This window comes from Anopheles merus, unplaced genomic scaffold (assembly GCF_017562075.2).
Source record: "Anopheles merus strain MAF unplaced genomic scaffold, AmerM5.1 LNR4000009, whole genome shotgun sequence".
Taxonomy (NCBI): Eukaryota; Metazoa; Arthropoda; class Insecta; order Diptera; family Culicidae; genus Anopheles; species Anopheles merus.
In genome coordinates, this window is record NW_024427589.1 from 1 (window position 1) to 70,859 (window position 70,859).

Consider the following 70,859-nt stretch of genomic DNA (forward strand, 5'->3'; position numbering starts at 1 on the left):
CAACACACACACGCACACATGCACGTACGCGTGTACGCGGGCAGGCACCCGCGAAAGCGCAAACGCAAGCACGCACCCACGAAAGCGCAAACGCAAGCACGCACTCCCCCCCCCCCCTACCCCCCGCATGATCGATTACGGCTACCGTATCGGTAGAACGGCTGGTTCAGCTTTCTTGTATCGCATCCTCATCCAAAGCGCCGGGCGGGGGTGGGGGATCGCGGCATGATAGAGTGAACGTCACTTTCCCCGCGCTGTGTGCGTGTGTGTGTCGAGACCCAAAAACTCGAGACAGATTTCGGCAAATTAAAAAAAAATTATAACCACTATACACTGTGCTACATGATGCATAGAAGATCGTGAAGCATCTAACATGTTCAAATTAAAAAAAATTTGATTAGTGTTAGACGTTCTCCTACGCTTGTTTTAATAGGCTTCTTCACCCTCGATTGCCACGGGCATCGAATGGTCTCATCAGCAGCGGCACGAAATAAAATAAACCATCAATACACCCATAACACTTTAAATCCCAATCCAGCTTCTCCCACAGCGTCTCAAGGTCACACACAAATTAATAAATGCTAACACCCACCACCCGCTGTGCAAAGCGACGGAAGAAATCATGGCGTTCTGAGAATTTTATCATGCCTTCCTTTTCTCTCCAACGACAAATTTGTCGAGCAGCTCGTCGAGCTGCCCGTCCTGGCTCCGCCTCATACCCCTCGCCCGAGCGCGCTGCCGAAGGTGTGGATGTGTTGGTGCGTCAGACGGCCAATCGCTGTCAGCCGTCGTCCGTGCTTTTTCCCTCCATAGCGCCATCTCTTTCTCGGTGTGGTCAATGCTCGCGAGCTGTTTGTGGCGCCTAAAAATGCCGTTAACAAACATTGCGGCGATGAAGTTGCATTTTCACAATCAAACCAAAAAAGCGCAATGAGTTCAATTGCTGCAATATAAAATGACTAAGGAATCGCTAGCACGATAGAGGGTTTGCTGTGCAACGCGCAGAACCCTAATTCGCATTAACACATTCAGCCCGGCGCTGATTTCATGAGCTTACCGTTCCCCCGGCATCTAGAACGCAAGCTGATTGTGAAACCGGTATACTGGAAAGTTCACTGGCAGTCCCTGGAGCCTGCCATCGAACTTAACGTGTTAAGCATTAAGCATAACTTTGCTACACTAAGCTTTTTGCTTTCGTATGGTGTAGATTACACAGATATGCTGAGCCGTCTGCGCAAGGGTGTGAGTGTGCGTGTTGTGTGTGCCAAAACTGTCGCCGAATGTATGCTTTTCTGGAATGTTATGATCCATCGGAAAGGAAGGTGTTCATGAAAGGCGGAAAGACAATTGAGACCCCTGTAAATGATAGCTGATGACGGGAGGAGGGGGGGTACTGGCATACAGCTGTTAAGAGATTGAACATTATACTTAAATTGCTGGAGGGGGGGGGGGATTGGCGATGGAACCCCTACGATCATCGGTCCCAGGACCTCTAATTCTTGTCGCCATGGGGGGGGGGGGGGGTGCAAATGGTTCTCCTGCCACGGAGCCCCAATGACCATCTTTCCGGGGGCCCTTGTCGCTAACACTCTGTCCACTTTAGACATACGGCATACTACAGACTAGAGATCTTCGGTGACCGCCTAGTCCGCCTACCGTTAGATCCACCGCTGGTTCATGACGGTGTTTTTTTTTTACTGTGGAGGTGCATCCTTCCTCCTGCCTGCAGCGTATGCATCGGGAAGGAGATAATGTGGCAGTATGAAAGTTGCCACACGGATAGGAGCGGGCCCGCAGCACCGCCATCATTCCGCACATCTGCATGCCCGTAGTGGGTTCTAATCGCGTATGAACCGTCCGTCATAGCAAGGGATTAGTCACCGGCTCCGGCTACGTGGTACTCAAGTCCTGAAAAGGCCGGCATGATCGCGTTGGCTATTACGCCAATAATAATAATAATAATAATAATAATAATAAAAAAGAACTTAGCATAGCAGTCCAACACGGGTAAGAGTTTGTCTTGACTTTGTTGCTGCCGGGCTACCGCTGTGACGAGACAAATACACGGAATGCACTCGACCAAAACATGAACCTACCGATCCGAACCCATTCCAAGGCATTGCCGGTCAACCGGCGTCATGATAACTACTCCAAACCAACAAGCCACCAGATTCTGGACGGACAGGTGCAGCACCATACGCGCACCGTAATAAACAATCCAGAATCCTCTTTTGTATGGATTCAATCAAAATGTTGTTTCCACTTGCGTCCGCTAGCTGAATTAGAAATAAATGTGCAACATATCACACGCACGTTTGCTTAGATCGTGTGTCTTTTTAATACCCCCAACAGCAGAGCCGATCACAAAGATGCCAATGCCAATGTGTGTTGTGTCTCTAGGTAGCGAGATCGAAAATGCATGGATTTGTAGCGCAGAGATGGAATATGTGGTACCCATAAGAATCAAATAGTTTGGGGTTTCCAAACGCACGCACACACAAAACACCAAACATGCGCGCGCAAACTCAAAACACACACACACACACACACGCACACATGCATGAACGCGCGGACGCCAGCACGCACGCACTCACGCACGCACACACACACGCACGCACGCACACACACACACACGCACGCACGCACGCACACATGCACGTACGCGCGCACGCCAGCTCGCACCCACGAAAGCTCGCGCACGAGCACGCGCCCCCGAAGTCGCGCACGCGATCACGCACCCTCCACCAAACCCCCCCCCCCCCTCCCGCACGAGCGAGTACGGCTACCTTATCGGTAGAACGGCTGGTTCAGCTATCTTGTAGCGCATCCTCATTCAAAGCGCCAGGCGGGTTGGGGGATCGCGACATGATAGAGTGAACGGTCACTTTCCCCGCGCTGTGTGCATGTGTGTGTCAAGACCCGAAAACTTGTGACAAATTTCGGCACATTTAAAAAAAAATATTTTTTTGCCACTTAATATTGTGCTACATGATGCATAGAAGGTCGTTGAAGCATCAAACATGTTCAAATTAAAAATATATTAGATAGATTAGTGTTAGACGTTCTCCTACGCTTGTTTTAAATAGGCTTCGTCACCCTCGATTGCCACGGGCATCGAATGGTCTCATCAGCAGCGGCACGAAATAAAATAAACCATCAATACACCGATAACACTTTGAATCCCAATCCAGCTTCTCCCACAGCGTCTCAAGGTCACACACAAATAATAAATGCTATCACCCACCAATAACAACAATACACAACCGCAATGCACATATATGAACCAACGCATACACCACAACACCCAATCAGCTGGCGGCGGAAGGCACGGGCAGAAGCGCAAGTAAGGCAAGGCAGGGTGGGGGAGGGAGAAGAAGCGGACGAAAAAATGGGCGCCAATATTTTTAAATTTTTTGACCGTTTTTTTTTTGCTCCGCCGCCAAAAATAGTTCGTCCATTTCGCCAACAGATGGCGCTAAACTTGCTCGACCCAGCGCAGGAACGCTGAAGTCCAGCGCGGGAGCCCAGTCAAAATCTCCCGCTGCGCAAATTCGAGCAGTTTCCAGCGCAGAAAATGTACCAAAATCTGCGCTGGCCAGCGCAGATTTTGGCTCGTCTCACGCGCTGGACTTCAGCGATTCCTGCGCTGGGTCGCGCAGTTCGGGCAGTTCGGGCAGTTCGGGCGGCGGCGAGCAGCAAAAAAAAAAACGGTCAAAAAATTTAAAAAAATAATGGCGCCCATTTTTTCGTCCGTCTTCCTCTCCTCTCCCTCCTTCACCCTGGCTTGCTTACTTGAGCTTCAGCCCGTGCCTTCCGCCGCCAGCTGATTGGGTGTTGTGGTGTATGCGTTGATACTTATATGTGCATTGCGGTTATGTATTGTTATTGGTGGGTGTTGCGTTAGCAACGTCCGGTGATATTTTTTTTCCCGAAATGATTCACTCGCGACGTTAGTTAGGTTCTCTTAACTTCACTTATTGTATTCTATTAACGCAGTACGTAACGGTGGTACTGTAAATTTACTTATAACAAAGTGGTTAAAAAAATTCCACTGCTTCTGGTTCCGCGGTGATGACGAGAAAAAGAGAAAGTGCTTTCCCAAATTTCCCTTTTATGGCTTTTCCACCATTGCAAATTCGCGGGCTTGCGATTTGCTCGATCCTCATCGTTAGTCGAGCAGTCCCACAGTCGAGCAGTAATCGTGGGTCAATGTCACTGCTTGACACTGCGCTGACATTCGATGTTTTCCTGTGTTAAACAATAACATTCTCCCGCCCAGTCAATTGCCCGGAAGCTCTTGACTCTTCAGTTCGTTATTGTTGTTGTGTCGTGACCATGTGTTTTCGCTTACCATTTCGTGGGTTATTCTTAGTGCTGTCGACTGTTGGTCTCCGGCGGGTAAGTATTATTTTCCTGTTGTACATCCAACACGGCTATCTTCGTGGCCGGCCGTTCGTAGATTCCGGTGCTTGTAGCTACGGTTGCGCGCCGGACTTGCCCGTCCTTCGACTGGATGACCGCCACTACCCGTCCCTTGGGCCAAGTGTTTCGGGGAAGGTTTGGATCCACGATCACTACAATGTCGCCCTCCTTAATCGGACGAACCTGATGATGCCACTTAACTCTGCGCGTTAAGGTCGGTAAGTAGTATGCTACCCACTTCTTCCAGAAGAGATTAGCCATAACCTCTGACACCTTCCATGTGGTTTTTAGGGTAGCGATGTCGTCACTGAATACTGCTTTCGGTGCCTCTCCGTTAGCTGTCCCTAGCAGAAAGTGGTTCGGGGTTAAAGGAAGCTCGGATTCGCTGTCAAGTGGTACCTGTGTAAGAGGGCGAGAATTAAGCATCGCTTCGATCTCCGTTAATGCAGTCGTTAACACTTCGTCGGTTGGTAGCCGAGACATCCGTATTTCGCTCATCGCCTTCTTGACGGATCGCACTAGTCGTTCCCAGCAACCTCCAAAGTGTGGTCCACCAGGTGGGATAAATTTCCACGCGAGACGCGGTGTTGTAAACTCCTCCGCTAAACGCTGTTGTCTATCGCTTCCCAGGCCTCAGCAAGCTCTCGCGATGCACCGACGAAGTTCGTACCGTTGTCGCTGATGAATTCCAAAGGTTGCCCACGCCTAGCGATGAAACGACGTATAGCTAAGATGCATGATGATGTGGTCAGGGAGTGTGCAGCCTCTAGATGGATGCCCCTGGTGGTGAGGCAGGTGAAGAGAACGCCCCAACGTTTTTCGACTCGTCGACCAACTGCTACGGTTACCGGGCCAAAATAGTCGACGCCCGTGAATGAGAACGGCTTCTGATAAGCAGCAAGACGCTCGGAGGGAAGGTTCCCCATCTCTGGAGGCTCTGGCTTGGCATCTCGGTTTTTGCAGTGCTGACATGCCCTACGGATACGATTGAATTCGGCTTGCAGTCTCGGTATGTATAGCTTGCTTCGTATCGCATTTATTGCCGCGTGATGGTTTATATGCTGGAACCTACGATGAAAATCTGCTAGAATTAGTGCTGTCACCTGGTGTTGTCGTGGCAGGATCACGGGCCGCTTGGTAGATTCGCTAACCCAAGGACAATTGGTCAGGCGTCCGCGCATTCTCAGAACTCCGTTGTCATCGACCTCGGGGGACAGCTTTGCAAGTATGCTCGTCTTCGGCAACACGGATTTCCATGTGCAACGTTGTTCGCTTGCGTCACGTGCGTCGGTTAATCGTCGTATCTCCTGTGAAAAAGCATCCCTCTGTGCCAAGCGAAGAATGGCATATTCTGCTTTTTCAAGCTCGCATTGTGTTAGCGGTCCTGTTGTTCTAGCCGTTCTCTTAGAAACGATAAAGGAGACAAATCGTAAGACGTACACTACTGACCTTAACAAGCGATTCCAGGATGAAAAACGCTCGAGCTGAATCCACGGCTTCGTGTTTGTGTTATGATGCATCATGTGTAGCCGTAACTCTTCCTTCGTTTCGGTGGGATATTGTTCGGGAACTGGCCACTCACACTCGGGCTTCCACAAGAAGTCCGGTCCGCGGAACCAGCGACTATCGGGATCTGCAGTTGGTACCTTCTGCCACTTCGTTCCATCATCAGCTACGTTTAACTTTGTTGATAGCCAGCGCCACTCATGCACAGAAGTCGTCTCCAGGAGTTCGCCTACTCGGAAAGCAACGAACTGACTAAATCGTCGATGATCAGACCGCATCCAGCATATCACGTCACGTGAATCGGTCCAGTAGAAAATGCGTTCGATGGCTATTCGGTGTTGGGCGATAATCGCTGCAGCAAAGCGGGCTCCGATGACTGCGGCCTGCAGTTCTAGGCGCGGGATGGATACAAACTTAATCGGAGCTACGCGAGTTTTGGCACCCCCCAGAGAGCATTCGATAATACCCCCATCGTTGAAACGGAAAAACGCCACTGCAGCCATCCCGTTCTCGCTGGCATCGCAGAATACATGAAGCTGTATTTTTGCATTTACCGAAGTGAACTGACGATAGCACCTAGGAACACGTACTTGTGAAATAGTCGGCAATACTGCAACCCAAACGCTCCATTTTTCGGCTAGTCGACCGGACAACACATCATCCCATCCAAGGCCAGCACGCCAAATTTCCTGCATAAGAATTTTTACGTACATGAGAAAATTCGCGATGATTCCCATTGGATCGTAAATCGCCATCACTGTTCGCAGAACGTCGCGTTTTGTTGGCATCCGTCCTCCAGATAGCAGCTGTATATCGTGTTTGGGGGATAACTTGAAAGTAAATGTGTCGGTTAACGTATCCCACCACATACCCAAAACCTTTTCGGTGCGATCATCGGAGCACATGTTTATCTTGTCTTCGGGTGATGCCTCGCGTTGTAGGTGAGATGTCACACGATGTGAGTTAGACAGCCAGTTTCGGATTTCGAAACCACCTTCAGCATGGATATGCCGGACTTGTTCAGCTAACGTGATGATTTCTTCGTCAGTTTCAGCGCTTGCCAAAAGATCGTCTACATAATGTTCTTCCTTTATGCATTTTACAGCCCGTGAGTATTTGTCAGCAAAACGGTCTGCGTTCAAATTTTTAATGAACTGTGCGGTACTCGGCGAACACGCAGCACCGAAGGTCATAACAGCAACTGCATAGACATCCGGTTCACTACCTGTAAAGTCGTTCTCGTTCCATAAAATCATCTGGGATCGTTGATCATCTGGTTTCATACGGACTTGGAAAAACATTTCCTTAATAACCCCAACTATGGCCACACGATGCTCACGGAATTTATATAATACGGATAGAAGCCCTGCCAACAGATCTGGTCCATTTAGTAAATATGTGTTGAGGCTAACACCCTGAGCCTTCGCCGCTGCGTCGAAAACTACTCGAACCTTGCCTGGTTTGTTCGCATTGAAAACCGGAAATATGGGCAGAAACCAATCTCGGGGGCCTTTCATCGACAGTTCTTCAGGCGATAATCGTCGTATATAACCCTGCCTTTCATAGTCCCTCATTTTCTCAATGACTGCCTTAGCTAATACAGAATCTTTCGACATTCTTTTTTGCAGGCATTTGTATCTTCTCATAGCCATGTCACGAGAGCATGGCAACTTAACATCGTCAAAACGCCACAGCAATCCGGATTCATAATGCTTTCCGTTGAATTTCGATTCCGCGTTGAGAATCCCCAACGCTCGCTCATCATCCTTTGAACGAAGTGTTTCCAACGGTTTGACGATACCGAGCGATTCGAGCGTAAAAAAGTTTTTTACCGCTGCGTCCAGATTGGCTTCTGCATCTGCGCCGCAGTTGCATATGTGGATGGTATGTATTGCTTGTATGTTAACACTGTTGGAGTTCTTATTACGTGGGCCATATACGATCCATCCCAATGACGTCTTTGCCGCAACGGGCTCATATTTCCCACCTTCCGCGTAACGAGTCGGTCGAACCAAATGATGGTTGTCGATACCAATGAGCAATCGAGGCCTAGCGTTTTCGTACGCATGAATTGGCAAACCCTGTAGATGTGCGTACTGTTTAGTCAGTTGTGTCACTGCCAGAGTCTGGGCTGGTAGAGAAAGGCTTTCCACCGTGTGCACCTTTGGGATAATATGTACACTGCTGTTTTGCCCGACTCCTGAAATCTCCAAAAGTGACACGCGAATTGAACCCGTTTCGTCGCGTTCCGAGTTACCTGTCCACTTCAGGCACAGAGGATGGGGCTGTCCTTCCAGACCGAGCTCCTCAATTAGGCTATGCTCGATGAAGGTACCGGTAGATCCACTGTCAAAAAAGGCAAAGGTCGTGATGGCCTTGTCTCGCCCGTAAACTATTACAGGGATGTATTTTAAAAATACATCACCGGTAACCTCCGAATGCGCGTTCAGTGATGCTGTGGCAACCGCGTACTCGTTTGGTTTTGAATGGCGCTCGGGATTGTGTAATAGTTCGTGGTGCAGGTACTCGCAACCATTTTTCCCGCAAGCCTTTTTCCCTTTGCAGCCGTAGGTGTGTATTTTCAGACACTTCCGACAAGCATTCAGTCTGCGTATAGTTGCCCATCGATCATTCACGTTTAGTCTGTTGAACTGCTCACACTGCGACAGGTCAACACAAGTGGCCTCACACAGTAGACAAATTTGACTTCCTTCACTAACCAACCCCGTAGCGTTATGTATGTTCATGTGATGCGTTCTACTCTTATGGTCGAGTTTTCTCACTGGCCTGAATTCTAGGGATGGCAATGTTATCAGACTAGCTGCCTTAACTTGGGTTTCTATCCACTTGCCAAACTCCGAGAGTGTCGCGGAGCTCGATTGCATACGGTGTCGTGCCCAGTCTAGCCGAAGCGCATGAGGCAACTTTTCTACCAACTCGTGCATTAATGCCACGTTGCACTTATATTCTTCTAGCCCCGAAGCGGTTATAGTGGCACACATATTTCGGACCGCCATCCCAAAATCGATTAGAGTTTCCAAGCGCTCGATTCGTGGTGCAGGCATTTGATGTATGCGGTGGATTAACGAATGCACAATTATCTCCGGGCGACCGTATAACATGCGCAGCGTCTCTATCACACTAGTAAGGTTAGAGGCATGAAGCAAACATGGTTGAACGGCTTCAAGAGCTTTGCCTTTAAGCGCCCGCTGCAGTCTTAAAGTGTTCTCTTCATCGGAGTACCCACAAGCAGCTGTCGAGGTTTCATATGTGGCGATAAAAATGGGCCACTCCTCAGGTTTGCCGGAAAAATACGGTAACTCCTTGCAGCTTGCCTTTCGAGCCAGAAGTTGACTCTGGTTGACATTCATCAACGTGGTTCCGATGCTGTTACGGAACGGGTAAGTATCAACCGCCCCATCAGCAATATTTAAATATTTTTCACTTCTAGGCTGACGCTGCTGACTGACCACTGAATCATTTCCCTGTTGTGCGTTTCCTGGAGGCACAGTACGCGATGTAGAAGGTGACACATTCGGATGGTATGAACTATGCCCCTCACTATCCCCACGTCTCGACCAATCAACCATTTTGTTTGACTCACCTTCGTCGTCAATCATGCTGATGAAGCCATCGCCGATCCTCTTCGATTCAGCCAAGATCAGCTGCTCTTCAAACTCCAGCTCTCGTCTCTCAAGCTCCAGCTTTCGTCGAGTCAAATTTCGCATCCGAAGTTCCAAGGCGGCAACAGCTTCGCTCGACTCCGCAAGCTTGTCCGCCATCGTCCTCCCGGGTGTGCCGGTTTGCGATGGCGTCGGCTGATGAACGTTCGAAATGGCTGCCCCAGATGCGCCGACCGCCGTCCGCAGTACGGTTCCCGCAGAAGCGCCGTCCTGCGCTTGTGGTCGTAGTTCCATGTCCTCGATGGCCGCTCCAGATGCACCGTCCGCCGCCCGCGGCACGGTTACTGCAGAAACGCCTCCCTGCGATGACGCTGGTTGTTGCACGTCCGCAGTGGTCGGTAGGTGCTCTAACCGTGGCACGGTTTCCGAGGATGAGCGATGTAAAGGCCCAGGCCTGCCACAGTAGAGTTTGCAAGCGGTGTGTACCGCGATGCAGGGGCTTCGCGAACCTCCGAAGTCAACCGTTGCTGCGGTTCCCTCAGCAACAATCCTGCACCTAATGGTGCGTTCGGGGTCGATGACCTTGCGCGGTCAACGATCTCCAAAGATGAGTTAACCGTCCAATCTTGTCCAGTCGGCGCGAACGATCGGAAGTGAAGTGAATCCACGGCCGGTGCGAGTGGCCTATGATCCAGTGCTCCCGTTTCAGGTTGCTGAGACTCGTTCGTTTGTGCTACCGCTGGAGGTGCTTTCGATTCGTGCTCGTGTTCCATAGTGAGAAATTGCGTATGTTGGTGTAATGTGTAACGTACACCTCAACTATTCTCTTGCCGTCCGACGTATCGTCTGTTGGTCGCGTTCCTAGGTGTTTCGCGGCCTCAACTGTCTTGCGACACGGTTCACTCACGCACTCGCGTAAACGCGTAAAATTTCCAAACGTGGAATTTTTTTAAAATGTTGCGTTAGCAACGTCCGGTGATATTTTTTTTCCCGAAATGATTCACTCGCGACGTTAGTTAGGTTCTCTTAACTTCACTTTATTGTATTCTATTAACGCAGTACGTAACGGTGGTACTGTAAATTTACTTATAACAAAGTGGTTAAAAAAATTCCACTGCTTCTGGTTCCGCGGTGATGACGAGAAAAAGAGAAAGTGCTTTCCCAAATTTCCCTTTTATGGCTTTTCCACCATTGCAAATTCGCGGGCTTGCGATTTGCTCGATCCTCATCGTTAGTCGAGCAGTCCCACAGTCGAGCAGTAATCGTGGGTCAAATGTCACTGCTTGACACTTGCGCTGACATTCGATGTTTTCCTGTGTTAAACAATAACAGTGGGTGTTAGCATTTATTAATTTGTGTGTGACCTTGAGACGCTGTGGGAGAAGCTGGATTGGGATTTAAAGTGTTATCGGTGTATTGATGGTTTATTTTATTTCGTGCCGCTGCTGATGAGACCATTCGATGCCCGTGGCAATCGAGGGTGAAGAAGCCTATTTAAAACAAGCGTAGGAGAACGTCTAACACTAATCTAATATTTTTTAATTTGAACATGTTTGATGCTTCAACGACCTTGTAAGCATCATGTAGCACAGTGTATAGTGGTAATAAAATTTTTTTTTTATATGCCGAAATCTGTCTCCAGTTTTTGGGTCTCGACAAACACACACACGCACACAGCGCGGGGAAAGTGACCGTTCACTCTATCATGCCGCGATCCCCCACCCCGCCCGGCGCTTTGGATGAGGATGCGATACAAGAAAGCTGAACCAGCCGTTCTACCGATACGGTAGCCGTAATCGATCATGCGGGGGGTGGGGGGGGTGGTCTGGTGGGGGGAAGGGGGGGGGGGGGTGCGTGCTTGCGTTCGCGCTTTCGTGGGTGCGTGCTTGCGTTTGCGCTTTCGCGGGTGCCTGCCCGCGTACACGCGTACGTGCATGTGTGCGTGTGTGTTTTTGTGTGTGTGTGCGTGCGTGTGGAAACCCCAAAACTATTTGATTCTGATGCGTACATTTTCATCCGCTGCGGCTACAAAGTCCATGCATTTTCGATTTCGCTACCTGAGAGACAACACAACTATCGGATTGGCACCACGATCTTTGCGATCGGTTCTGCTGTTGGGGGTGTTAAAAAGGCACACGATCGAAGCAAACGTGCGTGTGATATGTAGTAAATTTCTTTCGCGCATATGGTGCTGCACCTGCCCGTCCAGAATCTGGCGGCTTGTTGGTTTGGAGAAGTTATCATGACGCGGATTGACCGGCATTGCCTTGGAATGGGCTCGGATCGGTAGGTTCATGTTTTAGTCGAGTGAATTCCGTGCATTTGTCGCGCCACAGCGGTAGACCCGGCAGCACCAAAGTCAAAACAAAAACCTTCCCCGAGTGTGGACTGCTATGCTAAGTTCTTCTTCTTATTATTATTATTATTATTGGCGTAATGGCCTACGCGATCACGCCGGCCTTTTCAGGACTTGAGTAACACGTAGCCGGATAGTCATCTCTTGCTACGGCGGACGGTTCATACGCGGTTAGAACCCACGACGGGCATGCAGATGTGAGGAATGACGGCGGTGCCGCGGGACCGCTCCTATCCAGCGGGTAACTTGCATACTGCCACATTGTCTGCTTCCCGATGCATACGCTGCAGGCAGGAGGAAGGATGCACCTCCACAACAAAAAAACACCGTTATGAACCAGCGGCGGATCTAAAGGTAGACGGACTAGGCGGTCGCCGAATATCGCTAGTCTGTAGTATGCCGTATGTCTACAAGTGGACAGATTATTAGCGACAAGGGCCGCCGGAAAGATGGTCGTTGGGGCCCCGTCGCTGGAGAACCTTCTGCACTCCCCCTCCCCCCCGCCGGCAATTTAAGTATAATGTTAAATCTCATAACAGCTGTATGCCAGTACCCCCACCTCCCGGTCATCAGCTACCATTTACAGGGGCCTCAAATCGTCTTTCCGCCTAGGGCGCCCCCGATTCCCCCTACTCCGCCACTGTCATGAACACCTTCCTTCGATCGATCATAACATTCCGGAAGAAAACACATTTGGCGACAGTTTTGGCACACACACGCACACTCACACCCTTGCGCAGACGGCTCAGCATATCTGTGTAATCTACACCATACGAAAGCAAAAAAGCTTAGTGTAACAAAGTTATGCTTAATGCTTTGCACGTTCAGTTCGATGGCAGGCCTCAGGGACTGCCAGTGAACTTTCCAGTATACCGGTTCCACAATCAGCTTGCGTTCTAGATGCCGGCGGAACGGTAAGCTCATGAAAATCAGCGCCGGACTGAACGTGTTAATGCGGATTAGGATTCTGCGCGTTGCACAGCAAACCCTCCTGCGTAAACTAGCGATTCCTTGGTCATTTTTACATTGCAGCGTTTGAACTCATTGCACTTTTTTAGTTTGATTTGTGAAAATGCAACTACATTGCCGCAATGTTTGTTAACAGCTTTTTTAAGCGCCACAGCAACTCATGAGCATTGACCACAAGTGAGAATGAGATAGCGCTATGGAGGGAATGAGCACGGACGACGGCTGACAGCGATTGGCCGTCTGACGCACCAACACATCCAAACCTTCGGCAGCGCGCTCAGGCGAGGGGAATGAGGCGGAGCCAGGGACGGGCAGCTCGACGAGCTGCTCGACAAATTTGCCGTTGGAGAGAAAAGGAAGGCATGATAAAATTCTCAGAACGGCATAACGCCTTCCGTTGCTTTGCACAGCGGGTAGTAATCTCTTGCTACGGCGGACGGTTCATACGCGGTTAGAACCCACGACGGGCATGCAGATGTGAGGAATGACGGCGGTGCCGCGGGACCGCTCCTATCCAGCGGGTAACTTGCATACTGCCACACTGTCTCCTGCTCGATGCATACGCTGCAGGCAGGAGGAAGGATGCACCTCCACAACAAAAAAACACCGTTATGAACCAGCGGCGGATCTAAAGGTAGACGGACTAGGCGGTCGCCGAATATCGCTAGTCTGTAGTATGCCGTATGTCTACAAGTGGACAGATTATTAGCGACAAGGGCCGCCGGAAAGATGGTCGTTGGGGCCCCGTCGCTGGAGAACCTTCTGCACTCCCCCTCCCCCCCGCCGGCAATTTAAGTATAATGTTAAATCTCATAACAGCTGTATGCCAGTACCCCCTCCTCCCGGTCATCAGCTACCATTTACAGGGGCCTCAAATCGTCTTTCCGCCTAGGGCGCCCCCGATTCCCCCTACTCCGCCACTGTCATGAACACCTTCCTTCGATCGATCATAACATTCCGGAAGAAAACACATTTGGCGACAGTTTTGGCACACACACGCACACTCACACCCTTGCGCAGACGGCTCAGCATATCTGTGTAATCTACACCATACGAAAGCAAAAAAGCTTAGTGTAACAAAGTTATGCTTAATGCTTTGCACGTTCAGTTCGATGGCAGGCCTCAGGGACTGCCAGTGAACTTTCCAGTATACCGGTTCCACAATCAGCTTGCGTTCTAGATGCCGGCGGAACGGTAAGCTCATGAAAATCAGCGCCGGACTGAACGTGTTAATGCGGATTAGGATTCTGCGCGTTGCACAGCAAACCCTCCTGCGTAAACTAGCGATTCCTTGGTCATTTTTACATTGCAGCGTTTGAACTCATTGCACTTTTTTAGTTTGATTTGTGAAAATGCAACTACATTGCCGCAATGTTTGTTAACAGCTTTTTAAGCGCCACAGCAACTCATGAGCATTGACCACAAGTGAGAATGAGATAGCGCTATGGAGGGAATGAGCACGGACGACGGCTGACAGCGATTGGCCGTCTGACGCACCAACACATCCAAACCTTCGGCAGCGCGCTCAGGCGAGGGGAATGAGGCGGAGCCAGGGACGGGCAGCTCGACGAGCTGCTCGACAAATTTGCCGTTGGAGAGAAAAGGAAGGCATGATAAAATTCTCAGAACGGCATAACGCCTTCCGTTGCTTTGCACAGCGGGTAGCTTAAAAAACGCTTGTTTTTATTAACAATAATTTACTGCGGGCGAAAGAAAGAGTGCTGTTGATAACGTCTCAACAGTATGTGTTTGTCTCTTTCTGACAAAAAAAGCTCCGGTACGCGACCATGTTGGTTCAAAAATGATTATGGTCGCAAAATAGTTCACACCCACGTTCTCTTTCTCCCCTCCTTACCCTCTTCACCATCGTTTTACCTTTTATTGGTTCTTGCTCTCTAGCTACATTGAGCGAGACACTGAGTTTTCGATCGCTTTGCGCAGCGGGCCGTGTTATGCTGTGTGGAGTCCTGCGGTTACAATTAGCAGCACAAGAATATCACACACACACTGGCAAATAAATATAAAAATACCATAACGCATCCGTAAGTGACGCTTCTTCATCGATAGCTACACACAACAAATTAAAACGTAAACAAATATTTATCCTTATACTATTAAACTATACATAAATTACCACACCCTTTCATTTCGGGTCATGATGACCGCAATTGTTTGGATGTTTCTCGTCAAATTCATACTTAAAAACCGAATTCAACACGGAGCTACAGATGCACAGACAAACTCTAAATTTGTCAATTGTCGATCAAATAGCTAATTTAGTGGCTAAAACCTATCACTTCAAGCAAAATTATGAAAAAATTAGTTTTTGATTTGACTGAAAACCTCGTAGTTCGACTTACGCTAATATTCGAGATATGCTATTGCCTTCGACCCGCATTAATAGCGTATATCGGGGAGTACCTGTACAGTCATTCCCCGAGTTACGACCCCCTCTAGTTACGACGATTCGTAGATACGACGATTTTGATTTTGACATTAAAAAGTTGTCTTTGCTGAGAAATTGATGTTTTGTTTTGAATTTCTGGGCTCTTAACCGTTACAAACACATTTCCAAAGATTTCAAAACTAACCGATCTTGTATATCTATACCGTGTAAATGGCTTTTGGAGTAAAATTAATATATCATCGAAGTTTATTTTAAATAAAATACATGATGTCATAGATTCCGACTCTTCAAAATCGGTTATAAACTTTAGATTCACCAATATTCGTTATACGACTATTTCGATTTACGCCTTGCTTTGGGACATTTTTTCGGTCGTTTCGTTTCCGTTCTTGTAGAGCGGTTTTGTTTGACACTTTAACGTTTGAATCAGATAATCGGCACTTATTATTCATTAAATACGCAATGCTCCCTTCTCTGAAATTCGCGAATTTACATCTGTGTCGAATAGAAGCTTACATACTTTTATTAAATAGTTTTTTTTCACTTGCAGTGCTTCAGAATTCGCATATTGTTCAACTACTGTACCTAAGGTGAACTAAGACGAACAACATTAGAGAGCGCATTAGCAATAACGCAAGTCATTCAAGTTGCATTTTAATATCCCAATGCTAGGGCACATTTATTGAATGTTTACAAGCTTTTAAATGAGCTTTTATTCATTTTAAAATAAGAGTGGTTTATTTGGCAAACAAATATTCATTTGTTAATTAAGTTTTCGTTGTTGTACATGAAACGCTTAGAAAGAAATGAAACATTCTAAATCACACTACATTCTAAACATTCTGTTAAACGCAGCGTTTGTGAATCATTTTTAAAGGTGGATGCTTGATTCCTTTTTCATTACAATATTATCTAATGGTAGCCATTGTGATGCTGATTGTCAATGATTTGATAATTTAATAGGCGATGATGGCTGTCAATGCTATTGCTTCTTCGACGATGATGACCATTATGCCCGTCATGGCGATGAACGTTATGACCATCTTGTGCTGAATTTTTATTGTGTCCGCTATTGCTGTGCCCATTACCATGCTTGTTTCCATGATACTCATGTGCATTGCTATCATATCCTCGGTGGCTGTCGTGAATTCCATGATCTGCTCTACTATGTCCATTATCATGTCCATGCGAATCATACTCATTGGACCCATGCGTAATTCCATTATGTTCAAAATCGTGATGTGATTCCCTAGGATAACCGAGCTGATTGTGAGGAGCTTCCTTTGAGTATCCACCATGTCCATGTTCATGCTCATGTTCATGGGGATGTTCATGGTGGTGGGGATGCTCGTCTCCTCCTTCGTAAGTAATTTTAGGTCTGTATCCTTTATGATCTGCTTCATACTCTACAATCTGACGACGACCATCCGGAAGCAATACGTTATATTTGCCGGTGGTATAGTCTCCATCACGCATTTCTTCATGACCAAACGACAGATCTGTATGTTCCTCATCCACTTCGTAGCTAAATTCATATTTTGCTGGATCCTATAATTAATAACAAAAATAAATGCTAAAGTAAAGGCTTATGGCAAACAGGAAAATTTGTTACATCTTCAAATGATCCACTTTCATCGTGGTTGTCATGATGATCGTGATGGTCCTCATGTTCGTCATGCTCGGGATGAAAACCAGACTGATGATGAGGTGGGCCATAACTCGAATCAGGAGTTCCATAACTACTAGATGGTGGCACTAGGTCCGTATGATGATCTTCGTGATGTCCACCATTTCCTCCGTGACCATGGCCATGAGCGGGTGGTAAATATGAGTTTATTGGTGCTTCGGAGTTAACACTTATTATTTCAGATATAAGAAGAAAATAGAAGAAAAGCTACACAAAGAGTTTCATTAATGTGTTATCACTTTTAACTATGGAACAGTTATGGCATTTTACGGAATAGTTATTCTTATGTATTAATCTACGGCTAGATCAAAGGTAACAGTATGAGGTGAGTTTCCATTATAATATAACTGTCAATCTCAACAAATACGGCCGAAGCCGTTCTTTCTGAATAAAAAAAACTGTCAATCTTGTCACCACATATAATCAAGATCTATTAATGAGAACAGGTCGATGCAAAGCCCGTTGCTAGGTTGCCATTTTCAGCTCGCTTTTGACAGTTTCATGAAAAAGTGTTTACAAACAAACGGCTAATAGTTAACGCACAAAAGTGGACGAATTTACTATTAGGAAGGTTATATTGATTAAATTTCTTGCGGTCAATCACGTATGGACAATAAAGGAGAAGTAATTGCAGTCTACTCTGTATTCAGAAACATTGATAACCTTTTTCATTGTTTGCCATTCCGTGACCACACCACTACCGTTTGCAACGATCCTGCTGGAAAAACGAAATGTTTAACATGTTCAACTGAGTTGAAGAAGTCCTTTTTTACTTTCAATTGAACACTGAGAGTAAAATGAAACATCCAATCGACACACACTGGTACAATATGCATACCGTCATTTACTTATAACCCGGCTACGAATGATAAAAGAGATCCTTGGATTGTATCAGTCATGTAATATTCTGATTGGATTCTAATTCTTCAAATATTCTAACAGGAATTGAATGTAAAATGCTGAACAAAACTCTCATTCACTCCATAGCAACGTCCATCGCTAAACATAAACAATGTTCACTTTAACTGTCACAATTTTCCCATGGCTTTCTGTCAATTTACCTTGACCTTGACATATAATTGTCATCTTGATTTAACTTAACCTTTAAGTTGGCAACCGGATACCCGGGTATTTTTTTCAACTGCGAACTGCAATAACTTTTGATTCATTGCATTTATTGACCTGAAATTTTCCGTAGCCTCCCAACTTTTAATTTATGATTTTTTTGTGCATAAGTTGTAATTTTAAACAGCCTGTAAGTATTTTATTTTGATTTTTTTTAAACTTTACCACGTAAGTTGGCAACCAGCATACCCGCGTATTCCATACATTTTGTATGGAGAATGACGTTTCTCTTCTTCCTCTTTTCGTATTGTGCTTATTTTCGAGTCAAATTCAAGCGATTCCAAATTTAAATTTGACCGTTATTTTTATAATAAAATGAAAAACCTCAATGAATAAATGAAATAGAAGAGAATATATGGTCGGCATTACTTGCTTACAGCATTAAAATATAGAAAGCATTGTTTACCTATGAAAATCGTTAATTTTTTGCATCAAAACGTGTGGAATACCCGGGTATGCCGGTTGCCAACTTACATGTGTAAATCTGGTTGCCAACTCTACGGTTAAGAGATCTGTTAACTTTAAAGCATTTATAATAATGGAGTAGGAGCAGCTATTGTGCTTCTTTAAACTGGACTATGATGTTCGAGCTCAAGAGATTTTTAATGAATGAATGATTTTTCAAAATATATGTATACTGTAGTTTTTCTTATAACCATTGTATGTGTTGCTTTAATTAACAAATTTAGTTAGGGAATTGTAAGGTACAATGCAAGATATACTGTATTTTTTTAATTTAAATTTTGATAGTTTTAAGATATCATTCAAATAAATGTGGTGGCTAGATAGACACTAACTTTGTTTGCGTAACCAATTTTCTGCTGCGGTGCAGAATAATGCAGGTAGCCTTTGGTAATGCAGCAGAGTGGCACAGAGTGGTTTTTGTTGTGGGCAGCCGTGCGTGCCGACCCCTGGACTTGCCGTGGCAGTTACGCTGCCACCGGTCAACGTCCAGGGGGACGACAGTGTGTACACGCACACTGTCGCACACACTAAGCGCGCAAGGCTTAGTGTGTGCCGAGCGCCGAGCAGAGTGTGTACGAAGGCCGATCTAGCAGGAGCTCTCGGCAGGGGCGCTCGGTGCGGCAGGCGCGCGGCCTACGTTTTAAAGTGTTGTACGTTTTATCAGTATTTATTATGTATTTTTTTAGTGTAATCAATAAATGCAAAGGTGTTAAGTTCAGAACAGTTTTGTTTGAAACTTTTCTGTTTGACCCAAATACGCATTTTTATCGCTTGAAAATTTGGCAGCACCATCAGAATGATCGGACTTGTGAATTTGGGGACAGTTTAGGGAAGAACTGCCGGGTGTTAAGCAGTTATCACTTCTGACCAAAAACTACCTTTTCCGAATGAAGTTTATCGGTCAGATGACGTTTGCCAGAAAACCGCTGTTCTGAAAATTGGACGAGAGCGATTCGGTTTTGTTTCAAGTTGATTTTTATCTGTCAATTAGAATATGTTGGCAGAGGTTCAAAACAATGTTGCAGCAATAATTTCGAAGAAGCTTAACAAACTTTAAATAATCGTAAACCGTATTCTCGCTATAAAATGCGTTACGTACGACAGGATAATTTATGCCAAAGTTCCCGTTTGAAGGATAGACTCCAACCGATGAAGACATTTTTTTGCCATGTGTGATAACTGCTCTATGAGCATTAATGAGTCTATTCATCAGAGTGGTTGCAGAGATGTTTGTATTGTTGTAAGAAGTAAGAATCATTCGTTACTTAAAGCAGAGGATTTAATTATTCTAAAAAACCGTGTTCAACTAGATAATAACTTTCAATTAAAATCATGAACTCGAACTATTCTATTCACTCTTGGTTATACACTTTAAAAGTAGTTCTGTACCCTTGTAAAAAAGGTTTGACGATACTATGTAAATCTATGTAACGCTATTGTAACGCATCTATGTCGATACTATGTAAAAGTTAATGTCGAATTGGCGCACAATTTTTAAATTTATAAACATACATACAATGCACAAACATTATCTAATAGAAATACAAAAACAATACTATAATATATTTATTTTTACCTTTAACACACTCGCACGTTCTATAGATTTTAACATTTCTTATATTTCAATCGCAAGCAAAAAGCGTAACTCCTAATAAATCGTATGTTAACACTTTTTTATCTGTATTTACAATAAGACCTTTTGTTACAACAACTCCTCAAATATTTTCAATTATTTTCCACTTATGTTGCAGTTATTACACACATTAAAAATCTTTTACATTTATATATCCGATTCTTTGAATTTTACAGCTGCTCTCGCCAGCTTCTTATTCACCGAGCAGAAAATTGAATACTGATGGAGTGAAAACAAACGTTAAACTATATATACCAAGATTTGGTTTGCATTTCATTATTCCTTTCACCTCAGAAGTAGACCAGGATTGACAATTGGTCTTGTTCGATTGATACGTGTAACTGTTTCTTTCTAGCTAACTTCCCAACTGCTATGTAAATTGAACGGTAGAGCTGTCTAAATTGTTTGGTGTTGGTGATGGAGACAAATAGATGACAACATTTTTCAACCCAACGATATCACACTATCGAAAGCACAAGTACCTTTGAAAAAAGCATCGGTAATGATTGCGAAAACCACAACGATGAATCGATGGAGTGATTGTTTCGTGATTCTTGAACGTTTATCGCTACGTTACCAACAGTTGCAAGCAATCATTGGTCGTTTAGACGCATTGATGTATCTTCTAAAGCGGTGTGATTGATTTTGATGATAACAATGGTTTGGCGTCTAGCGATAATTATGCCGCAATAGCGTTCAATTCAATATTCATTTCCCGAATGAATAGAAAATAGATTGCATCTAATAATAATTAATTAATTAAATTTAATTTAAAGTTGCAGCAGAATGCTTGCAACTTAATCGAAGCATTAATTAAATCGTTTATTGTGTTATAGGGTAAATATACCAGTATTAAGCAGGTTAGTGCAGTAGTTTCACTAATACTACTAGGGGAACTGGGGGTAGTTTCGACACCTTAAGGTTTTCCCCTGATTGCCAATACTTTTGCTAATGTAAATTTACTAGTAGACATCTAAAAAGCTGTTTTGATTCATTATGTACCATCTTACGAGAAACTACGGTTCCTGAATTGATTTTGATAACATTTTGATAAACATAAAAAGCGTGTTTTTTGTTGCATCACAACTGCAGTGCGGGTAAGATCGACACCATGATGGGGTAAAATCGATACCTTGTGGGGTGATTACGACACATTGGCTATAATTTTAAAATAACAAACTCTGATGGCCGGTTGTGTATCATTGAAGTTCAAAAAAGATTTCATGCCAATTTTAAGAAAAATTAACAGAAAACATTATTGAAATATGCGAAATAAATTAAGTAATAAGCAAGAACAAAAATTTCATTACAAATAGCATCGGACCAGACTCTATCTAGTAGAAGCTGCGGAGGTAGCATCTGGTTTAATAAATGAATGATTCCAAGCCAGTTTTTTTTCTTCATTTAAGCTTATACCAGCCTAACGTAAGCCTAAAATACATTCAAAGCCATAACAATATTAATTTTCATAAGCCTAAACCATATATTGTATATGTAATTATACATGTTTTAAGTCCAAGTTTGGCAAACGTTCTATGAGAGAATGATAGCTAAATTCCATAATTATAACTTCCTTGGTTTGTTGACATTGTGAGTTTTAAAGCTTCTACGGTATTTTAATAGCGTGTTTGCTCTGCTTGATCATTACGTTTGTCGTACATAGTTAAGGGACATCTGTATAAAATAAAGGCACTTTCAAATTACGATATAAAAAAGAGTTAACATGATACAAATAAGCATTATACTACTTTTCATTAGGGTAAATGTACCTATAGTGGTGCTAGTACCAATAGTGGTGGTATTGCACTAAAATGTGGTTCATATGGCAAATTCAAAGTAATTAAGTTATTTACGTTAGTGTGAAATGTTCTTTAGCCTTTTACAAAGGGTTTTAAAGTTAAATGGGGCCATTCCGTTTCTTAGTGACCGAAAAATCCATTATTTTGTGAAATGTGTCAACATTTTTCCAAAATCCTTAGGATTTCATAACGATACTCATATTTTTGTTAACGTTCTAAATGACCAAATAACAACGCAATTATTAGTTTTTTAACATAATTGTTATCAAATGATATTATTTTATTCAAATTCATTGGCTTTTGACCATATTTATGCATTTTTAAGTGTTTTTTTTTTACCATAGTGCCATTATAGGTACACAAAACAGGCATGTTCCTATAGTGGTTATAGTTATAAAATCAATAAAAACAGGTCGTTTTAGATTTTTTCGAGAATATTTTTGACATTTCGTACTGTTTTCACTAAAATAAGCAACAAAATTGAGTTTTCTGTAAGTAATTTACCTAACAAAGGCCAAAATTCGCTTATTCTACTGAGTGAAAAATCGACTTCAAATCAAGCAAACTCTTCTGGGTATGGGTTGAGGACAGGTGTGATGCAGTACTTTAGTCAAGAGTTTCATCGATCAAATTTATACATTTTTTACGATCAAATTACGCAAGAAACCAATATTATGGCAGTAATCCTTGCTATTCATACGAAAACAGCATCGAAACTAAATTTAATTGATATTATACACTGTTTTTAAGGCATCTTTGTTTACCACCACTATAGGAACACAATACGACGACTATAGGAACCATATCACCATTATAGGTACAACGAAGCAGTCACAAAAATATGTAATTTTTCGTAAATTTGATGTATTTCCTGGTGAAAATGATTGTGATTGCGAAGATAAAACATATTTCAATTGCTATGCGATAAAATATTCAGAAATTGTCCTTCGTGACACTTTAAATCCATTAAAACACATCGGTACCAATACAAATAGCACCACTATTGGTACATTTACCCTAAACGTTTTTTTTTTAATAAAAAAGGGCACAATGAAATACAACATAGCAAATTTTTAAATAAGAAACGACTCCAGATTTGAAGCAAGGAGCATACAAAGTCAATTTGTTTAACAATAATGATTGTAAACAGTATCTTCTTCTTCTTCTTTGGCACAACAACCGTTGTCGGTCAAGGCCTGCTAGTACCCACTAATGAAGTGAGCTTGGCTTTCAGTGACTTATTGTTACCATAGCAGGATAGTCAGTCCTACGTATGGGGGCACGGTCTATTCGGGACTTGAACCCATGACGGGCATATTGTTACGTCGTACGAGTTGACGACTGTACCACCAGACCGGCCACAACAGTATACTATATAAATATTGGGGTATATTTTTTATTATCAACTGTGCGGCCCGCGAATCACTCAAAATCTGTACTTGCGGCCCTGTGATGAAATGAGTTTGACACAGCTGCTGTAGTGCATCCTCATCCAAAGCGCCGGGCGGGATGGGGGATAGCGACATGATAGTGTGGACGGTCACTTTACCCGTGCTGTGTGTGTGCGTGTGTGTGACGACCCAAAAACTCATGACAGATTTCTGTACATTTAAAAAAATATTTTTTTGCCACTATACACTGTGCTACATGATACTTAGAAGGTCGTTGAAGCGTCAAACATGTTCAAATTAAAAATATATTAGATTAGTGTTAGACGTTCTCCTACGCTTGTGCTAAATAGGCTTCTTCACCGTGAACTGGCAAGGGCATCGAATGGTCTCATCAGCAACGGCACGAAATAAAATAAACCATCAATACACCGATAACACTTTGAATCCCAATCCAGCTTCTCCCACAGCGCCTCAAAGGTCACACACAAATTAATAAATGCTAACACCCACCAATAACAATACACAACCGCAATGCACATATGAGTATCAACGCATACACCGCAACAGCCAATCAGCTGGTGGCGGAAGGCACGGGCAGAAGCGCAAGTAAGGCAAGGCAGGGTGAGGGAGGGAGAAGAAGCGAACGAAAAAATGGGCGCCAATATTTTTAAATTTTTTGACCGTTTTTTTGCTCCGCCGCCAAAAATAATTCGTCCATTTCGCCAACAGATGGCGCTAAACTTGCTCGACCCAGCGCAGGAATCGCTGAAGTCCAGCGCGGGAGACCAGTCAAAATCTGCGCTGGCCAGCGCAGGCTTTTGGTACATTTCCTGCGCAGGAAACTGCTCGATTTTGCGCAGCGGGCAGTCAAAATCTGCGCTGGCCAGCGCAGATTTTGGTACATTTCCTGCGCTGGAAACTGCTCGAATTTGCTTAGCGGGTTTCTAGCTCGCTTTCCGCCGAAACCGATCGAGAAAGCGAGCAGAAATGTCCGAAGAACCGATCGAAGCTCTTGATCGGTTGAAGCGTTTACGGTATTTCGAGAGAGCGCGCTGTATGTGTTTGTCTCTTTTTGACAAAAAAGCTCCGGTACGCGACCGTGTTGGCGCAAAAATGATGATTGCCGAAAAATAGTTCACACCCACGTTCTCTTTCTCCCCTCCTTCCCCTTTTCTTCATCCTTTCACCACGTTTTATCGTTATTGGTTTTTGCTCTCTATCTACATGGAGTGAGTGGCTGACAAGTTTTCGATCGCTTTGCGCTGCGGGTAAGGAAAGGTACATGTCATGGAGTGCGTAAAGTGCTTCGGACACATACTTGCCGGTGACTGTCCGTTGGTGTGTGTGTGGGTTGCGACCAAGGCTTTCACGCTGATTTTACGAAAGTTAGTAAAGTGGCTGCGCGTATATTTAATGAATCGACTAACATCGTTTTCTGTTGTGACGCGTGTGACAAAAAGAATGTAGGGAGGAATGATTTGAGTAAATGCAAAGCGATGCTAGATGCAGGCTTTGAAATCCTCCCCGCTGCGCAAAGCTATCGAAAACTTCTCAGCCTTTCGCGCAATGTAGCATGAGAGCAAGAACCAATAATGATAAAGCGAGGTGAAAGGATGCGGAAGAGGGGAAGAAGGGGAGAGTGGGTGTGAAATATTTTAAGGCCATTATCATTCGACTACCACAGCGGTTACATATCCACTACCACCATCCCACCTTACTTCCCCTCCCCCCGCCCCCTCGTCCTCGCTGAAACCTACAAGGAACCTACAATTTTTCCGTTTTTTAGACCTCCCAATACCCTAGATCCGACACTTTGTTCAAGTAATTTATACAAGTTAAATTATTAATTTTCAATCATTCTTGATATTACGCAGATTTCTGAGAAAATTTATTTTCCATAGAATTTTCTACTCATATAAAGTAATTACATTATATTATCTTAATATGTGCATAACCGTGTCAATCCTAAAACAGAAGAGGCATTTCTACAAAAGCAACCGTAATTAAAATGTACATAAAAGAAATAATCTTAACCTTGACTTATCTTATGACCTGTATGGATTCTGTTGTGGATTGAATTATGTCATTTTGCAATATATGTTCAAAATGTCGTGAAAAGTATTATCTGTTACCAAGGGTTATTACAGTGTTTTCAACATTCACTCAAACATTTTTTTGTTCTTGAATTTTCCCTTAGGATCCTTTTTGTTCCGTTCTTAGTGTAATTCCGCTTCTTGTGGTGGTTCGCATATTTTTTGTGATTCATCTACTGCCCTATCTGCTGCTAGATCAAATTTGGCTTTGATCAAAAATGTGTTATAAGTATTCGAAGCGTCAGATCGTAGATTTGTGCTTGTATGGATTACACACACTGTGTATGTTTGTTATTAAATGGAGGCTATTGCTAGAATGATGACTGGAGTCTCCATTACTAATGCAACGTGAAATGGGAAGTACAATATTTTGACAAGTGTTTAATCCATCTGGTAAATTCGTATAGCTACAGTGCGTTGCAAGCGTTTTCATGAAATATCTTCAATATCTAATGGATCAGTGTCATTGCAATCGGTCCAAGGCTCCTAAAAGCTATTGAACTGTTTGTTCCCTTCATATGATCCGTTATTTGAATTAGCTCAAAAGGTTACTGATAGCCATTGAACTGTCCATTCCCTTCATATGCTCCGTTATTTGAATTAGCTCCGTTTCCAGTACCGATATCCTCATACGTGATTGTTGGCCGGTATCCATTTTGGTCGGCTTCATAGTTCACAACCTTGAAATTATATAAAAAGAAATTATTTTAGTCTGTGGATTATCGAGTTTTTTCTTTTGTTGTATTTATACTCCGTTTTAAATATATTTTTCTTTCCAAGCCATAAAATCATGTTATAATCAAGCAATGAAACATGTCACAATGCAGATTCGACTGTGAGGTTCAATAAAATAAAGAAGGAATGAGAAGCAAATTTACTTATGAGCGAGGTTGGGTTCCTTTTTTTGGGGCCCCACGCGGCCTTTTGCCTAGTGCTTAGTCCTTACAGGGTTTTCCAGGGGTTCTCATAGTTGTGAGACACTTCCTTGACTCTTTCTTATGCGAAATGAACTTCATATGATGGAAATTGGACTCTATGGCACCTTTTTTGGACAGCTCTTATTGGAAATTCCTATTGGATTTGTCCAACAAGGGTGCTATAGAGTCCAATTCCCATTACATTTAGTTCATTTCACGTAAGAAGCAGTCAATAAAGTGTCCCACAGCTATGAGAACTCCTGGAAAACCCTGTATTGGTCCATATCTCGAAGTTTCAACCTATCATATGCGTATTTTGATTTAAATCGCTCTATTGACTCTTTAATCATCTTGAAGCTAGCGCTTGATAGAATAGTTATTTATTGTTAGGATTTATAGTATAGGATAGTTTTTAAGTTGCAGAGGCCACACAAAAAGCCATGCAGATATTGTTTGAAATAAATAAATAAATAAATCATTAAAATTTCACTTACTTGCTTGCGACCGTCGGGAAGAAGAACAAAGTAGCGTCCAACGGTTCGGTCACCATCACGGGATTCCATGTGTCCAAAGTCGTTACCGGAGATAAAGTCTTGTACGTTGTACTCGAATGAGTATTTGGCAGGTTGTGAGTTAGCATCTTCGTAGTTGTATCCGCCGTTCCCGTCATTTCCCAAAGGCGGTCCGTACTGCTGCGATGTTGCTGGATAATTTTCCCCATTTGACGAGGAGGGGTAGTTGTAACCATTGTCGTTTGAGTTATAGTTGTAACCATTATTCCCATTGAATGATTGGTTGGGAGGTAGATAGTTACTCGATGAAGAAGTGAAACCGTTACGTGGAGCTGGTGGTTCGGTAGCGGCAAGAGCAATCAAAGCGATTGTAATAGCAGCAACGTAAATCTGTAATTAAAATAAAATGAAATAATTATTCCCAACCATGAACAAACTAGAAACAAACTAGTGAAACAAGCGTAGCAGCCGTAACAACAGCAGCGTGCAGCTTCATAAGAAGTTATGATTCCAAAAGATGTAATGCAACTGAATGGTGACCAAGTCACCTTCACCGCGTGAATTGACGTCTCGCTTGACCGCTCAGGCTGTTGTTGTCAGAAACAGTTTTTTTCCTGCATGTATTAACAGTGTTTGTATACACAATTTTTTATATGAACCAACGTCATACAGACATACTTTTGTACAAAAAAAGTGAATGGAAGAAATTGCGACAAAAAATGACGGAGTAACGACCGTTTGAAGTTGTTAGCAAGATATGTTGTGATTTTGTGAATTATAACACCACGAGAGAAGGTATAACAGTGCAATTTGTAGCATACCAAACAGCTAAATTTTGACATTTTGTTTTGCAAAAATCCAAAATTTAGAAAAAAAATTTTTCCGACGAATAACACCTCAGAAAAATAATTTATGAATAAAAAATAAAGATAATTTAAAATACCTTAAGATTTCGAGCAGATGATACTACTCGCAACCCTCGCAATGTTACACGGGAGGCCTCATACGAGCTCGCAGAATGCTCGAATTTATTTTGCGGGATGAAGAGAAATAAAAAACAATATTTTAATCCATTCAGTGTTTTGCCGGAGTGAGACTCAGGCTGTGCTTTTGTTCTCCGTTTTGATTCAATCGTCGTGGGGGGTGAGAGGGACGGAGGTATAAAAAACGATAATGACACATTTTTCACAAAATCTTTTGTGTTAGGCACAATGGAAGTAGACCGGAATGAAAAATGTTGTTTTTTTTTTTTAAATTTAATTGCCAAGAGTATGTTTGTTTTAAGTAGATACTATTACATAAGAAAAGGCTAAAAATTAGACTGCTAACCCCGTGTATCGCAAGGAATAAATTTTCAAACATGAATAATGTTTCAAATCGTTCAAATTTAGATAAAATAAAAATGCATCTTTCAACTACAATATTTCAAATAGTAATGCTTTAGTTTTGAGGATTAACAGTGTTTTAGAATAGTTATTTAATAACCTTTAAAGCGAACGCTTTATGTAGAAAATACCTTAACTGTTAAGAGAGTTATGGCATTAACCAGAACAAGAAAATTAAAAATATTTAAAATGTCATGGTGAAAATCATGGAGTTTAGTATATTCATGTTTTCCGTAGTGGTACACATTGTAGAATGTCTTATTATAAAGTTTGTGTGCAAAAATCAAGATGCACTTTTCGCAAATTCAAAGTCACATAAATATTTTTAATAAACGGTATGTAAGAGCCATATTAATTCTTCTAATAGTATTATATCGGAAGGGATAATAAAGTATAAAGTTAATTTAAATAGCAGGCTTTGAATTATATGGTTTTAGAACTGCAATCATATTTATTCGACGGTTTAAATGCATTTAAGAAAATTTTCAAGAACAAGATTTTAAGTATATAGTAAAAATCACAGCTGGAATGTTAACATTGTTTCTAAACCTTTTCATAGACGTAAATATTAAAACAATCATATATACGCAAGTAATATTTAAAGCACGACCGAACCGTGACACGAATATACCGTAAAATACTAGTTTAGCCGCTTTCATTCTAATAACTTAATTCTAATTTATAGTGATGCAACAATTTTTTTTTTGTGTTTTGATATTACTCATGATTTTGGTTGATACCAACTTTAGAGAAATATTGTTATCAACATGTTGTAAGACCTTGCAAAAACTAATTTAAATTCACTCTCTTATAATTATTTTCAAATGAATGATGCTTTACATTTATATCGTAATGTACGTATAGGACAGTTAATTTACTGTACCAGCACAAGGAAACTGTGACAAAAGCGTTAAACAATTGAAATGCAACTAATAATGTCAAATTTTAATATTGTTCAATTTTAGCTATACAACCTTTTTCGACCTTTACTCCTGAATAAAAAAAAAATGTTCATGCCAAAATACAGTATAATATACTTTTGCAATAGAAAATATTCATGTTTACTAACAACATATTATTATCCCGGTATTTACATTGCCGGTCTCGTAGTACAGTCGTCAACTCGTACGACTTAACAACATGCCCGTCATGGGTTCAAGCCCCAAATGGACCGTGCTTCCATACGTAGGACTGACTATCCTGCTATGGAGAGATCAATAAGTCACTGAAAGCCAAACCCACAAGTAGTGTGTGTGGTACAGGCAGGCCTTGACCGGCAACGGTTGTTGAGCCAAAAGAAGAAGAATTTACATTGGCTGCTTCCACTGTGTAGTGATTAGATGAATGGGCCAAAATTATTTCATTTTTTTTATTTTTTGCCATCATTTCATTACAGGTTTGTGCATTTGCTAAAAATCGCGATACTGTCGAAGGGTTAATTTTTTTTTAGTTTTTATCAGATATCTTCCGATTTTTGCAACATCATTGGGTGGTTTAGGGGTGCCATTGTTATCTGTGAATTGTGGATTCACACATAGCGGGATAGTCTGTCCTGTATATACGGGGCTTGCTCCTAAAACGGGCCTCATAAGTTGACCAGCAATGAATTGGATGCGTTTGAAACGGTTAATTAAACTTCACTTTGTCCATTAATCAACCAACTGCTTATAAAAACTTATAAAAAATACAAAAATAAATAACCAAACATTTAAATAATGTATAACATTGCACGACAAACCTACATATAAAAAAGGGCACAAAAATCTTAAACGCTAGAAATGATTACAGCATATGATACTACAAACCCTGTGTTTTTATTTCAATTCTTGTACGGTTCTTTTGAAAAACATAACAAAGTCACGTATGCTCAAAGTTCACTTTAAAACCGTTTACAGTAGAATATTCTCAAGATTGTAAAAGCAAAATAATGCATAATGTTGTATTGAAGCATACATTGCACCCTTCTATAATTGACACAGAAATTCTCTTTTGAGTTTAATACTTATTTGAAAAGTTCATAACACTTTTGATCATAAAATCCGTTGAATCACGTGAATGCGAACGGACTTTAATGACACGTTTGTAAACATTAAAATTAATCGAGTGTTTTAATCGAAATTATAAACATTTAAATATAACATAGATCACCACAAGGAAAGTTCTTCAGTTTTTATGTAATACTCTTCATTTACAGTGTTTTCATCATTTTAACGCATACCTTCATTTTTTACCTTGGCGAAGAAAAATTAAACTCTTTAAAATCTGGTTCTATAACACTGTCTTATTTCTGTTTAAACACTCCACGTTCAAGTACACTGTTGCTTCCTAATTCAAGAATAGCTAGATAAAATAAAACACACAAACAATGTAACTGTTCTGTTTGAGCTGCGCTAGACTTTGTACTCTTGATGACGGTTAATTTGTTTATGGTTTGATACAATCATGGCTGCGTTATATATACGCGTTTTGGGTGAAGCATCGCTAACTGCGAGCTGTCTGTACTTTCAGTCCATTCAAGTTTACTAAATAAATGAACCTTCTTTTCAAATGCTATCTCTTTTTGGTGCTGAGACAGCCAGGTTTGAACGTAGTTACTACAGACATCAAGCATTTTCACACCGTCTAGAAGTGTACCGAGGTAGACTTCCAAATCTGTACCCATATTAAAAGGATGAGTAGGAGGGCATGAATGAATGAACATGGCCATCACAAAACGCAAGCATCTCACTTTTTAAAGAAGCAAAAAGCCTACATGAACTATTAAACAAATGTATAAAAACTAGAGAATGGTCCCAGATGCGATCGATGGACGTGAAGATTGAAGAAGATCAAAAGAGAATGGAGTGCTCATCAGACCACTCTCTGAAAAGAAGGGAGCACTTCACGAGTGGTAGTCATAACATGCACGTGTCGTGCGAGAAAGGAAAAAAAGAGGTGTACAACCAGACGAGTTCAACATAAATGTTAATTTGTAACCCATAACAAGACCAGAACTGTACAATTTATAACATTCATCAAATTAAAAGATAGCGAATAGCTAAACAAAGGGCATTCTCAATGTTCACATATATTTGTCAATGTCCTGACATTATGCGTACAAAATTCTAAAATTACTACAAACCATTTTAAATATCTTTTTCTTTACATCGACAAAATTAGGAAAATTATAGTTTTTGCGATTTTTATACATTTATTGCATATGTATGGTAACTGAAACCAAAGTTCAGGCAAGTTTTTATTAGTACAGCGGAAACTCTCATAACGAGTTTAATCCGTTAAAGTGACACACTACTTATTACACTACTATTGAATAAAGTAAGCGTTTGTTTTTTTAAATCGGGCTTTCAAAAAAGTCACATAAACCTGATGGCTGAGATATTTGTTTTAGTATGAAAAATTGTGCCAACTAAAAAGCACATATTAGCCCCTTTCACACACGGCATATTCTGCTAGAACTTATCTATCAAACACAAAACATTCTTTGGAAAACTTTTTTTTGATTATTCTTAGCTATACATCGCTGGATGGATAACAAAAATATTTTATGTTTTAAATTTTTGGTGTTTTTACATATTTTTTATCGTTCCCCAACCCGAAGTGGTATAACGATTGTATATTGTTCATTTCTTAGACCAAAAACCCGTGTTTTACGATTGATTTGATTAAATTACGAAAATTGTATCCAGCGTAGATTCGTAGTTTGTGAACTCAAAAATATTGGCAAATCTTTTTTGACACTTATTTTTAGTTTCGCGAAGAAAGATATGTCTTATGAGAACGTACCTATTCAATAGTTGGCAGGGAATCGAAGATCAACAGGTGAGTTCAGACTGCAGTTCGCTGCAATTTTTCTATTAATTCATTCATTCATACTTTTATTTGTCTATCTGTTGGGTATACAAATATTTCACTCATATACATACCTATCAAACAAATTCTTAAAAAAAGGCATAATGGGATTATGGAGGGCTCTGTCTCGGGAACGGAAAGGGGATAACGGAAGGTTGTAATCAAACTCATAGTATAGGAGGATAATCCACCCAGGATTTGGCATATGTAAACCTGGTGAACGATCGCTGATTCTGTCTGATACGTTCAACGTTGATCTGAGCTGTAGGGTACAAGATTACGGAGCAGTATTCCCAAATTGATCCGACCGAAGAACAGAATAGAGAATTCACGCACAATGGATCGAAGAAATCGCTTGCAATTCTCTTAATAACAGTGCTCTCTAACCTTTTAAGGATCGCGGACCACTTGGCTTTGAAAATACATTTGCGGCAGCTCAAATTCGTTACGGGCATACATTTCGAAGATTTAATTCAAGGTTTTTGATCAAAAATATGTTTAAATCTTATTCTAGCCATACCTGTTGAAAATAATAATAATCTGGAACCACGTCTGTAAACGTCACGTAAACGTCTGTAAATGTGTGGCTAAAGGTGAGGGCTTTGTCAAGCCAGATACCGGGATTTTTTTATGAAACAAACATGATTGACATGAACAGAATTAGAAATGTACGAGTACATGATTGATCACTGCGAAAGACTAAACGAAATGACGTTACACTTATCCGGGCATAGAGTGAGGGAATTACGAGCACACAAACAGGAAAAACGATAAAAATGTTTTGTAGGAAAGCACAATCACCAGGAGACGATACAGGGAGAAAGAATTTTAGGTCGTCTGCGTAACAGAGGTAACACTCAGGAGGGAAAACAGTATGAACATCATTAACACTGTGAGGCCAGACCATTTTTGTTCATGTTTCCCCCATGTTCCAGAGTAGATGGCCCCAGGGCAGTGTAATTGAATATACACCTCTTTCTAGCTACTTTCGAATCTCGTGATGTTTGCATCGAATCGTAAACCGCCTGTTTCAAATCGAATGTCACTACTATCGAAAGCATGCATTTGCGGTTAAATCGCGTGCCAGTACAGCTGAATCGCGTTCCACTACGGTAGAATCGTGTTCCACTAAGATCGAATCGTGTGCCGCTACCAATGGATTCCTGAAAGATAGATCACAGTAAATGTTTTTTTACGTTTAAAGTTTTCTTTCTTTGCCGATGGCATTTCGATTGTAAAATACTAATGCTAGGTAATTATCCGCCAAGAACAGGTAAAATCACGAATATTTGTTGAAAACAAGAATATTGCCATCAACAACGAACACCCAATATTGGGGCCCTTCACGATTCTAGTCAGCTTTTTGTATGGAGTTTGACATTTGGAGGCTGAAATCATGTAAACACCCCGCTGCGCAAAGCGATCGAAAATTTCTCAACCTCTCATTCAATGTAACTAGAGAGCAAGAGCCAATAATGATAAAGCGAGGTGAAAAGATGGGGAAGAGGGGAAGGAGGGGAGAAAGAGAACGTGGGTGTGAACTATTTTTCGGCCACTATCATTTTTGCGCCATCACGGTCGTGTACCGGAGCTTTTTTTGTCAGAAAGAGATAAACACATACCCGCTGCGCAAAGCGATCGAAAACTTGTCAGCCACTCACTCAATGTAGATAGAGAGCAAAACCCAATAACGATAAAACGTGGTGAAAGGATGAAGAAAAGGGGAAGGAGGGGAGAAAGAGAACGTGGGTGTGAACTATTTTTCGGCAATCATCATTTTTGCGCCAACACGGTCGCGTACCGGAGTTTTTCTGTCAGATAGAAGCAAACACATCCCGCTGCGCAAAGCGATCGAAAAATTCTCAACCTCTCGCTCAATGTAGCTAGAGAGCAAGAACCAATATTGATAAAGCAAGGTGAAAAGATGGAGAAGAGGGGAAGGAGGGGAGAAAGAGAACGTGGGTGTGAACTATTTTTCGGCCACTATCATTTTTGCGCCATCACGGTCATGTACCGGAGCTTTTTTGTCAGAAAGAGATAAACACATACTGCGCGTTCTCTCGAACGACCGTAAACGCTTCGATAGATCAAGAGCTTCGATCGGTTCTTCGGACATTTCTGCTCGTTTTCTCGATCGGTTTCGGCGGAAAACGAGCTAGAAAGCGAGCTCAAAAACTGCTCGATTTTGTTGTGCGGGTTCCGTCGCTTTGCACAGCGGGGTGTTGTGGCGCCTAAAAATGCCGTTAACAAACATTGCGGCGATGAAGTTACATTTTCACAAATCAAACCAAAAAATCGCAATGAGTTCAAACACTGCAATATAAAAATGACTAAGGAATCGCTAGCACGATAGAGGGTTTGCTGTGCAATGCGCAGAACCCTAATTCGCAAATGTGTTTTCTTCCGGAATGTTATGATCGATCGAAGGAAGGTGTTCATGACAGTGGCGGAGTGGGGGAATCGGGGGTGCCCTAGGCGGAAAGACGAGTTGAGGCCCCTGTAAATGGTAGCTGATGACCGGGAGGAGGGGGTACTGGCATACAGCTGTTATGATATTTAACATTATACTTAAATTGCCGGCGGGATGGGGGGCGGGGATTGGCGATGGAACCCCTAAGATCATCGGTCACATGTCCTAAAATTGTTGCCGGTGGGGGGGGGGGGGAGTGCAGAAGGTTCTCCAGCGACGGGGCCCCAACGACCATCTTTCCGGCGGCCCTTGTCGCTAATACTCTGTCCCCTTGTAGACATACGGCATACTACAGACTAGCGATATTCGGCGACCGCCTAGTCCGTCTACCGTTAGATCCGCCGATGGTTCATGACGGTGTTTTTTTGTTGTGGAGGTGCATCCTTCCTCCTGCCTGCAGCGTATGCATCGAGCAGGAGACAGTGTGGCAGTATGCAAGTTACCCGCTGGATAGGAGCGGTTCCGCGGCACCGCCGTCATTCCTCACATCTGCATGCCCGTCGTGTGTTCTAACCGCGTATGAACCGTCCGCCGTAGCAAGGGCTGACTATCCGGCTACGTGGTACTCAAGTCCTGAAAAGGCCGGCAAGATCGCGTAGACTATTACGTCAATAATAATAATAATAAGAAGAAGAAAAAGAACTTAGCATAGCAGTCCACACTCGGGGAAGGTTTTTGTTTTGACTTTGGTGCTGCCGGGTCTACCGCTGTGGCGCGACAAATACACGGAATTCACTCGACTAAAACATGAACCTACCGATCCGAACCCATTCCAAGGCAATGCCGGTCAATCGGCGTCATGATAACTTCTCCAAACCAACAAGCCGCCAGATTCTGGACGGACAGGTGCAGCACCATATGCGCGAAAGAAATGTGCTACATATCACATGCACGTTTGCTTCGATCGTGTGCCTTTTTAACACCCCCAACAGCAGAGCCGATCGCAAAGATGCCAATGCCAATGGTTGTGTTGTCTCTCAGGTAGCGAGATCGAAAATGCATGGACTTTGTAGTCGCAGCGGATGAAAATGTACGCATCAGAATCAAATAGTTTTGGGGTTTCCACACGCACGCACACACACACGCACACAAGCACGTACGCGTGTACGCGGGTAGGCACCCGCGAAAGCGCAAACGCAAACACGCACCCACGAAAACGCGAACGCAAGCACGCACTCCCCCCCCCCCGCCAGACCACCCCCCCCCCCACCCCCCGCATGATCGATTACGGCTACCGTATCGGTAGAACGGCTGGTTCAGCTTTCTTGTATCGCATCCTCATCCAAAGCGCCGGGCGGGGTGGGGGATCGCGGCATGATAGAGTGAACGGTCACTTTCCCCGCGCTGTGTGCGTGTGTGTGTCGAGACCCAAAAACTCGAGACAGATTTCGGCAAATTAAAAAAAAAATTATAACCACTATACACTGTGCTACATGATGCATAGAAGATCGTTGAAGCATCAAACATGTTCAAATTAAAAAATATTAGATTAGTGTTAGACGTTCTCCTACGCTTGTTTTAAATAGGCTTCTTCATCCTCGATTGCCACGGGCATCGAATGGTCTCATCAGCAGCGGCGCGAAATAAAATAAACCATCAATACACCGATAACACTTTGAATCCCAATCCAGCTTCTCCCACAGCGCCTCAAGGTCATACACAAATTAATAAATGCTAACACCCACCAATAACAACAATACACAACCGCAATGCACATATGAGTATCAACGAATACACCGCAACAGCCAATCAGCTGGCGGCGGAAGGCACGGGCAGAAGCGCAAGTAAGGCAGGGCAGGGTGGGGGAGGGAGAAGAAGCGGACGAAAAAATGGGCGCCAATATTTTTAAATTTTTTGACCGTTTTTTTTGCTCCGCCGCCAAAAATAGTTCGTCCATTTCGCCAACAGATGGCGCTAAACTTGCTCGACCCAGCGCAGGAATCGCTGAAGTCCAGCGCGGGAGCCCAGTCAAAATCTCCCGCTGCGCAAATTCGAGCAGTTTCCAGCGCAGGAAATGTACCAAAATCTGCGCTGGCCAGCGCAGATCTTGGCTGGTCTCCCGCGCTGGACTTCAGTGATTCCTGCGCTGGGTCGAGCAAGTTTAGCGCCATCTGTTGGCGAAATGGACGAACTATTTATGGCGGCGGAGCAAAAAAAAACGGTCAAAAAATTTAAAAAATATTGGCGCCCATTTTTTCGTCCGCTTCTTCTCCCTCCCTCACCCTGCCTTGCCTTACTTGCGCTTCTGCCCGTGCCTTCCGCCGCCAGCTGATTGGGTGTTTGTGGTGTATGCGTTGATTCATATATGTGCATTGCGGTTGTGTATTGTTGTTATTGGTGGGTGATAGCATTTATTAATTTGTGTATGACCTTGAGACGCTGTGGGAGAAGCTGGATTGGGATTCAAAGTGTTATCGGTGTATTGATGGTTTATTTTATTTCGTGCCGCTGCTGATGAGACCATTCGATGCCCGTGGCAATCGAGGGTGACGAAGCCTATTTAAAACAAGCGTAGGAGAACGTCTAACACTAATCTAATATATTTTTAATTTGAACATGTTTGATGCTTCAACGACCTTCTATGCATCATGTAGCACAATATATAGTGGCAAAAAAATATTTTATTTTAAATGTGCCGAAATTTGTCACAAGTTTTCGGGTCTTGACACACACATGCACACAGCGCGGGGAAAGTGACCGTTCACTCTATCATGTCGCGATCCCCCAACCCGCCCGGCGCTTTGAATGAGGATGCGCTACAAGATAGCTGAACCAGCCGTTCTACCGATAAGGTAGCCGTACTCGCTCGTGCGGGAGGGGGGGGGGGGGGTTTGGTGGAGGGTGCGTGATCGCGTGCGCGACTTCGGGGGCGCGTGCTCGTGCGCGAGCTTTCGTGGGTGCGAGCTGGCGTGCGCGCGTACGTGCATGTGTGCGTGCGTGCGTGCGTGTGTGTGTGTGTGCGTGCGTGCGTGTGTGTGTGCGTGCGTGAGTGCGTGCGTGCTGGCGTCCGCGCGTTCATGCATGTGTGCGTGTGTGTGTGTGTGTGTGTGTGAGTTTGCGCGCGCATGTTTGTGTGTTTGTGTGTGTGCGTGCGTTTGGAAACCCCAAAACTATTTGATTCTTATGGGTACATATTCATCCGCTGCGGCTACAAAGTCCATGCATTTTCGATCTCGCTACCTGAGAGACAACACAACCATTGGCATTGGCATCTTTGTGATCGGCTCTGCTGTTGGGGGTATTAAAAAGACACACGATCTAAGCAAACGTGCGTGTGATATGTTGCACATTTATTTCTAATTCAGCTAGCGGACGCAAGTGGAAACAACATTTTGAATTGAATCCATACAAAAGAGGATTCTGGATTTGTTTAATACGGTGCGCGTATGGTGCTGCACCTGTCCGTCCAGAATCTGGTGGCTTGTTGGTTTGGAGTAGTTATCATGACGCCGGTTGACCGGCAATGCCTTGGAATGGGTTCGGATCGGTAGGTTCATGTTTTGGTCGAGTGCATTCCGTGTATTTGTCTCGTCACAGCGGTAGCCCGGCAGCAACAAAGTCAAGACAAACTCTTACCCGGGTGTGGACTGCTATGCTAAGTTCTTTTTATTATTATTATTATTATTATTATTGGCGTAATAGCCAACGCGATCATGCCGGCCTTTTCAGGACTTGAGTACCACGTAGCCGGAGCCGGTGACTAATCCCTTGCTATGACGGACGGTTCATACGCGATTAGAACCCACTACGGGCATGCAGATTTGCGGAATGATGGCGGTGCTGCGGGCCCGCTCCTATCCAGTGTGCAACTTTCATACTGCCACATTATCTCCTTCCCGATGCATACGCTGCAGGCAGGAGGAAGGATGCACCTCCACAGTAAAAAAAAAACACCGTCATGAACCAGCGGTGGATCTAACGGTAGGCGGACTAGGCGGTCACCGAAGATCTCTAGTCTGTAGTATGCCGTATGTCTACTAGTGGACAGAGTGTTAGCGACAAGGCCCCCGGAAAGATGGTCATTGGGGCTCCGTGGCAGGAGAACCATTTGCCCCCCCCCCCCCATGGCGACAAGAATTAGAGGGCCTGGGACCGATGATCGTAGGGGTTCCATCGCCAATCCCCCCCCCCTCCAGCAATTTAAGTATAATGTTCAATCTCTTAACAGCTGTATGCCAGTACCCCCTCCTCCCGGTCATCAGTTATCATTTACAGGGGTCTCAATTTGTCTTTCCGCCTTTCATGAACACCTTCCTTTCCGATGGATCATAACATTCCGGAAAAGCATACATTCGGCGACAGTTTTAGCACACACACGCACACTCACACCCTTGCGCAGACGGCTCAGCATATCTGTGTAATCTACACCATACGAAAGCAAAAAAGCTTAGTGTAGCAAAGTTATGCTTAATGCTTAACACGTTAAGTTCGATGGCAGGCTCCAGGGACTGCCAGTGAACTTTCCAGTATACCGGTTTCACAATCAGCTTGCGTTCTAGATGCCGGGGGAACGGTAAGCTCATGAAAATCAGCGCCGGGCTGAATGTGTTAATGCGAATTAGGGTTCTGCGCGTTGCACAGCAAACCCTCTATCGTGCTAGCGATTCCTTAGTCATTTTTATATTGCAGCAATTGAACTCATTGCGCTTTTTTGGTTTGATTTGTGAAAATGCAACTTCATCGCCGCAATGTTTGTTAACGGCATTTTTAGGCGCCACAACAGCTCGCGAGCATTGACCACACGCGAGAAAGAGATGGCGCTATGGAGGGAAAAAGCACGGACGACGGCTGACAGCGATTGGCCGTCTGACGCACCAACACATCCAAACCTTCGGCAGCGTGCTCAGGCGAGGGGTATGAGGCGGAGCCAGGGACGGGCAGCTCGACGAGCTGCTCGACAAATTTGTCGTTGGAGAGAAAAGGAAGGCATGATAAAATTCTCAGAACGCCATGATTTCTTCCGTCGCTTTGCACAGCGGGCTGCGCTGGCCAGCGCAGGCTTTTGGTACATTTCCTGCGCAGGAAACTGCTCGATTTTGCGCAGCGGGCAGCGCAGATTTTGGTACATTTCCTGCGCTGGAAACTGCTCGAATTTGCGCAGCGGGTCGATCAAGAGCTTCGATCGGTTCGATCGGATCGGTTGCGAGCTCAAAAACTGCTCGATTTTGTTGTGCGGGCCGACCCGCTGCGCAAAGCGATCGAAAACTCAGTGTCTCGCTCAATGTAGCTAGCCCGCTGCGCAAAGCGATCGAAAACTTGTCAGCCACTCGCTCAATGTAGCTAGAGAGCAAAAACCAATAACGATAAAGCGAGGTGAAAGGGAAAAGAGAGAAGAAAGAGAACGTGGATGTGAACTATTTTTCGGCCATTATCATTTTTGCGCCAACACGGTCGCGTACCGGAGCTTTTTTGTCAAAAAGAGACATAAACATACAGCGCGCTCTCTCGAAATACCGTAAACGCTTCAACCGATCAAGAGCTTCGATCGGTTCTTCGGACATTTCTGCTCGTTTTCTCGATCGGTTTCGGCGGAAAGCGAGCTAGAAAGCGAGCTCAAAAACTGCTCGATTTTGTTGTGCGGGAATGTACCCTATCTTACTATTGAAATGCCTTTGGTTTATGTCTTAAAAAATGAGAACTAGACGTCAGGAGCTTATATGTATATTCTATTTTTAATATTGGTGCTACGTATGTATTTTTTTAATATTGGTACTACCTGTGAGTCAAAGTAATGAGAATTATCTACAGTTGTCCTATACAAAGCAGAAAATATTGTCTCATTCAAAATTATTATGTTTTGTTCATTAATTGTGGAACATTACAGAATATTTTAAAATGGTTTATGCTATTAAAAACAACAAATAAAAGAAAAAAACATACAATATTAATAAAACTAATCAAAGTTCCTCTAAAACACTATTTTATGTAGCGCCACCTGGTGGTATGGATGCTAACTACACATAAGGCCGGGCTACATTGATCGTACTCGCAAGCGTAATTTTGATTTTCCCTAGCGCATCAGGCGACGGCTGACCGAAGCATTTTGCCAAACAATTTGGAGCCGCTCAAGAAAATACGTTATTTTTCCATGTTTTTTACTTAAACCCCGCTGCGCAAAGCGATCGAAAACTTGTCAGCCACTCGCTCAATGTAGATAGAGAGCAAGAACCAATAACGATAAAATGTGGTGAAAGGATGAAGAAAAGGGGAAGGAGGGGAAAAAGAGAACATGGGTGTGAACTATTTTTCGGCAATCATCATTTTTGCGCCAACACGGTTGCGTACCGAAGCTTTTTTGTCAAAAAGAGACAAACACATACAGCGCGCTCTCTCGAAATACCGTAAACGCTTCAACCGATCAAGAGCTTCGATCGGTTCTTCGGACATTTCTGCTCGCTTTCTCGATCGGTTTCGGCGGAAAGCGAGCTAGAAAGCGAGCTCAAAAACTGCTCGATTTTGTTGTGCGGGACCGGAGGAGAAAAGTTTTGTAAAACGTAGATACACCCCGCTGCGCAAATTCGAGCAGTTTCCAGCGCAGAAAATGTACCAAAATCTGCGCTGGCCAGCGCAGATTTTGGCTGGTCTCACGCGCTGGACTTCAGCGATTCCTGCGCTGGGTCGCGCAGTTCGGGCAGTTCGGGCCAAGTTCGGGCGGCGGCGGAGCAAAAAAAAAACGGTCAAAAAATTAAAAAAAAAAATGGCGCCCATTTTTTTGTCCGCTTCTTCCTCTCCCCTCCCTCCTTCACCCTGGCTTGCCTTACTTGAGCTTCAGCCCGTGCCTTCCGCCGCCAGCTGATTGGGTGTTGTGGTGTATGCGTTGATACTTATATGTGCATTGCGGTTATGTATTGTTATTGGTGGGTGTTTTAGTTAGTGAATTTCTCAACTGGTAGAGAGAGGAACGTCTGTACTGATTGAACGCTTGCGCTAGACTTATTCTTTATTCCTTGTTTCCTTCATTCGTCCCCTCAATACAATTCCCAAGCAACAAATTCAAGTGACAGAAGGTCATATGTTTATACCGTACAAATTCATTACTCAACATAGCCGCCCCCCGTTGAAAGGTAGCTTTCAACCCTTATTACGAAACCTCTCTGTCTTCCTTCTGTCCGGGCAGTATGCAGATCTTGGTGATGGCTCTTCTGTAAATTCCATCCTTCGTTTTCACATCAACCACTCGAACCAAGCCGTCATCACCAGGATAAATCTTCAGCACTCGGCCGAAGCGCCATTTGAGAGGGGGAAGGTTGTCCTCCTTCAGCAGGACCATAGTGCCCTCCCGAACGTTGTCTCGCCTTGAAGTCCACCGGGTACGCGGATGCAAACCAGACAAGTAGTCTCGATTCCATCGCTTCCAAATCCGCCGAACATACTCCTGCAATTGTTGATAGCGGTCCAGGCGGTTGCCTGGAATCTCAGCATAAGATGGCTCAGGGACCGATGCAAGCGCCCGTTGAATCAAAAAATGACCCGGTGTCAGAATTTCCAGGTCCTCTGGATCGTTGGAAAGTGCAGTTAACGGTCGCGAGTTCAAACAAGCCTCCACTTGAACTAAGATAGTTTCCAGGTCGTCTCGCCGCAAGATACTGGATCCTATCGTCGCCTTGAGATGCCGTTTAAGCGACTTCACTGCGGCCTCCCAGATCCCACCGAAATGGGGTGACCGCGGAGGGATGAAGTTGAAGGTGATCCCTTCCGTTCCGCAGTAAGTTGTAACAGCATCCTGATGTTGTTGTTTCTGGAACAGCTCATACATCTCCTTGAGCGCTCGATCAGCTCCCCGGAAATTTTTGGCGTTGTCGCACTGGATTACGGATGGTTTACCGCGACGAGCTATGAAACGCTTCAATGTAGAAATGAAGGCTGGAGTAGACAAATCGGCAATAAGCTCCACATGTACTGCTTTGATCACAAGACAGACGAAAACAGCAACATAGCATTTGATTGGAGCAGCCTTCTTGTTGGTTTGTCTATAGAATAATGGACCACACAGATCCACACCAGTGTTGTAGAATGGGAGAACTGGGTTTACGCGTTCGCTGGGCAAATCTCCCATGATTTGCTCTGCCGTTGTTGGTTTGGATCGGAAACAACTTACACACTCATATACGACCTTTCGTGCCAGGTTGCGTACGCGAAGGGGCCAGAATCTCTCACGCAGGCTAGATATGAGCTCTTGTTGTCCCGCATGCAGATATTGTCGATGATAAGAACGCGCAATCAGTAGGGTCAATGGGTGAGAAAACGCTAAAATTATCGAATGTTTGCGTTCATACGAAACAGGCGCGTTTCGCAAACGACCACCCATACGTAGGATACCCTCTTTCAGAATAGGTGTTAGCGTTTTCAGTTTTGAGTTCGGCTTGACCGCTCCAGTTTGACGAACATCCCGAAGCTCCTCAGCAAAGGTTTCTTGTTGGGCCAGACAAACGAGCGTTAGAGACGCTGACACTAATTCATCTATTTTTAGAAACCCCTTTCGTAGATTTCCGCGGTGTGTCGGTTGACAATTGTACATGAATCGCAGCAGATATGCCGTAAGTCGCACCAATTTTTCGTAAGATGAAGAAAGATCGAATAGAAAATTTGGCGGTACCTGTTGAGATGTGGCTACAATCGATCGCTCTTCCAAATCTTCCGAGGAAATTTCAGTATTGGGTTTGTTCGTAGGCCAAGCTTGACTTGGAAGATGCAACCATGAGGGCCCTTGCCACCAAAGTTGGGAATCCATGAGCTGCAAAGGCATCATTCCCCTGGAAATAATGTCAGCTGGATTGTGCTCGCTGGCCACATAACTCCAAGGCATCTTGTAGGTTTGGTGCTGGATTTCCGCAACTCGGTTCGCAACGAACTGTTTCCAACGGGAAGGACTGCTTGAAAGCCAATGAAGAACTATCGTTGAATCAACCCAGAAGTTGATTTTAAGCTCCAATTTCACCCCTTGCTTCACCTTCTGCCATAAGTGTGATAGTAACAACGCTCCCGACAACTCGAGCCGTGGAAGGGACACGTTTTTCTTCCGTTTGGTATTAGGTATCGGTGCCACCTTTGACTTAGCACATAGCAACCGTACTGAGACTTGGCCATCGGACGATTCTGCTCGTATGTAGATACAGGCGCCATAAGCCCGTAGGGAAGCATCACTAAATCCGTGAGCTTCAATTCGCACTGTTCCACCAATTGCTCGTCGTGGAATTGTCAAGCTAGTCAGATCAGCGAGTTGTTCTCTGAAGCGCAACCAGAATTGTTGCCGTTCAGACTCCAAAGGTTCATCCCAGGTATTTTCGTTCTTCCAGAGCTCCTGCATGAAACACTTTGCTACTACAATGACTGGTCCTAACAGTCCAAGAGGATCGAACAACTTAGCTGAGTCTGATAACGCAATGCGTTTGGTGATGATTTCTGATTCCTTCCAACCAGGCACACTAAACCCTAGCTGGTCCGATGATGGCATCCATCTTAAACCCAAAGCCTTGATGGATGTGCTGCGATCGATGTTCAAAACATCTCCCTCGATTTGTAGTTCAGCTGGTATTTGCTCCAGTAACTCAGACGAGTTTGAAGCCCATTTGCGCAGGTGAAATCCTGCCGATTGTAGCAGCTGATTTATTTCGCTGCAAATAATCCGGCCATCTTCAACAGATTCCACACCGGTGATCATGTCATCCATGTAAAAATCTTGCTCGAGGACCTTGGATGCCCTGGGATATCTTGTTTCTCCTTCTTTAGCCAACGCTTGCAGACAACGGGTGGCCAAGTAAGGTGCGCAGGCTGTGCCGTACGTAACGGTTTTCAGCTGATAGATGCGAATTCTATCATCAGCAGATTCTTTCCACAGGATGCGTTGAAGTGGACGATCGGATTCCTTCACCCAAATTTGGCGATACATTTTTTCAATGTCAGCCAAAATCGCAAATCTGGGTACTCTAAATCGGAGTAACAACGACAAAAGATCATCTTGCACTGAAGGTCCCACCATCAGTGCATCGTTGAGGGATACCCCTGTATCAGTAGAACTGGATGCATCAAATACGACTCTTAGCTTAGTCGTGAGGCTGTCGGGTCGTACTACACAATGATGCGGCATGTAATATGTCTTTCCAATGTCATGGCGGTCAGATGGAATTTCTTCCATGTGTCCTAGATCGAGATACTCCTGTAGGAATTTAGAATATTCCTGCTTCAATTTCGAGTCGATATTTAATCGCCTACAGAGCGATTGTAGCCGCTGTGATGCAGCTTCATAAGAGTCACCTAGTTGATTAAGCCTTTCAGTACGCGTTGGTAAGGCTACCACGAAACGGCCTTCGTGGTCTCGTGAAGTTGTTTGTACAAATGCTGCCTCACACTCAGCTTCCTCGACGGATAACATCGCAGGGGAGTAGCAGCCTTCCAGTTCCCAAAACCGGCTTAGTTGGTCATTCAGCGTCATGACGTTGAGCACTAAGGAAGAGTGTGTTAGACCTTGGCTTACCTGACCTGAGACAATCCAACCCAGCTCCGTGTTTTGCAGTAGTAGTTTTGGGCTATTCAACCGAAGAATGTTACCCAAAAGTAGATCGTTGTAACCTTCTCGCCCAATAAGTAGATCAATTGGCCCTGGCTCATAGAAATGAGGATCCGCCAACGTCACTCCCTTCGGTAGGTTCAATCCTTCCGGATTGACTGCATGTGCTGGCTGGTCCCACGTCACTTCTCGCAGCACATGGAACTTCCAGCTTGCCTTGAAGGTAGAGCAGTGAGAGTGGATAGCAAGGCTCACAGAATGATGAGACGAATGCTGTGCCTTCCCTATTCCACCAAGCAGATGATGCTCGTTCCTCTTCTGGACTCTCAACAGCTGTACCAATCGTTCCGTAACAATGTTGATCTGTGAACCTCCATCCAGTAAAGCTCGAGCCCAGATACGTGTTCCGTCAACATTCACTACTTGTACCATTGCTGTTGGTAACAGGATTATTTTTTCGAAATTGTTGCGCGCACAATGTTGAACAATAGAAGCCGGTGTAGCTGCTTCTGCATTTGATGTAGACGGCAGTGATGACGCTGATGCTAATGACGACTGATCAATTGGAGAATTCGGTTTGTGAAGCATCGTATGATGATTTCGCTGACATACACGGCAAGATCCGGACGAACAATCCTTTCGCTGATGACCCGCCGACAAACAGTTAAAACACAACTGTCCGTTCCTCACTAGCTCGTGTCGCTTTTCCACAGATGCATTGCGAAACACTTCGCACAGGTACGCAGCATGTGAAGCCCTTTTGCAGAATGAACAAACCTTTGTGGCCAGCTTAACCACGCTGTACACTTCGTTGCGGGTTTTCATTCTGCCTCCAGCTGTTGTTGCTTCACTTGTTCGATTCCTGTCTGGAGCCATGGCTTGCAAAACAGTTGCTTGGCTGCGAAGGAATTTCATGATCTCGTCATACGTGGGAACATTGGTTGAGCTATGATGTATTTCCCATTGTTTAAGTGTGGCCAGGTCTAATTTAGAGCAGACCATGTGAGCTAAGAGCACGCTCCATCCTTCCGTGGCCACTCCCATTCTAGTCGTCATTTTAACACCACGCTCAAAACTGTCAATTAAAGAAATCAGTGATTCGTATGATTCCTTTTTCATGTGTGGTATCGCAAATAATCCATCAAGATATCGTTTCACCACTAGCTTTTTGTTTTCGAATCGCGATTTCAATACTTCCCAGGCAACAGAATAATTTGCGTCGGTGATTTCGATGTCTCCTACTACGTTAAGAGCATCCTTTTGAAGAGAGCCTTTTAAGTATCGTAGCTTGTCTACGTCGGCTAAATTCTTATTGCGATCAATAAGACTGAGAAAGGCATCTCGAAACGGTAACCAATCTTCCATCTTTCCATCAAAAGTTGGCAAGCGCATTTCGGGAAGTTTTGTGTGTGGCATGGTATCGCGTGTTGGTGTGGAAACTACACTTGATGACAAGTTTCTTTCAATTGCCAATGAAAGCTCAAAATGGCGGTTCTCGAAAAAGGCGTACTCTTCTTCTTCTTGTTCGAACTGTGCATTGGAAGAAGACACCAAATTGTTGGTGTGCCATGTTTCATATTCCGTGGATAGCATCGACAAGCGTGACGCACATCCTTTCAGAAAAGCGGCATCCGCTCTTGTTGCATGCTGTAGTGCTTGATCAATGCGGTCCAGCCTTTGGTCGAAATGCTGACGCATTCGCTTTCTTTTCTCCGCCAGCATTGCTGCTGTTGGAAAAGTAGGACTTGAATTTACTGATTCAAAACCTGCAAACTCACTCTCCGAAGCTTCTCTTGCCACGGCTGCCCTCAGTATTGGATTGGCTTGGACATGATCGCTGTCTGATGCAGCTTGCACATGTGATACACGATGCGATGCGTCTTGTTCCTCAAACTCCGCCGACGTCGTTGGAACTGGTGAACCAGGCATTTTCACTTGTAACAAAAAACACTTTTCACAACACTGAATGTTCGTAAAATAGTTCAATTTGTCCCGTACTCTACCCGTAGAATTAGTTCAAACCACGCGGTTTTATTGTTCGCACACTCACGCACACACCCGGATTAACACACGCGGAACTTTGCTTTACCCGAGAAGAGAGAATTGTTCACTCGCGCACACGCTCACTCCGTTCGAATAACGCGCGCGAACCGTATTGTTCACAATACGTTTGTTAGCACCGACCACGTTTTCCACGAATTAAAACGTTCGATATGCCTTAAGCAGGGAACTTGCCTCCTTGCACTGAAAACACTTCTTGCGTATTCGAACGACTGATGATCGATCACAAGCAAAAGGATACCGTACCGACCGCGTTTCCACAGATTGAAAACGTTCGATGTACGTGTATAGGGAACTTGCTCACCTACACTTGAAACATACAACTTTGAATTCAATGTTCACTAACACTTGAACAATGTATTGTTCAACAAGCGTCCAAAAGACTGAGGCTTGACCGTCAGAAACAATAACTGGCACCGACCACGTTTCCACGTATCGAAAACGTTCGATATGCTTTGTACAGGAACTTGCAAACCTGCACTGGTAATTTCTTGTGAATTCGAACGGCAGCGGTTCGACGACACACAATAATGTATCGCACCGACCACGTTTCCACAGATTGAAAACGCTCGATGTGCGTGTGTAGGTAACTTGCGCACCTACACTGGAACAAACGATACCACCAACGACGTTCCACGAATTGGAAGTCAGGTACTCGGTTTGTGGGGACACTTGCACTCCCGCACTGAAGCTACACAACACTTCTCACTGAAAACGTTCTACACTTTGAACGCTCGATGCACCAAATGGTGCGTATCTGGACTTCACAATTAAGCCACTTGTGAAGTGCACGATCTAACGCATGCGTATGCTCAAGTATGAGCCTGTCCGAACGCGCACAGCTATTTTACACGCACACTGAATGTCCTAGTGTCCAACTCACACTGTGACACTCGCGCGAACAATACACTGCCGTTATGCACACTTCCTCAATCTCTCTACGAGTATCGAAACAGCAAACGCACAATACACTGCCACTAATGCACCCGTGTGCAACGAATTGTCGTTATCTCGATAGCCAATTCTATCCGGTTCTACGAAGGACCATAATGTTTTAGTTAGTGAATTTCTCAACTGGTAGAGAGAGGAACGTCTGTACTGATTGAACGCTTGCGCTAGACTTATTCTTTATTCCTTGTTTCCTTCATTCGTCCCCTCAATACAATTCCCAAGCAACAAATTCAAGTGACAGAAGGTCATATGTTTATACCGTACAAATTCATTACTCAACAGTGGGTGTTAGCATTTATTAATTAGTGTGTGACCTTGGGACGATGCGGGAGAAGCTGGATTGGGATTTAAAGTGTTATCGGTGTATTGATGGATTATTTTATTTCGTGCCGCTGCTGATGAGACCTTTCGATGCCCCTGCCAATTGAGGGTGAAGAAGCCTATTTAAAACAAGCGTAGGAGAACGTCTAACACTAATCTAATATTTTTTTATTTGAACATGTTTGATGTTTCAATGACCTTCTAAGCATCATGTAGCACAGTGTATAGTGGTTATAATTTTTTTTTTAATTTGCCCAAATCTGTCTCGAGTTTTTGGGTCTCGTTACACACACACACACACAGCGCGGGGAAAGTGACCTTTCACTCTATTATGTCGCGATCCCCCACCCCGCCCGGCGCTAGGGATGAGGATGCGCTACAAGAAACCTGAACCAGCCGTTCTACCGAGAAGGTAGCCGTAATCGATCATGCGTGGAGGGGGGGGGGTGGTCTAGTGGGGGGGGGGGGAGTGCGTGCTTGCGCGACTTCGGGGGTGCGTGCTCGCGAGCGCGCTTTCGTGGGTGCGTGCTGGCGTGCGCGCTTTCATGCTCGCGGGCGCGCGTACGTGCGTGTGTGTGTGCGTGCGTGCGTGCTGGCGTACGCGCGTTCATGCATGTGCGCGCGCGCGTATGTGTGTGTGTGTGTTTATGTGTGTGCGAGTTTGCGCGCGCGTATTTGTGTGTGAGTTAGCGCGCGCGTGTTTGTGTGTGAGTTTGCGCGCGCGTGTTTGGGTGTTTGTGTGCGTGCGTTTGGAAACCTCAAAACTATTTGATTCTGATGCGTACATTTTCATCCGCTGCGGCTACAAAGTCCATGCATTTTCGATCTCGCTACCTGAGAGACAACACAACCATTGGCATTGGCATCTTTGCGATCGGCTCTGCTGTTGGGGGTATTAAAAAGACACACGATCTAAGCAAACGTGCGTGTGATATATTGCACATTTATTTCTAATTCAGCTAGCGGACGCAACTGGTAACAAAACTTGAATTGAATTCATACAAAAGAGGATTCTGGATTTGTTTATTACGGTGCGCATATGGTGCTGCACCAGTCCGTCCACAATCGGGCGTCTTGTTGGCTTGTCGGTATCGTGACGCCGATTGACCAGCAATGCCTTGGAATGAGTTCGGATCGGTAGGTTCATGTTTTGGTCGAGTGCATTCCGTGCATTTGTCGCGTCACAGCGGTAGCCCGGCAGCAACAAAGTCAAGACAAACTCTTCCCCAGGTGTGAACTGCTATGCTAAGTTCTTCTTATTATTATTATTATTATTGTTGGGGTAATAGCCTATGCGATCATGCCGGCCATTTCAGGACTTGAATACCACGTAGCCGGATAGTAAGCCTTTGCTACGGCGGACGGTTCATACGCGGTTAGAACCCATGACGGGCATGCTGTTACGATGTGCGGAATGATGGCGTTGCCGCGGGACCGCTCCTATCCAGCGGGCAACTTGCATACTGCCACACTGTCTCCTGCTCGATGCATACGCTGCAGGCAGGGGGAAGGATGCACCTCCACGATAGAAAAAAACACCGTCATGAACCAGCGGTGGATCTAACGGTAGGCGGACTAGGCGGTCGCCGAAGATTTCTAGTCTGTAGTATGTCGTATGTCTACAAGTGGACAGAGTATTAGCGACAAGGGCCCCCGGAAAGATGGTCGTTGGTTCCCCGTGGCTAGAGAAGTATAATGTGCAATCCATCCATCCCCCCTCCATCCGCCTGCAATTTAAGTATAATGTTCAATTTATCTCCCAACAGCTGTGTGCCAGTACCCCCTCCTCCCGGTCATCAGTTACCATTTACAGGGGCCTCAATTCGTCTTTCCGCCTTTCATGAACACCTTTCTTTCTTTGACCTATGGATCATAACATTCCGGAAGAGCATACATTCGGCGACAGTTTTGCATACACACGCACACTCACAACCATGCGCAGGATGCTTAGCATATCTATGTAATCGGGTAACAGTTTTTGCAACAGGCGAAAGCAAAATCTTAGTGCTATGCTTACTGCCTAACACGTTCAGCACGATGGCAGGCCCCAGGGACAGCCAGTGAACTTTCCAGTATACCGGTTCTACAATCAGCTTGCGTTCTAGATGCCGGCGGAACGGTAAGCTCATTAAAATCAGCGCCGGACTGAACGTGTTAATGCGGATTAGGATTCTGCGCGTTGCACAGCAAACCCTTCTGCGTAAACTAGCGATTCCTTAGTCATTTTTATATTTCAGTGTTTGAACTCATTGCGATTTTTTGGTTTGATTTGTGAAAATGCAACTTCATTGCCGCAATGTTTGTTAACGGCATTTTTAGGCGCCACAACAGCTCGCGAGCATTGACCACACGCGAGAAAGAGATGGCGCTATGGAGGGAAAAGCACGGACGACGGCTGACAGCGATTGGCCGTCTGATGCACCAACACATCCAAACCTACGGCAGCGCGTTCAGGCGAGGGGTACGAGGCGGAGCCAGGGACGGGTAGCTCGACGAGCTGCTTGACAAATTTGCCGTTGGAGAGAAAAGGAAGGCATGATAAAATTCTCAGAACGCCATAACGCCTTCCGTCGCTTTGCACAGCGGGACATGTTTTGCACGCATTGCATCCATTTTTACAATGGAAAACGATGGAAAAACTGCTTAATTTTGAAATCCGGCATGACCATTCCCTCGATGACCAAAAAAAACTTCCACCAGCCGCCGCCAGATACGCTAGTGAAAATCAAAATTACGCTTGCGAGTACGATCAATGTAGCCCGGCCTTAAAATGTAATTTACTATCATAAAGGCCGGGCTACAAGACGTACTCCGTAGTGTAATTTCGATTTTTACTAGCGCATCTGGTGGCGGCTGATTGAAGCATTTTGTCAATCAATTTGTAGCCGCTTCAGAAAATATGTTATTTTCCATGTTTTTTACTTAAACTGGATTGAAAAAGCTATGCAATTGATAGATAAATATGTTGTGCAAGTATTTCAGCCATTTTCGCATCAAAAAACGATGAAAAAACAATTTAAATTTGAGGTCCGGCACGACCATTCCCTCGACGACCAAAAAAAGCTTCCTCCAGCCGCCGCCAGATGCACTAGTGAAAATTGAAATTAAACCAGAGAGTACGCTCAATGTAGCCCGGCTTTAATACTTACCTACAAACCATAAAAACTAACAATTTCTGCAAAAATAATTTTATCTTGAAATTTGTTGTAAACTGCCCATTGTGCAATGGTGTGGTTTGGCTTTCCAAAGAGTGTTACAATGTGTCTATAGCGGATAAATCAAGAGATTTAACCTTATTTGTTTGATTACAATCAAATTATAAAGTGTAAATTGTTCACAGGGCGAAATAAACCTTATTTTGTGAGGCACAATTCATAGCGGTTTTGCTAAGAAATCCATTTGATTTGATCGAAATTAGTCGACATATTTTCATCTGTGTTTAAAAAAATGGAAAAATACTCTTTTAAAATAATAAAATTGTTGGAATAAGTGGCAAAAATGCTCAAGATTAAGGGAAAAATTCCACCTTTTATCAAAGTTTTATAAATATTTGGATAAACAACAATTTATACGCACTGTGCAATTATTGGGTGGTGTGCAATAATTGGCAAATTACCCTAATACACAAACGTTCATACCTTTTGTAGACGTGTTTGTGTAGTAGTGCACTACACATGTAGCAACAATCAGTTGGTGTCAGTGTTGTTAGCGGTGACGTTCTTCGACATGAAATTTCCTACTTTGACACGATTTGAAGTTTCGCATTCAGTTTTCACTCTTTCATTCTACAGTCATGTCAAAAAATGTCGTTTTATTCAACGACATTTTTTGGCGACATTCATTTGACTTTCATTTTCGAGTTCACTACGTCGCCTTCTCCTTTGTAACATTTTTTTCTTTTAAATTCGTGTACTCCAGCAAGAAGACACTGCCACGCAAACAATGAGACCCCAAAATTTTGAGTGATTCAGGCCGAGGGGTATGAGGAAGCTTGAGGAAGCAAGGAGAAACGCGCTGCGGTGAGACCCAAGTAGCAGAGCCGAAGTTGTTGAGAGATTTTTCTGTGTGCCAGAGCGAGAGGCCTTGTCTTCTTTCTCTAGATTTTGGACGGCAAACCGCCGCCCGTGTAGAGGTGTGTGCGTGTGACGAAAAATTATGGATGAAATACGGGGGAAGTGGGGTTTGAAGTCTTCCTCCGTTCGTCACACACACATGCATCTACCAGCTTATTGCGCTACACCGAGGCTACCCATCTCCCTCCATCCACCATGATTTTTCTGCTATCGCACTCATCCGAGTGTGAGGCATCCTCAGTCTGTCCATAACTTTCCCTATGGAAGGATGTACTGAAGTGAGGTGCGATTTCTTGTGCGACGTACTTTGCTCGTCTACGTTTTGGGCCGCGTTCCTTCTTCTTCAGTTATGGAATGATTTATCCTAGCAAATTGTTGAGGTAAGTTTTTTGTTCACATGTGTGCTTGTGCAGGTTCATTCAACTAACCTTTGGCGTCTAACCTTTGCTGGCCTTTGGCGTGTGTGCGCTATTTATCAAAGACTGCATGCTGGCCTCGTCAACAAACTTCAAAGTGAGCGACGGAAAGAAAACATTTTCCAGATTTAAAATATTAAAGTAAGTGTTGATCTAATCCTATGCGCAAAACTCTCCATAGTAATACATACTACATACATTAATTATTGGTTCATTTTTGGACAGCGTTCAGCACAACACTGCCACAAACCAACGCACTGGATTACGCCAAGAGCCTGTCGAATCGCGCGCGGCCCAGCGTCATTACTTAACAGAAGCCGGTTCAACACGCGCAGCTCCTGTTCATGACGTCATCACTAAACTGAAGCCAGCAGAACACGCGCTGCACGGATGATACCCCAGACGCGGTAGGAGGAAGGAAGAACGAGAGGAGGAAGAACGGTAAATTTGGAAGGGGGAAAGTGTTCTGCCGTCTACACAGTGGGAGTATGCCAAAACATATGTGGGAAGGAAGAGAGATATTATCCTATAAACAGCATGCGAATGTGTGCATAAAGCAAATGTGAACAGCCTCATCATTTCTATAAGTAATCCGAAAAAGCGGGTGGAGCAAACACATTGGTATGCGTGAGCGGCTGACGAAACCAGAACGTTTAGATGTGTGCGTGACGGATGGTTCGGGCGCCTGTGGCGAAGCTCTCGACAAGACTGCAAACGAGAGCTTTGTAGAGAGCTCAGATTACACAGGCCGCCGTCGGTTTTGCGTCCTTGGGGAGTTCGCATTCTGTTTTACACGCGCGCTTCATTAACACCAATACAAAAACCGTGCTTTGACGAGACGTTTCCTACTGTCGTACCGGTCACTACGATCGACGGTACACCCCAACCCAAGGACGCAAAAACCGACGGCGGCCTGTGTAATCTGAGCTCTCTACAAAGCTCTCCACGAAGCTCTCCTTTGCAGGCTTGTCGAGAGCTTCGCCACAGGCGCCCGAACCATCCGTCACGCACACATCTAAACGTTTTGGTTTCGTCAGCCGCTCACGCATACCAATGTGTTTGCTCCACCCCCTTTTTCGGATTGCTTATAGAAATGATGAGGCTGTTCACATTTGCTTTATGCACACATTCGCATGCTGTTTATTGAATAGTATCTCTCTCCCTTCCCACATGTGTTTTGTCATACTCCCGCTGTGTAGACGGCAGAACGCTTTCCCCTTTCCAAATTTACCGTTCTTCCTCCTCTCGTTCTTCCTTCCTCCTACCGCGCTCGGGGTACCATCCGTGCGGCGCGTGTTCAGCTGGCTTCAGTTTAGTGATGACGTCATGAACAGGAGCTGCGCGTGTTGAACCGGCTTCTGTTGAGTAATGATGTCAACACCGGGAGCTCAATGAAGCAATAATGAATGTAAGTAGTATGTATTATTATGGAGAGTTTATCGCATATGATTAGATCAAAACTTACCTTAATATTTTAAAAATGGAAAACGTTTTCTTTGCGTCGCTCACTTTGAAGATTGTTTACGAGGCTAGCAGTTGATAAATAGCGCACACATCTGTAACTTTTTAGACGCCAAGGGTTAGTTGAATGAACCTGCACAAGCACACAGCAAGAAACTTACCTCAACAATTTGCTAGGATAAATCATTCCATAATTGAGGAAGAAGGAACACGGCACAAAACGTAAAGAGCAAAGTACGTCGCACAAGAAATCGCACCTCACTTCAGTACATCCTTCCATAGGGAAAGTTCTGGACAGACTGAGGATGCCTCACACTCGGATGAGAGCGATAGCAGAAAAATCATGGTTGATCGAGAGAGATGGATAGACTCGGTCCAGCGATATCCGCTGGTAAATGCATGTGTGTGTGTGTGACGAACGAAAGACTTCAAACTCCGCTTCCCCAGTATTTCATCCATAGTTTTTCGTCACACGCACACACCTCGACACGGGCGGCGGTTTGCCGTCCAAAATCTAGAGAGAGAAGACAGGGCCTCTCGCTTTGGCACACAGCAAAATCTCTCAACAACTTCGGCTCTGCTACTTGGGAAGTAGCAGAGCCGATGTTGTTGAGAGGTTTTTCTGTGTGCCAAAGCGAGAGGCCCTGTCTTCTCGCTCTAGATTTTGCACGGCAAACCGCCGCCCGTGTAGAGGTGTGTGCGTGTGACGAAAATTTATAGATGAAATACGGGGGAAGCGGGGTTTGAAGTCTTTCGTTCGTCACACACACATGCATTTACCAGCGGATATCGCTGCACCGAGTATAGCCATCTCTCTCGATCCACCATGATTTTTCTGCTATCGCGCTCATCCGGGTGTTAGGCATCCTCAGTCTGTCCAGATCTTTCCCTATGGAAGGATGTATTGAAGTGAGGTGCGATTTCTTGTGCGACGTACTTTGCTCGTCTACGTTTTGGGCAGCGTTCCTTCTTCTTCAGTTATGGAATGATTTATCCTAGCAAATTGTTGAGGTAAGTTTCATGCTCACATGTGTGCTTGTGCAGCTTCGTTCAACTAACCTTTGGCGTCTAAAAAGTTACAGGTGTGCGCGCTATTTATCAACGACTACCTGCTAGCCTCGTCAACAAACTTCAAAGTGAGCGACGCAAAGAAAACGTTTTCCAGTTTTAAAATATTAAAGTAAGTTTTGATCTAATCATATGTTTTAAACTCTCCATGGTAATACATACTACTTACATTCATTATTGCTTCATTCAGCTCCCTGTGAGGACGTCATTACTTAACAAAAGTCGGTTCAACACGCGCAGCTCCTGTTCATGACGTCATCACTAAACTGAAGCCAGCTGAACACGCGCCGCACGGATGGTAAATTTGGAAGGGGGAAAGCGTTCACACAGCGGGAGTATGCCAAAACACATGTGGGAAGGGAGAGCTATATTATTCAATAAACAGCATGCGAATGTGTGCTTAAAGCAAATGTGAACAGCCTCATAATTTCTATAAGCAATCCGAAAAAGGGGGTGGAGCAAACACATTGGTATGCGTGAGCGGCTGACGAAACCAGAACGTTTAGATGTGTGCGTGACGGATGGTTCGGGCGCCTTTAGCGATGCTCTCGACAAGCCTGCAAACGAGAGCTTCGTAGAGAGCTTTGTAGAGAACTCAGATTACACAGGCCGCCGTCGGTTTTTGCGTCCTTGGGGATATCGTATAATTCAGGGGTCTCCAAACGTTTCAGCTCGCGGGCCGCATTGCCTAACAATCAACCTTGTTGAGGGCCATTTTAACGCTACCTTTAGAATGAGTGCAAGTTCATATCTCGTTTTAATAAGAAAATACTATTGAAATATATCAAATTTCTGCAGCTTTGTTTTATTGAATCTTGGTTTTCATCTTTAAGAAGTAAAAAAACAGATAGAAAAGAAAGCTATTTAATTTAACCTTAACCCAGTACTCACGGGCCGCATTAATGGCGCTTGAGAGCCGCCTGCGGACCCCGGGCCGTAGTTTGGAGACCCCTGGTATGAGTTATTCAGCGACATCTGAGGTGTGTACTCTGGATTCGCGCGCTGACCCATACTATAAAACCGGTATAGGGAGTACGTTGAGCCTCTACGGCGAGCGATGTTTCCATTGCGCGGGGCCATCTCGGGTGGCCGAGCGCCTAGGCATCTGCGTATTTTAACTGGAATGTTTCTCTTTTGGTGTTTTTTTCTCGCTGAGAAGATAAACTGTGCGTAATATTACCGCACACGACCAAATAGGTCGGAGGCTGAGTGATCTGAATTAACTAAAGTAGTTTCTATAACTATGCATAGATTGGTTCAACTTGCAATCGTTTTTTTATGTTACTAGTTAATTTGGCCCGGTTACAGGGTTACGCAAGATAAAATCTGAGGTATATAATAATTCTTAGGTTATTATGCGTGTAACAGATTAAAAAAAAACAACGCAAATTCCATGTTCATATGGGACTAATCCCGATCCCATTAAAATTTTATAGAACTTATTCTGGTGCCGGAACTGATTCCATTCCGGTATAGATGTTAGAATTTGTCATGAACCTGATTCTGAAATTGATCATAACCCCTTACTGGTCCTTTCACAGATCCTGATACCCATATCGGATTTGAACTATATCTTGACCGTATAGGGTAAACGTACGTATCGTACCGTACCGTACGTAGTGGTTGTAGTACCAATAGGTACGTGGTATGGCTAGTATGGTATGGCTCTAAAATGTGCTCCATACGACAATTTAAGTGTAATCAAGTTATTTACGTAAGGTACACTAAATAGGCATGTTCCAATAGTGGTCATAGTTATGCAATTAGTAAAAACAGGACACTGTAGATTTTTTTCTGGGATATTGTTAACATTTCATATTGTTTTCACAAGAATAAGCAACAGAAATGAGTTACATTTAAGTAATCTACCAAAAAAGCCAAAATTCGCATATCCAATTGAGTCTACAATCGCTATACAGTTTTTTAAAAACATGGTCCATTTGCTATGTGTTAAAATTTTCACTTGCTGACTCTTTAAATCTATTGAAGCACATCTGTACCCCTACACATTGCACCACTATCGATACATTTATCCTACCGGTACTGAAATTGTATATAAACCGGTATAATCGCTCCAAAAACCGTACCAGTCTTGGAATTGATCGCGAACCCACACCAGAACCTACACTGAACCCATAACGATCCTGAAACTGATCCTGACCGCATGCAGATCCTGCAACAGATACATACCTTTCGGTACTGGAAGTGAACTCCATACTGATCCTTTAACTTATTAAGAATCCATATCAGTCATGGAACAGATCCTGATTCCGGGCCCTGATACTGCTTCCTTTTATATTTCGAGACCTGAATGGTACCTGAATCTGACTAACTAATGGAACCATCCAGTCCAGTTTTCTTATTTCTTTTTCTTGTTGGATCGAGGGGTCCCGTGGTACTATCGTCAACTCGGTCGTCTTAACAACATGCCCATCCCATGGACCGTCACTCTTAGCAAGGATTGACTATCCTTCTAAGTGGTATCAAAAGCCTGTATAGGCCGGCATGACCCGTTACTCCTTAAAGTAGGTTATTTGTTTCAGTTACTTTTTTGTATGAATGTTCTCCCTACGTTTTCATGCATACGGATCCAGTTCTTTGGACCGCTTATTGAACTTTACTTACACGTCGAAGAAGACATTATTTAGCTATGCTTAAACCAAAAATTAGGCCCATGTATGGAAAAATCTTGAGAGACCACGCAAAACGTTCAATTATTCAATTCTGACTGTAATTTATATCATTTTTCTCCATTCCAAGCTACCGCTGGAATGTAACGCTGATCAGCCTTTACTAGAATTTTATAATAGAGATATCTTTTCACAGTTGACAGGATATTTTTGAATAATATTACAAAACGTAAAAAAAATATTCTCAACTACTTAACAAAATGTTCACAACAAAATGGCTCTAATTGTTTTGAGAGCTGTATGTTACACGTCTAGCATATTTTTCAGATTTTTCTATGAATCATAAAAAAGGTTAAAGAGTTTCGATTTGAATCAAAACCATTACAACACCTGTCATCAAGTTGTAAAAAAACGTAACTGTGACAAATGCAGAATTTCAGAAAATGGTATCTATTGATAACTTATGTTGAATATTTATTGTAAAGAGACTGAATTTAATCATTGTGTGTGAATTTTGTTTGATGCTGGTGTCTTTCTACCAGGAAGGGTCATAATGTACCGGTTTTTATTTAAATTGAAACTCCTTTGTTTTTTAATTACTCGTAGAAATTTTCTGAAAAAATGTGTTTGGCGTGTAATACACAGTTTTTCAAACTATTAGAGCCATTCTGCTGTGAAAATTTCGTAAAGTACTTTAAAAAAATTTCTACGTTTTGTAATATTTTTCAAAAATCCTGTCAAGAGTGAAAAGATGCTATAGCTTTGTCTAAAACGGTAGCAAGTGAAACCAATCTTTGTACAGTTTCAAAAACTACTTTAGTTAATTAAATTTTCATCACAATACTGCATCGATATTGGATTACGCATTCAAAATTTAAAAGCCTCCAAAGTCGCTGGCTACCCGTGTAGCCCAGCTGCCTGTAATATGGTGTTATTTTGATTGTCAATGACAGGGTTAAGAAAGTTACCAACTAAATCAGAACAGTGTTCTGAGATGTGAACCTTGACTTAGACTACATCATTTTGAACGCTGTACCTCTCTCTTTTCATATTCCGCAATGGTATGCACCTGAGAGAATGCAGTGTCTGCTAGGTTGTCATAATGATCGATATGCATTTTGTAGGAAGATACTTTCTAAATGTAGATGACAGGGTCCAACCGAGTCACGAGGTAAAACACCTTCTTTTTTGTCTGCTCTCAATTGCTGCAATTTGAAGAGTTTGTACTAGTTACCTTGCATTGCTAAAATCCATAAGACCTCATGAAGTTGTAAAGCATGTTAAGAACAGTTCAAAACAGAGTGGATAATAAGTTATTAAAGTAGTATCTTTAAAAGTAGCACGTATGAAATTCGAGGAATGGTAGTATTCATTTTTAGCAATGCTATTGCTAATAGTTAGAAGGTTGATTTAAGATTAAATTGTATTCCATCAACAATTGTTATTCAAAGATTATTTGGTTTATTAAGAATAAAATAACAATGTTCAAGTTAAACATGGCTAAGATCAAGATTTAGTCTAAAACAATTAAGCTAATAACAAAAGCTCTTGCATTTGTAAAACCTCTCTAGGTATTAACTGGAGCTTAATTTGGAAGCATATTTCTTCACGTAATACATCGCGATGCTGCAATGTGACAAAGATGATGAAGAAGATTAGAAAGAAGAAAAAGTGGATTTCAAAATAGCATTGGTAAATTAACAATCCGAAAGTATATGAACACGCAATATGGTCTTCTGGATTGCTGCGGGGTCAGTCTGCATTTGTTTAAACAACTAAGTACTTTTGGGTACTAATTGAAGGTTTGTGATGGTAATTTTTACACAAAAATGTCCAAAGGAACACTATTCAAAGGTTGGTTTGGGTTTAAAAGATTAAAAGATCAGACTAGTAAAAACAACATAAGAAAGATAATGTTAATTTTATGTTGAATTGAACTGTAAAAATGGATAAAAAAGCTATCATGAAAGGTATTAAATTTTTATTCAATAATTATAGGGTTTTCGAGGATTATATAGACATGTTCAACGAGTTGTGGATTTGTTCGACCATATAATAGACTCTTTCATTGAGACATAGAATTGTTCGGAAGTAGGCTTGTGTAGTGCTTTCATTTGTTTTGTTTACACACTGTGCCGCAGGGTTCAATTTTTCATTCTTCTAAAGTCATTCTTCTAGTCCTAAAAGTAGCTAATAATCATTCCCCAAGCTGTTTAATACATAAATTAGTTGAAAAAAGCATATTTTTCGAAAACCGTTTGTTTACCTCCTGATGAGAATGATGCAAGTTGCAGCCCAAGAGATACGAAAGTGACAGCTCTACAGTATAACCGAACATGTCAACGCCTACTTCCGAACAATTCTATATCTCGCTGAAAGAGTCTATTATATGCCTGAACAAATCTACAACTTGCTGAACATGTCTATGCAATCCTCGAAAACCCTGTATGTATTTTCGAACAATGGTTTTTAACAGCATTCACAAAACTGTAATGATAATGAGAAGTTTCATGTTATTTATTTCCTTATCTATTTATTTGTTTTCCAGAATAGCGTGTATGTAATGTGTTATTATTTTGTTATTTTAGATGTCCATTTCGATTTGGTCCTAGCTTAGTCAGAGTCAGTTAAACGCTGTATCAATACCTTGTACCTTGTTGTTGTTGATAGCTAGAGCAGTTTGGATAGAATGGGTAGTTTCGGCTAGATGACTTTATATGAAAATTAATAGATACATACATTTTAGAATGTTATTGTTATTTGTTGCAATGTTACAGGGTTTTCAAAGCCAATGCGTCATTGTTAACTAGTTATCGGGTTTCGTCAAGTGTGACTTTGGCGTCGTAAACCCTCAATTGGACGCAGTCTACTCTATCTTGTGAAGTATGAAACTGTCGTTGTCAAGTTTGAATCAAACGTACTCGATATGTTCTATCATTTTATTGTTTTTGATGCAAAAAACTAAAGAGGAATTGTTTGCAAATAACTGTAATTAGGCAAAATAGTAAAATTTTGTTGATAATTTTTAAGTTAAACAGCACAACTATATGGGTAGTCGTTTTTCACGATTTGTATAAAATATTTAAGAGATAGATGTTACGGCTCCCGGTAAACGTCTTTTGGATTTTTTATAACCTTTAACTTTATTGTGTAGCGCTGGGTTTAAAAACACGTCCGGCTTGTCTGGTTCACCGATCAAGAGAGCGATCAAATCCGCCCGGATAATCGTGCTTCCTGTTTTCGTCTTCCGCTAACGACCTGCTACTTCACGCGTTTGCGATCGGAAGCTGAGTTCGTTTGCGTTATCCTAACAATAGATAAAAACAAAATACTATTTCGTATCTTTGTATATTTTTTCAAATTTTTTAAAACGTTTTTACACGAATTATTACGAAAACACAAATTTAGGGTCGGACCATGACTATAAAGACACTTCGAAAAACAGGGTTTTTGTGCTAACTAACGCATTTAAAAATCGTTCAAAAATATAAATAACATATTCTAGAAAGGTTTTACAGAAACATTTTTTTGAGTTATTTAATAAGTGTTTTTATATCTTATTTTAAGATTTTATGAGTTTTATAAGAATAATTATCCAAATTCAATTTTTTTACATACCTTTAGTTTTTAAACAAATTTTTCTTCGCATGTAATGATTGTGTTGATTGTTTTGAAATACAAATAAAAATATGTAAAAGTATGTATAGTAAAATTTAAATAAATTGGCATGATAACTTATTCTCCTAAAAAATCGTTGGTGAGGTTTTTGTGACGCTTTTGTTTGATCGAATCAGTTTTGAGCCGTTATTCACTAAATTGACAAAATTCTCATAGCCATTTTAAAAATACAGGTGTCCCCCGAGATACGACTGTATTTGAGACCGAAAAAATGTCCTAAAGCAAGGCGTACTACTTTGTCCAAAAAGTTGAAAGTTGGATGCAAATTTCGCGTGGCAAAAGAAGCCCTTTGTTTTTATTTTTCGTTTGTCAATCCCAAATGACAATCGGACAGCATCTCACTATAGCGAGCCCGATGACAGCTTGACGTTTTCATACTGAGACGCTGCCTTTGGCTGCCTCCCCCGTACTGAGCGCGCATTGTCTTTCTCATCGCCATGGTGAGCTGCAGAGGTTTGTATGGTGAGCATTCTGGCTAGCGCCAAATTTTCTCATGAGACGATCTGGCGCGCTTCATCGATCGGATGAGATGCCTTACCACATGATAGTGAGGTCGGATTTTGGATCGGCTGCCGATCTTGCTAATGTGAGTAGAACTGCGTGCTGCATGGTGAGGTGTGGGGTTGTGTGGTGTATGTGGATACCCGATGGAGGTGAGACATTCAGCCGCGGTATTTTAAAGCGCCAAAACACTTGTTGTTCACGAACTGCATGTGTCGCTCTGCGAATCAATTTACGTTTATCTCGAAATTTTCTATAACCTTTTACAGTTTTAGGAGAGATAAAGTTATAAAAAATTGCTGAACGAATTTACGTTGCGCCAAAGCAAAACAAAATTGATTTTGCTCATCGAAAATTCGTTCAACAAAGCCAAACTGTTTTGAACATTAAAAGATCCGTAGAAGTGTTGTTTTTTTTTTTTATTTGCCATTTCAGACGGAAGATTTAGTCGTCGAAAATGTTCCCGAAAAAGTTAAAGCGAAGTGGAGAGCTTTATAAAAAAGCCGCGAAACTGGAAGAGCAGTTTGAAAAGGAGTGGGCATTGCAAAATGATCCTGCCGGACCCAGCAACCAGCCAGCAGCTCAGCAATCTGCCGAGGGTATTTGCTTGACTTATTATGGTTTTGCTTGATTTAAATCAATCAAAAAATCAACTAACATCTCTTTTTATTGTTTAATTGTAGATGTTGCTATGAATGAACCCTGTGAAGGTCCTGTGGCATCAATGGAAGAGGAGTATTTGGACGAAAACAATACAGATGACGAACGTGCTAGCGATGAAGGATCCAGCTACAACGAAGATACTGATGGCGAAGAGTATTTAGAGGAAGAGTATTTGGAGGGAGAGTTTTTGGATGCAGAGTTTTTGGAGGAGGCGAGCCTGGAAACTGATCCAGAAAGCGCGAAGCTACGAGACTCTTTGCGAACATGGTTTATTCGCAATAAAGTTGCTCGTAGCGGGAGTAATAATTTACTAGGAATACTGCGAAAAGCGTCTTCTCTTTCTGCTTTTTCATCTATTCCACAGGATGTTAGGACATTGCTGAAAGCTCCGGTTAACGTCAGCGAGCAGATTACTAAGGTTCCTGGTGGAGGTGAAATGTGGTACCAAGGCGTTGAATGTTGTTTTCAACATTATTTTCGGTAAACTAATTATTGTTTAAGCAATCGTGTAATACCTTTCTAACATCAGTATTTTCTTTTATTTTTATTCAGCGATGTGGACGTACTAGAGGATGTGTTTGAGCTGAATCTTTCAGTGGACGGAATACCAATATATAACCGCAGCGCAATACAGATGTGGCCTATACTAATGCAGTTGCACAATATGCCGAATGTTCCTGTTATGGTGGTTGGAATATTTTGCGGCACTTCTAAACCAAACGATGTTGAGCCTTTCCTGAGACCTTTGGTGGAGGAACTAAATAGGCTTCATGATCACAAAATGAACCTAAACGGCAAAAAAATAACTGTTTCGGTTATAGTCATAATCGCTGACTCGCCTGCACGCGCATTTATTAAACGTGAGTAATTGGAATCGCTCTTTTATTTTAATTTTAATAATGTGTATGAATTTCGTTGAACAATTTTATTGCAGAAGTTTGCTACTACAACGGAGTACATGGGTGTTTAAAATGTAAATGCTGTGGTACTTCCCTAAAAACACCAAAAAAAGTTATTTTCGAGGATACAGCAGCTCCACCAAGAACAGATAAGGAATTTAGAGAAGAAAAACCCAGTTCTACAGGTCATCGAAGAGGGAAAACCCCTCTTACAGATCTAAAAAAGTTCGACATGATAAAAGGTATAGCTACTAGCGATTTATTACATTTAATACAATTGGGTATTGTTTTCAAGCTTCTGCTAGGCTGGGTCGAAGGAGCTCTTGCCCCCTTTAAAAAATGGTGCAAAGAAGACATAGATGAAATATCAGAAGAGCTTATAAGTATACTGCTGCCCACAGAAATTCATAGGAAGTTTAGGTCTCTTAATTATCTTCACTTTTGGAAAGGTACTGAATTCGGTAGTTTTTTACATTACGCAGGTATAGTTGTTTTGCAAGATAGAATAGGTAGACTAGCATACGAACATTTTAAATTATTATATTGCGCTATAACTATATTATCATCATGGGCATTTAAGGACCAGTGGGAGTATGCCGGTACATTGTTGAGGAAATTTGTTGAGGATTATAGTGTTGTGTACGATCGCATACATCTAGTGAGTAATGTTCATCTCTTGCTTCATGTATACGAAGAGGTTAACAATTTAGGCCCTCTGATTACTTTGTCAACACAGTCCTGTGAAAATATGTTACAAATAATCAAACATAGTTACGTAAAATCTGGCTACCGAAGTTTGCATCAAGCGATAGGAAAAATTATATTGTTGCGAGACATAGACACTGCAGCACAAAGAAACCAGGAAAGTATGACGTATCCTACACTTAAAGTAAAAAAGGATGAGACAATTTTGCAAGTTAGGCAAGGATTTTTGTTAAGGAAAAATTTTAAGGATTCTTGGTTTTTAACAAAAAGAAATATCATAGTTAAGTACGAAAAAGCCATCGAGGAATCAGGATCAGTCGTTGTACATGGGTATCCTTTGGTAAGACGTTTTCAAGCCTTTACTACTCCTATTGCCTCCGATAAAATCTATAAATATATTGGATACGAAAATGACATTTCAACAACGCTTCGAACTATTCCAATAACTGATATTAAATGTAAAATGGTAGCAATTAAGACAATACGAACAGGGGCTAAAGTACATTTTACGCCATTAATACATACCTTAACATAAAAAGGCTTGGTTAGGTTATACGGTTAAGTAGGTTAAATAGGTTAGGTAGGTTAAGTAGGTTAGGTAGGTTAAGTAGGTTAAGTAGGTTAAGAAGGTTAAGTAGATTAAGCTATAGATATTAAGCAACCGAGTAGACCCGGTATAAGGTCGGACTTAATCCAGGGACAGAACTAAATACTCTGTCTCAAAGTTGCCTTAAGAATATTGTAAATTTACAAATAATGTTGAAAAATGTAAGATGTATGTTCAATAAAAAATGTTTATGTGAATTGGATAAAAAAGTTTGAAATATTCTGAGAAGAATCTTGTATATATTACGATTATTTATACAGAGTTCTTTAGATTTTGATTAATTAAATTTAGATTTCGATTTAGATTTTGATTAATTGTGATTACATTTTAATACAAAAAACAGTATAAGTTGAGGTAGCTTAATTACTTCTTTAACATAGTAAAGTTTTAACTTTGTACATAATACATTATTATTATTAAACATCAATTTTGTATAGCTCTATTCCTGTTCTTTTTCATTACGTTTAAAAAAGCCAATGATTTTATCATTATAGCCAAAAACAGGATACACGAGTCAAGTGATTTGATTGCTTATCGTAAATCTCTTTGCGGATTGTAGCCAGAATGAAGATTCGTCATCTTCCCACCATTTCCTTAGCCACATATTCAATTCATTTTAGAAGGATTAAAGCTAGAATTTTTTAAATTCAAGCGATCTTTGCCATATCGAAGCTTTAGTTTAAAAAAATCTTCCACATCTTTTTCAGTGGCCTGTTGGAAGGAATTGCTACCTATGGCTCTAAACAGTTCTAATATGTTTGAATATGTGATTAGGGGAATTTTGGGGTTATAAGACGGACCACCTTTCCAGTTGCAACCTGCAAACAGTTCTGGATCAAAAATCAAATCGCGTGCCTCGTGCATCCTGTCTTTTACTTCCGCTTTCTTTATGCTTTCATCCAGCCATTTGTGTATATTATCCTTGAAATTATCTGGGACTTTTGATTGAGCTCCTACACCTTTCCCTACACATGCCACGTTGCTAATTTGTTCAACAAAAACTTGAACATGCGTAATTTTTTTCGATTGCTTCGATAAACTTTCTAAAATACCGTTTTGGCTATTTTTCAGTTCCAAAAATTCTTCTCTCTGACTGCGCAATTCATCAAGTATAGTTGCTTGATTTTTTAAAATTTGTTTCAATAGTCCCATCACATCGCTTGAAGAATATGATGAGTCCTTTTCTCCGTCACATTCAATCAATTCATCTTCAAAATCGTCTATCGATGAAATATGTTCCCCATCGTCTTCTCGTTGACGCGTAGCAGCTCCATAATCACTCGAATTCATTTTTTCCTAAAATTATTAAGAATAACAAAATCAGGTGTTATACAGGATATTAACATATTAACATATTAACAACAATAAAATAACATCATACATATTTCACACACGCAAAACACTAACTGCTGCTTTCGAACATAAAGTTTCTGAATCAACTCACCTTTAACAATTTCACGCTACTGCAAAAGCACCGGGCAGTTATGCTGAAACTCCTTTTTATCGCTCTGTGCAGCTCGTCTGGCACGATCCGGAATGGTGTAACACGCAAGATGCTGGACTAGCATTTAGTCACACGAGGTTCGGTTTACGGCGATTTCTATAGAAAAAAAGGTAAGTTTCACTGATGTTAATCTATATGTATGCTTCTTCTCTTCCAATAGCTCCTGCTCCACCACCTGACACAATACCTTCCTGATAAACATCTCCTTAGATGACACACAGCACTTGGCTCCTAACATACACATGTACAATTCCCCCAAGAAGCAAAATATTTTATTTTTTTTCGGTTGGCAATCCTGCAATTTTACGTTGCTTTCAATCCACCTCGTTTTTTCTCACTTTCCTTCATTATCACGTGAGAATGTACATTCTCCCACTACTCACTCTTCACTTCTCACTCATTGGTTCGCCTCACTGGCAGAAGATCGGATTTTCTATTCAATCCGATCCAAAATCCGATCCTGTCAAAAATTTGACATTTTTGACAAATTTGACAGGAGTGACAGTTAGTTTTCGGAGCTGCGTCAAATGTTTTTGTCGTCGGTCGAGTGAACGGTCTCCCCGGACGGACGGTCGCCAAAGCCGGTCGAACATCAAGGTGATGCTGACGGTATTCTTTGATTACCGAGGGGTGATTCACAAGGAATTTCTTCCGAAGTGCCAAACGGTGAAAAAAGTGTACTATCTAAGCGCAATGCGGCGGTTGCGGAAGTCCATTCGGCGAAAGCGGTCGGATTTGTGGAAATACAACAGCTGGTTTTTGCACCACGATAATGCGCCATCCCATACGGCCATCATTTTGAGAGAGTTTTTCGCAAAAACCGCCACCCATATTGTTCCACAACCTACGTATTCGCCGGATTTGGCACCAGCTGACTTTTGGCTGTTCAATAAGCTAAAACGGCCGCTTTGGGGACACCGTTTTGACACTATCAAGGAGATAGAAGCCGCAACGAAGGCAGAACTAAAGGACATCCCAGCATCCGCGTTTTCCACCTGCTTGGAGGAGTGGGAGAATAGGTGGACGAAGTGCATTGCATCAGAAGGGGATTACTTCGAAGGTGATGACCTCTCTAGAAACAAAGTGCGGGATATTTTATCATGGTGTGCGTAAAAACCTAGAGTTAAGCGGAGAAACGGTGTGAAATACACGGATACGAAAGCGTGTTTTGGTTTCTACACATTTTTGACACTAACACAGTTACAAATGTGTAAATGTATGCGTTTTTATTTCCGCCAGAGCGCTCAGTTTGGTTTACTCGCAGCGGCATGATGGTATCGGTGTCTCGCTTGCACTAGTGCAGCGAGTGTTCCTCTGTGCGCTGCCTTTCTTGCCACCACACGAAATCGTCAGTTCAGCTCAAGGATCCGCAGCGAGCAGCCGCACGTGTGTCAGCATAAGTCCTGGACGATTGGTGTTATAATTTTGTAAAGTGTTCAAGTGTTCAAGTGTTGTGCGAATTGAAATGAAGCTGCGCGAATGATTCGTAATTCATGTTATGTACATCGCGCAGCTTCATTTCCAACCTTTTTTACAGTAATCAACGTGTACAAAAGGATCTACGCAGATATTCAGCCACTTCAACGTTTGCATCGATGGAGCGATCGATTTTATTTTAGTTTAATATTGTGTATGTAAATGTGTGAAATCGTGTAATGTTATGTAAATGTTTGAATAAAGTGATGAAACAAAATCTACGCGTGTTTGTTTTTTTGTTTAGCTTTAGATTACAAAAAAATACGCAGCGAGTGTGAGCGATCGCTGAACGAAAGAAACGCCCACAGCGCAACACGAAAGAAACAAACACAAGCACACGAAAGGATCCTCGCGCATGGGCGCGAGCATTGAGAGAGCGCACCGTGCATTTTGTATGGAAGCGGGTGAGAACCGTGGTACCCGTTCCCTTACCTTTTTTTAAGCTTAGGAAATCTTCCATCGGCTTAACTCTAGGTTTTTACGTACACCATGTTAAAAATTACCCGTTCTTTGCCCGTAGGGCTATGTTTTGCCGAATAAATAAAAACCATTTAAGAAAAAACGCAAAGTCACCTTACCTTTTGGACACAGTAGTAAGTCAAAATAATCGCAAGTCGAATATCTGTGAATATAAAGTTTATAACCGAAATTGAAGAGTCGTGTAATGTAATGTGCTCATTTTACCTCAAGTACCATCGCGGTAGGTCAGAGTTTCGCTGACATGTATCGAGGTAGAATTATATTTATTCCAGCCGGACTTTTCGACACTTGATCGTCCGATCGGCGATCACAGAAACCTTTAGGAGGTTTCCCTTACTGGAAACGTTGGAGTTTAGAAGCCTTACCTTGGGTAGGGGGACATAACTAAACTCTTGAAATAAGTTGGAAGTATTAGGAAGCGTAACATCCTATCTTGGCAGTCCGAACGAATCTGACTTGCCACGGTCGGAATCGGTTTTATTTATACTCAATGGGTTTCGTACATTTTGGTTTTGGAATGTGTTTTTGTCCTAATTAAAGGTTATTGATATGAGGTGCAATTCATACTTTGTATTGAAGTGAGGTGTCTGTCAATTTGTGCCTATGCTGCGCTTTTAGTGTTTTTACAAAGGTTCTGGACATTCGATAAATGTATCTCAATGGTTTTTTTTTATGGACGGTTTGGTCTGGGTGTGTTGCTATGGTGTGTATTGATTTGCTGATGTTGATTTTTTTTGCAATAAAACGTGTAAAAATGTTTTTAAAAATTTGAAAAAAAAATACGAAGATGTGAAATAGTATTTTGCACAACTCATACATTTACTGTTTTTATCTATCTCTCACGTATGTTCTACAAATAGCAAAAACCGACTATCCATTTTATAGTTGTAGGCGCTGTATGAAATAAATAAGTTATAAACCTATGTTCCCGGTATACATACAAGCAGGAAAACGATACATGTGTAGCGGGCAGAAATTCTTTCGAGCACAGGAACTTTTAAGTCGAAGAACAGTAAACACGGAAAGTTAAGCGAAGTATGGCCTCGATCGAACCCTCGATCGCGCTTTTATTATGTGCTAATTATTTGTGACACGGACGAGGAGGGTGTGGTAGGTTCTGGTTCGGGTTATGCCATGAGGTGTACATTGTCGTCAGCAGATTTGGTTGGTGGAGGTTCGAAGCTCGGGCGGATCATTCGGCGGGGAAGGCATCACGTGACCGATCGTTCCACTATCGGTGCCGTTCTGCCAGTTCGTTCATTGGTGGTCGGCCTGGTTTCAGGCGTGCGTTGAACCCCACGCTATGAGGTAACTATGCTGACAGTGTATAGTTACCATTCTGCCAGTTCAACGTCGGTCATTGGTGGTCGGCCTGGCTTCAGGTGTGCGTTGAACCCCACACTATGAGGTAACTATGCTGACCGTGTATAGTGGGCTGCGGATTCCAGGTTGATCTTTGGACAGCACGCGAGGTACGTGTCGTCGGCGGTATTCTGTCATTGGAAGTAACAAGAAACAAAAAGGGTCGCTTCAGCAGTAAGATCTGGGCCGGAAAAAAGTTGAGAATTAAGGGATACATTTTGATTTTTTGCATCCGAGTCGAATATCAAACGTGCTTTGGGAATAGGTTTATCACGGAAAAGTGGGGAATATAGTTTATTTTGTTGCATTTTGCATTTTGTTCGGCATATATTTTGTTCGAAATATAGTTTATTTATTTTTTTTTATACAGACAGACGTTTGACGTTTAATTGTTCGGCGGCACTACTGTCGCTTTCCGTGATTTTTCAGTAATTTTCTTGTGTTTTCTGCGTCGCATCGCATTGTTGTCTGTTTTACTGACTATTAAACAGTTTTATTTCATCGTTTTGTCTTGGCGAATTGTTTCGTCGCACCGCGACTGTAGTTACCTGCCGTTTTTTTTCGGCTTAGCAGTGTTGTGCTGTGATTACGCGTGATTTCGTGATGGCGGCTATTTGCTTCTTGTGTGCTGTACCGCTAGAGGCCACGGGCTGCATCACCAGTTGTGCATATAGTGACGCTACATTCCACCGCGGCTTATGCAAATTGCCTCACGAGCTAATTGACGCGATAGTGTCCAATGTCGACCTGCACTGGAGCTGCATTGGCCCTCACCTCAGCCGTAGCAGCTATCAGCAAGCTCGTTGAGCCTATTGTCGCCAAATTTCGCAGTGGTTTCATCCTCCTTCAAACTGCATCCACGCCTCACATTCGGAATCCTGATCCTC

General features: G+C 42.9%; 5 protein-coding genes and 1 long non-coding RNA gene across 8 annotated transcripts; 1 reads left to right on the forward strand and 5 right to left on the reverse strand.

Annotated features, from left to right (window-relative positions):
* Window positions 1–5,797: 5,797 nt before the first annotated feature.
* LOC121600865 lies at window positions 5,798–10,324 on the reverse strand. Its single transcript, XM_041929653.1, has 5 exons — window positions 10,006–10,324; window positions 9,533–9,958; window positions 7,154–9,427; window positions 5,872–6,319; window positions 5,798–5,825 (listed from the first exon to the last, which is right to left on the reverse strand). Exons 1-5 carry the CDS (start codon window positions 10,322–10,324, stop codon window positions 5,798–5,800), a joined length of 3,495 nt encoding a protein of 1,164 aa, XP_041785587.1.
* A 5,700-nt stretch (window positions 10,325–16,024) lies between these two features.
* LOC121600877 (histidine-rich glycoprotein-like) lies at window positions 16,025–20,460 on the reverse strand. Its single transcript, XM_041929662.1, has 3 exons — window positions 20,137–20,460; window positions 16,896–17,177; window positions 16,025–16,831 (listed from the first exon to the last, which is right to left on the reverse strand). Exons 1-3 carry the CDS (start codon window positions 20,170–20,172, stop codon window positions 16,196–16,198), a joined length of 954 nt encoding a protein of 317 aa, XP_041785596.1. The 5' UTR covers window positions 20,173–20,460; the 3' UTR covers window positions 16,025–16,195.
* Window positions 20,461–25,641: 5,181 nt separating this feature from the next.
* Window positions 25,642–30,699, reverse strand: LOC121600870 (pro-resilin-like). 2 transcript variants are annotated; one of them, XM_041929656.1, is made up of 3 exons: window positions 30,509–30,699; window positions 26,888–27,295; window positions 25,642–26,156 (listed from the first exon to the last, which is right to left on the reverse strand). In XM_041929656.1, exons 1-3 carry the CDS (start codon window positions 30,512–30,514, stop codon window positions 26,025–26,027), a joined length of 546 nt encoding a protein of 181 aa, XP_041785590.1. In that variant the 5' UTR covers window positions 30,515–30,699; the 3' UTR covers window positions 25,642–26,024. The 2 variants fall into 2 exon arrangements, with proteins under 2 accessions (XP_041785590.1, XP_041785589.1); XM_041929655.1 differs by lacking the exon at window positions 30,509–30,699 and adding an exon at window positions 27,354–27,451.
* Window positions 30,700–41,690: 10,991 nt separating this feature from the next.
* Window positions 41,691–45,548, reverse strand: LOC121600874. The gene has a single exon (XM_041929658.1). The coding sequence runs from the start codon at window positions 45,546–45,548 to the stop codon at window positions 41,691–41,693; it is 3,858 nt and encodes a 1,285-aa protein (XP_041785592.1).
* Window positions 45,549–62,399: 16,851 nt separating this feature from the next.
* Window positions 62,400–65,282, forward strand: LOC121600883. 2 transcript variants are annotated; one of them, XM_041929668.1, is made up of 5 exons: window positions 62,400–62,428; window positions 62,712–62,875; window positions 62,960–63,419; window positions 63,492–63,799; window positions 63,874–65,282. In XM_041929668.1, the coding sequence occupies exons 2-5, from the start codon at window positions 62,734–62,736 to the stop codon at window positions 65,076–65,078; spliced, it is 2,115 nt and encodes a 704-aa protein (XP_041785602.1). In that variant the 5' UTR covers window positions 62,400–62,428; window positions 62,712–62,733; the 3' UTR covers window positions 65,079–65,282. The 2 variants fall into 2 exon arrangements, with proteins under 2 accessions (XP_041785602.1, XP_041785601.1); XM_041929667.1 differs by lacking the exon at window positions 62,400–62,428 and having other exon boundaries at window positions 62,688–62,875.
* A 998-nt stretch (window positions 65,283–66,280) lies between these two features.
* Window positions 66,281–67,290, reverse strand: LOC121600871. The gene is made up of 2 exons (XR_006005891.1): window positions 66,595–67,290; window positions 66,281–66,446 (listed from the first exon to the last, which is right to left on the reverse strand). It is a non-coding gene; the product is annotated as an uncharacterized LOC121600871 (long non-coding RNA).
* Between the last annotated feature and the right edge of the window lie 3,569 nt (window positions 67,291–70,859).

What these genes read in the sequence shown, in the direction of transcription:
- LOC121600865 (XM_041929653.1), bottom strand. Translation starts at nt 10,324, where the DNA reads ATGGAACACGAGCACGAATCGAAAGCACCTCCAGCGGTAGCACAAACG. An exon ending in CAGCATGATTGACGACGAAG is followed by an intron (nt 9,428 to 9,532) that starts GTGAGTCAAACA and finishes CTGTGCCTCCAG; the next exon opens with GAAACGCACAACAGGGAAAT. An exon ending in GAACGAGAACGACTTTACAG is followed by an intron (nt 6,320 to 7,153) that starts GTAGTGAACCGG and finishes TCCCGCGCCTAG; the next exon opens with AACTGCAGGCCGCAGTCATC.
- LOC121600877 (XM_041929662.1), bottom strand. Translation starts at nt 20,172, where the DNA reads ATGTTAAAATCTATAGAACGTGCGAGTGTGTTAAAG. An exon ending in AACGTGCGAGTGTGTTAAAG is followed by an intron (nt 17,178 to 20,136) that starts GTAAAAATAAAT and finishes CTCTTTGTGTAG; the next exon opens with CTTTTCTTCTATTTTCTTCT. An exon ending in AAAGTGGATCATTTGAAGAT is followed by an intron (nt 16,832 to 16,895) that starts GTAACAAATTTT and finishes TATTAATTATAG; the next exon opens with GATCCAGCAAAATATGAATT.
- LOC121600870 (XM_041929655.1), bottom strand. Translation starts at nt 27,401, where the DNA reads ATGAAGCTGCACGCTGCTGTTGTTACGGCTGCTACGCTTGTTTCACTA. An exon ending in CTGCTACGCTTGTTTCACTA is followed by an intron (nt 27,296 to 27,353) that starts GTTTGTTTCTAG and finishes TTTTAATTACAG; the next exon opens with ATTTACGTTGCTGCTATTAC. An exon ending in TTCCCGACGGTCGCAAGCAA is followed by an intron (nt 26,157 to 26,887) that starts GTAAGTGAAATT and finishes TATAATTTCAAG; the next exon opens with GTTGTGAACTATGAAGCCGA.
- LOC121600874 (XM_041929658.1), bottom strand. Translation starts at nt 45,548, where the DNA reads ATGGTACAAGTAGTGAATGTTGACGGAACACGTATCTGGGCTCGAGCT.
- LOC121600883 (XM_041929668.1), top strand. Translation starts at nt 62,734, where the DNA reads ATGTTCCCGAAAAAGTTAAAGCGAAGTGGAGAGCTTTATAAAAAAGCC. An exon ending in TGTTTTCAACATTATTTTCG is followed by an intron (nt 63,420 to 63,491) that starts GTAAACTAATTA and finishes ATTTTTATTCAG; the next exon opens with CGATGTGGACGTACTAGAGG. An exon ending in TGCACGCGCATTTATTAAAC is followed by an intron (nt 63,800 to 63,873) that starts GTGAGTAATTGG and finishes ATTTTATTGCAG; the next exon opens with AAGTTTGCTACTACAACGGA.